The sequence below is a fragment of the Entelurus aequoreus genome, linkage group LG14 (genome assembly GCF_033978785.1).
Source record: "Entelurus aequoreus isolate RoL-2023_Sb linkage group LG14, RoL_Eaeq_v1.1, whole genome shotgun sequence".
Classification (NCBI taxonomy): domain Eukaryota; kingdom Metazoa; phylum Chordata; class Actinopteri; order Syngnathiformes; family Syngnathidae; genus Entelurus; species Entelurus aequoreus.
Window position 1 is genome coordinate 45,872,319 of NC_084744.1, and position 72,089 is coordinate 45,944,407.

General features: G+C 39.6%; 1 long non-coding RNA gene across 1 annotated transcript; it reads right to left on the minus strand.

Moving 5' to 3' along the window:
* Nucleotides 1-32,932: 32,932 nt before the first annotated feature.
* LOC133665413 (uncharacterized) lies at nucleotides 32,933-34,509 on the minus strand. The gene is made up of 4 exons (XR_009828742.1): nucleotides 34,430-34,509; nucleotides 33,378-33,429; nucleotides 33,208-33,285; nucleotides 32,933-33,071 (listed from the first exon to the last, which is right to left on the minus strand). It is a non-coding gene; the product is annotated as an uncharacterized LOC133665413 (long non-coding RNA).
* Between the last annotated feature and the right edge of the window lie 37,580 nt (nucleotides 34,510-72,089).

The following is a 72,089-nucleotide window of genomic DNA, read 5'->3' on the forward strand; positions in this document are numbered from 1 at the left end:
GCACCTCGGCTGGTTCCCACACCAGTACCTGCACCTATGCTGGTTCCCACACGAGTACCTGCACCTCGGCTGGTTCTCACACCAGCACCTGCTCCTCGGCTGGTTCTCGCACCAGCACCAACTCCTCAGCTGGTTCTCGCACCAGCACCAACTCCTCGGCTGGTTCTCGCACCAGCACCGCCTCCTGCTTCGGCTGCCCCGACAGCGACGCCGGCTGCCACGACAGCGACTCCTGCTGCCACGACAGCGACTTCTGCTTCCATGACAGCGACTCCTTTGCCACGACAGCGACTCCTGCTGCCCCGACAGCGACTTCTGCTGCCACGACAGCGACTCCTGCTGCCACAACAGCGACTCCGGCTGCCACGACGTCGACTCCTCCGGCTGCCACGACAGCGACGTCGACTCCTCCGGCTGCCACGACAGCGACGTCGACTCCTCCGGCTGCCACGGCGACGTCGACGCCTACCGCTTCCACGGCGACGTCTCAGCGACCTTGAGTGGTCCGGCTGCGCAAGCAGCTCTCTCAGAGGTCAGGTAATGGACGCCAGTGGCGCAAACAGCAGCGACACCCAAGATGTTGTCGTAGAACTCTCCGGCTGCTGAACTTCTGGCGCCACTCACGGCCACCTTCTCGGTGGCCACAAATGTGGCCTTTCCGTGGTCGCCCGCCTCGCCTGCGGCAGCGGCGTTCCATTCGCCGCCGCCACCTGACTCGTCCCCGTTGGATTCGGGGACACGTGGCCTGGCGACCCTCCGCCAATTCCTCCCTCCTCCCTCCCTTGACTTGTGAACTGCCTTGTAGTCGGGGGGATTTTTAGTTTTTCCAGGGGACATCTGGGATCTGTCCCTTAAGGGGGGGGGGGGGGGGGGGGGTACTGTTATGATCCGCTGCCCGGATCATATTTCTGTTTACGTTTTCTAGTCACTTGTGTTTTTCTGTTTGTCTTTTGATCTCTTTCTAGTTCCCATTTAAGCACTTCTCAGTTTGGTTACCATAGTTACTGATTATTTTCACCTGCCGCGGGTGTTCCCGACGCGCACCTGTTTTTCATGATTGACATTATTATTTAAAGCTTGCCTCCCCAACCAGTCGGTCTGGCTTCGTAGTTTGTTTTCACACAACGGATGACGACGTTTGTTTCTTGTTCTTTAGCTGCTAGTTTTTACGCTAGGCTAATTTTGCTTGCTAGCTCCCACGCTAGCCCTTTTGTTTTTGCCTTATGTGCCATGTGCACGTCTTTGTTTTTTCCTGCATGTTTAGTTCTTAAATAAATAATTTTCCTACCTGCAAGCTGTGTCCGAGCCCGTCTGCATTCCTGGGAGAACAACACCCGCACCACGATGCGACCCCGTCGTCACATGCACAAGTACAACAAAACTTTGTTTTCAGCACAAACCCATTCAAGATTAGACAAACAAACAGTGTACAGGGTTACAGAACAGGAACTCTGATGGGTCGCCACAAGGCGCCCCGTAAAAGATGGGGAAAAGGTAAATACTGGGGGAAGATGAGTAAAAAAAATACAATCTAGACTGGGAAAAAACCTCGATAGCAAAGCACATATACATATTACAACATGCATCTTGAGACTAGCAACAGAGGGGAGGGAGTGGGGGCTATGGTGGAAGGCTGCAGCTCTAGCTTATGTTACCATTAGTGGTTTAACAGAACACATCGATATTTTTCTCAATTACTAATTATATTCAATCAAAATAGTTCATGTAGGGCGTAGTCACTTGCTCAAAGAGGCCGGCATGTACGGCTTACAACACTGCGTAAATTTTGCAAACAGCTCTTTTAACAGGTGGTTAATCATGTTTAATTGATATATGGGTGTAGCTCAATTTCCCATAGCTGACATCATGTTGGTCGTCATCAGACGACAATCTAGTGGAGACGAGATCAACAGCACCTCTGCTGGTTAAAGCAAAGTAGTGCACTCCATTTTGCCTAAATTCCCTAAACCCGCGATTAATCCGTCTACTTCACATAATCGATTACAGTCGTCCCTTTCCACATCCCACTTCACTACATGGCAGATTTATGGGAGGGTATTTTATTTTTCAAAGCATATTCTTAACATTGTTGGTCCTAAATTGAGCAATCCCCAATCATAAATATGGCTAAATAAACTAAACAAATAGTACTACAAGTAGTATTGGCCACTAAAAGAGAAAAATCCAATCAGGGGTCACAGGTCAGTATCGTGGCCACTGATTGGCTTAGCTTCAGCCAGCAATACTACATTGGCTTTTAAGAGCATAAAGGCGACTAAAGGATGTTATTTCACGTCTAGAGGGCTCTCATAATGTGGAAAAAGGTAGTATTCAGTTTTTGTATGCTCTATGTTATGATCCGTTGCCCAGATCATAGTTTATTTACGTTTTGATTCACGTGTTGTTGAAGTTGTGTTTCAGCAACCTTGTTTCGTGTCTCCTTGGTCGCTATGGTTATTCATTGTGTTCACCTGCCTCTGATTAGTGTCCGGGATGTTCACCTGTTGCCGGGCACTAATCAGAGAGCTATTTAGTCCTGCCTTTTCGCCTCACTCAGTCTGAAGTGGGGAAAAAACCTCCATAGCAAAGCACATATGCATATTACAACATACATCTCGAGACTTGCAACAGAGGGGAGGGAGTGGGGGCTACGGTGGCTGGCTGCAGCTCTAGCTTATGTTACCATTAGTGGTTTAACAGAACACATCCATATTTTTCTCAATCACTAATTATATTAAAAAAATAGTTAATGTGGGACGTAGTCACTTGCTCAAAGAGGCAGGCATGTACGGTGTGTTCACCTGTGTTCGGGATGTTCACCTGTTCCCGGGCACTAATCAGAGAGCTATTTAGTCCTGCCTTTTCGCCTCACTCAAGGAGTGCTTTTGCGTTAAGTTCCGCCTTAGTTTTTCTTGTGTAGCTATCCCGTTAGCTTCCAGTGCTACATGCACGCTTGTTTTGTTTGTTTTCTTGTGTTTGTTCCGGCCTGATTTATGAGAATAAATCATACTCTTACCTGGACGTCGTTCCTTGTCGCGACCCACCCGTTACACTCTAGCTAGTAAAATATTTGACTTATAATTTATTATACCCTCATTTAACGTGGCCATGTCCAGAACCAATTAACAGCGATGAATGAGGGACTGCAATTGCAAAGGATAGCTTAAAGATATAATTTTAAGGTGCTTAAAATGTATTGTATTTTAAGCAATAGAGTAGCTAAGTATTCTTTAGTTGAAGTCTTGTTTATTCGTACAAATGTTTTACACAATATTAATGTTAAATATTACAAGACAATAACAGACATAATAATCTTCATAGACCAAAGTCGTCACTTAGACTTAGGCCCCTTCTACACTAAGGTTATCCAGTGTATCCTTGTCCACACACACACAATGGTCGTTTAAGACCCCCTCCCTCCCTCCGTCCACCGGCGCAACGCGACCTAGTACGCATGCGTGGAAAATGCGCACGTCATAGTCACCTCCAGTGTTGCTTTGTGCGCAATATCTTAAATGTACCTTATCTGAACAATATCCAGTGTTGTGGTATTTTAATTAACTGGAATCCAGTGTGCTGTGGGGCCCTATTGTAGTGAATCACACCTGAGCCATCATAAATTAATCACATCTTTAATGGACATGTGAAAGTAAACAATGTGATAAAGAACATTTGACAACAATCAATCTAGGGATCCAGATATCTGGTCAGGACACTCCTCACTCTTTTACCTTCACCTTCATTGTCCATTCATTTTTGGTGACTTCATATGCTCTGGACCTAGACGTTGAGTCCATTTGTCGAAGGTGAGTCAACGAGAATGCGGGCTCCCGTGGATGTGATAAAAATGGTAGTGTGTGCTTTGTATTACCTGGCCGTCGAGGGAAGACTACGGAAAACGGCGAATGCTTTTGGGCTGGCAAAGCAGACTGTATCAGTTATTGTCCGCCATGTATGTCGCTGACTCAACTTCTAGGTCCAGAGTATATAAAGTCACCAAAAATGAATGGACAATGAAGGTGAAGACAAAAGAGTGAGGAGTATCCTGACCAGGTATCGAGATTCCTAGATTGATTGATGTAAAATAAATAAATCAACCTAACACTGATTAGTAATGTAGTTGTGAAGCATACTTGCCAACCCTCCCGATTTTCCCGGGAGACTCACAAATTTCAGTGCCCCTCCCAAGAAATCTCCCGGGGCAACTATTCTCCCGAATTTCTCCCGATTTCCACCTGGACAACAGTATTGGGGCCGTGCCTTAAAGGCACTGCCTTTAGCGTCCTCTACAACCTATTGTCACGTCAGCTTTTCCTCCATACAAACAGCGTGACGGCACAGTAACATTATATATGCGGCCTTAACACACACACAAGCGAATGCAACGCATACTTGATCAACAGCCATACAGGTCACACTGAGGGTTGCCGTATAAACAACTTTAACACTGTTACAAATATGCGCCACACTGTGAACCCACACCAAACAAGAATGACAAACACATTTCGGGAGAACATCCGCTCCGTAACGCAACATAGACACAACAGAACAAATACTCAGAACCCCTTGCAGCACTAACTCTTCCAGGACGCTACAATATACACGCCCCCGCTACCACCAAACCCCGCCCCCCAACCCTCCCCCCATCTCCCGAATTCGGAGGTCTCAAGGTTGGCAAGTATGTTGTGAAGTATTGCATTTCAGTGGTTCCTAATCTTTTGGTCCTTTTTTGACCGCTATAATAGAAATGTATGGAAAAATACTACCTTTCTGGCTACAAATCAAAACTGAGCATTATTATGTTGGTAAAGGCATAATTTTACAGATTCAGCCCCTGTACTGGGTGTCATAAGATCATATAGGTGAGCCTAATAACAAATTCCCAGCTTTGCACGGCAACAGGTTGTTAATATTGGGCTTATTTGTTTTGTTTGTATACACACTATATTGCCAAAAGTATTTGGCCACCTCACATATGAACTTGAAGTGCCATCCCATGGAATTGTCCAAAAATGTTTTGGTATCCTGGAGCATTCAAAGTTCCTTTCACTGGAACTAAGGGGCCAAGCCCAACTCCTGAAAAACCAACCCCACACCATAATTCCTCCTCCACCAAATTTCACACTTGGCACAATGCAGTCCGAAATGTACAGTTCACCTGGCAACCTCCAAACCCAGACTTGTCCATCAGATTGCCAGATGGAAAAGCGTGATTCATCACTCCAGAGAAGGCGTCTCCACTGCTCTAGAATCCAGTGGCGACGTGCTTTACACCACTGCACTGCAAAAACTGAAATCTAAGTAAGATGAAATATCTCAAATAAGGGTGATATCTGCTTATTTTCTGTCTGATAAGATAATTCTTCTCACTAAGCAGATTTTATGTTAGTGTTTTACTTGTTTTAAGGGTTTTGGTCCTAAATTATCTCAGTAAGATATTACAGATTGTTGCTAAGATTTTATGACCTATATTGAGTAAAACATGCTTGAAACTAGAATATCAAGTGTTGCAAAGCTGTGTCATTAACACTCACAAGTATAAAACTACTTTTTTAAAGTAATCATTTCTTACTTCAAGCATGAAAAAAAAAATCATGATGCCGAGCGCATATTTTTATGTCAAGATAATGGCACGAGCATTTACTTATTTAAGAATATTTTGAACATATTGAGCAAAAAGGTCTAATTTTTTTTTTCTACCAAGAAAAGTGCACTTGTTGTTAGTGAGAATATACTTATTTTAAGATATTTTTGGGTTCATTGAAGTTAGCTAATTTTACTTGTTTTGGAAAGTCTTGACAAGCCAAATTTTCTTGTTCTATTGGCAGATAATTTTGCTTAGTTCAAGTAAAATATCCCAAATGTTTTTTTTGTTTTTTTTCTTGTTTTTGAACACTGACTTTTTGCAGTGTGCATCCCCCGCTTTGCATTGGACTTGGTGATGTAAGGCTTAGATGCTGCTGCACGGCCATGGAAACCCATTCCATGAAGCTCTCTGCGTGCTGTACGTGGGCTAATTGGAAGGTCACATGAAGTTTGGAGCTCTGTAGCAACTGACTGTGCAGAAAGTCTTTGCACTATGCCAGGGGTCGGCAACCCAAAATGTTGAAAGAGCCATATTGGACCAAAAATACAAAAACAAATCTGTCTGGAGCCGCAAAAAATTAAAAGCCATATTACATGTGTCATGAGATATAAATGTAATTAAGAGGACTTAAAGGAAAGTAAATGAGCTCAAATATAGCTACAAATGAGGCATATGCGATATGTACATATAGCTAGCCTAAATAGCATGTTAGCATCGATTAGCTTGCAGTCACGCAGTGACCAAATATGTCTGATTAGCACTCCACACAAGTCAATAACATCAACAAAACTCACCTTTGTGCACTCATGCCCAACGTTAAAAGTGTGGTGGACAAAATGAGATGGAAAAAGTGGCATAAAACACGTCCTAGAAAGTCAGAGAAAGTTATACATGGAAACAAACTATACGGCGAGTTCAAGGACCGCCAAAATTAGTAGGACAAAACGGCGCTCGCCAAATACTCGAATCAGTGAAGCATGTTTAATATAAACAGTGTGATTTATAACAATTAGCGAGGTTTATGTCATGTTTGTCCTCCCACAGAAAACATTCTGAAACAAAAAAATTGATTTTTTTTCCCCTCATCTTTTTCCATTCTTCATACATTTTTGAAAAATCTCCAGAGAGCCAGTAGGGCGGCGCTAAAGAGCCGCATGCGGCTCTAGAGCCGCGGGTTGCCGACCCCCGCACTATGCGCTTCAGCATCCGCTGACCCCTCCCTGTCAGTTTACATGGCCTAACACTTGGTGGCTGAGTTGCTGTTGTTCCCTAACTCTTCACTTGCCTTATAATAAAGTGGACTTTGGAATATTTAGGAGCGAGGAAATTTCAGGACTGGATTTGTTGCACAGGTGGCATCCTATGACAGTTCCACGCTGGAAATCACTGAGAGCGGCCCATTCTTTCACAAATGTTTGTAGAAACAGTCTCCATGCCTAAGTGAATGATTTTACTGACACCTGATTCTCATCATTTGAATGGGTGGCCAAATACCGTAATTTCTGGACTATAAGCTGCACCTGACTATAAGCCGCACCAGCTAAATTTAGGGGAAAATACAGATTGCTCCATATATAAGCCGCACCTGACTATAAGCCGCAGGGTTTTGATGTGTAATTACCGTAGTATATAGGGGTTCCTGCTACCACGGAGGGGATTGTCGGGACAGAGATGACTGTTTGGGAACGCAAGGCGTCCCATTTATTAACAATAAATCTTTCAATCATTCATTTAAACTTTCCCATCATTGACATGGCGAACAGCATTCGTGCAGAGTACAAATAATACAACGGTGCAAATTAATACAAAGTGCTCGCCTGTACGTTATCAAAATAACCAGCCTATATGAAAAGTCAGTCTTTAATCATTGTGTCATCGTCTTCCTCCTGCGTACTAAAACCACCGAAATCCTCTTCGTCTGTGTCGGAGAAGAACAGGCCGTAAATAAGCCGCACCCTTGTATAAGCCGCAGGGACCAGAACGAGGGGAAAAAGTAGCGGCTTATAGTCCGGAAATTACGGTACTTTTGGCAATATAGTGCATGTGTATCTAATTCCGGCACGTGCGATCTTTTGAAACGGCGTCCTGGCCATACAGCGCGTGAGCTCTTCATCATCTCGTAAAGAAAAAAAAATCAGCCAGCCCGACTGAGCGAGACGGCGGCGGCGGCGGCCAAATGGAGCAGTGAACGAGCGAGCGAGAGGACGGAGCGCCTCTTGCAGACAGTCGCAGCAGGAGCGCCGACTAACTATAGCCACATCAATGACTACCTCTCACAGCAAGGACACCTCCCTTCGCTTTGAAAAGAAAATAAATTAAACAACAAAGGGGCGACGCTGACCTTCACGGCCGTTCAATTTACCTGCACCAAAACAGCACTCGCTTGAACTTCCACCGCTGTTTACCCCAACAGATACCGGGGGATGCCATATGGTCGGCATAACCCGGACATGGCAACAGGAGCAGATAGTCGTGTTTGTACTTCTCCGTGCATCGCGCACATAATCAATAATGGAAAAATATATACTGCGAAAGGTCTTAGTCGGCGCTGCCTGCAAGCGGGCATTGACGAATGATTTTGTGCCACTTATGACAGCAACGTGCATGCAGGGAGGAAAGCGGAAGGCCTTCCTAATAGTGCGAGGAGAGGATTAAATCAAAACCAGGAGGGCCTCCTCTGGGTAAAGAGTGATGCTGCATCTCCCTGCTCTAAATTTACAGACTTTCCCCAAGCCCAGCCGTCTCTCCTTTTTGCCATTTTTCTGCAATATGCGAGGAAACCTGTCACCGCTGTATATGGCAAAGTTTACAAATCACGACTTATCCAGGAGGGGATCTCTAAACACCTGTGTGGAGGGAAATAAGCATCTCCCGCTGCATTATTTGTGGGCTAGAAAGTTTTTTATTTGAGTTTGGAAAGTATCTAAAGTCTTGGACAAGTGCACTTATTGGCCACGTTATTAGGTACACCTGCACAATGTATTGAATACCAAGGCAAGCGCTGCATAAATACAAAATATACAATTAAAAAATCAAATATAAATATATAATCTTAGAGAAAAATGTAATTTAAAACATTTGTACGCACGTACAACACTTAAGACCTTCAGTATATCAGTATGTGGAATTAAATTATGGAATGGATTAAGCAAAGCAATCAAACAATGTACTAATATGATCCACTTCAAGAAACTCTTCAAACTCAAAGTGTTTACAAAGTACAAAGAAGAAGAACCATGACAAACATTTTCAATTTATTTCATCCATTCATTCATTCATTCTTAAAGTAATCTTACTTATCTCATCATATGAAATATGACTTTCTTCACCAATTATTGTTATTAAATTCTTACTATTATTTATTTATTTATTTTTATTGTGGTTACATATGGAGTTTATTGTGAAAAAATTGAGGACAGGAAGTGAATAAAAAAAGTTTCAGCAACTGTTATGTAAAGAAAAGGGGTAGGATTAAATAAGCTCTGCTTCTTCCTACTCCTTTTCGAACATGTTGAAAAGAGAAACTGGAAATTGTGATGTATCATGTTGTATGCTTGCATGTTCGAAATAAACTCAAACTCAACTCAACTCAACTCAACTCAAACCAGCGAAACTGAAGAAGGTTTTCTATAAACACCAACTTTTCTTTCTAAGTGTAGCATTTTTGTTAAGGATTTATTAGACTTAGACTTCCTTTTATCGTTATTCAAATTTAAACGTTACAGCAGTGGTCCCCAACCACCGGTCCGGGGACCGGTACCGGTCCGTGACGCATTTGCTACCGGGCCGGAGAGAAACATTAAATAATTTATAAAGGACTACATTTTCTCCGACTTACATTATATTGCCAAAAGTATTTGGCCACCTGCCTTGACTCACATATGAACTTGAAGTGCCATCCCAATCCTAACCCATAGGGTTCACAATGATGTCGGTCCACCTTTTGCAGCTATTGCAGCTTCAACTCTATTAGGAAGGCTGTCCACAAGGTTGCGGAGTGTGTTTGTAGGAATTGTCAAACATTCTGCTATGTGCACTGCAAGGTCCTTAAAGACATGGATGACAGACTCTAGTGTGGATGAACTTGACTGGCCTGCACAGAGTCCTGACCTGAACCCGATAGAACACCTTTGGGATGAATTAGAACGGAGACTGAGAACCAGGCCTTTTCGACCAACATCAGTCTGTGACCTCACCAATGCACTTTTGGAAGAATGGTCTGCATAAGCTGTAATAGCTGCAAAAGGTGGACCGACATCATATTGAACCCTATGGGTTAGGAATGGGATGGCACTTCAAGTTCATATGTGAGTCAAGGCAGGTGGCCAAATACTTTTGGCAATATAGTGTAGCTTTGGCCTGTCCCACCAGACCTGGGGTGTCAAACTTGTTTTCATTGAGGGCCACACCACAGTCATGGCTGCCATTAGAGGGCTCGCTTGTAACAGTAAATAATTAACGAATTTGCCTATGAATTAAAATATAACATTTTTTTTTACGTAAAGGGTAAAAAAAAATTGCCGATTTTAACAGTTTTTTACAGAAAAAATGCTGTAAAATACATATGTAAAATATGTTTTTTTTTTAAAGTATTATTTTTTTTACAACATATTACTGTACATAGAAATACAGTACCGCTGTTTAATTTTATTTTGGCAACTCAGATGCCAGTTTTTTACCATAATGAAATGCGGTACCATAAAATCATCAACCGTGGATTTTACAGTAAAAAAAACAAAAAAACTTACAGCTCAGTCGACAGAATTTTACTGTTAAAAAAACAAACATTGGTCGGTTTTTTTTTCCAACTTAAAAAAAAATCCCTACCTTTTACAGTAAAATCTATCGGTCATTTTTATTGTGTACAATTTGATGAATAACTTGCTTCGAAATCATACGTTAAGCAGATATTTAGGTAATGATTTGGATTTTGACCAACAAAGTTAGAAAATATTTATTGCAATATTGGACACTATTTTTTTTACCTGTCAAACTAGAAAAAAAAACCCTAATACCTTTTATTAAGAAAATGAGAAAGTTGAGAAAGAAAATATAAGGTATTTTATTGAAACATATTATTTCCAGGTTTTTGCGGGCCATATAAAATGATGTGGAGGGCCAGATCTGCCCTTGAGTTTGACACAAGTGCACTCGACACACCAATGAGCCTGTTTATAAATGTACAATAAAACTCCTCATGGGACGTTGCCATTTGTCATATTTGTTATAACTTTGTGACATGATACAATGCACATTAATGCACATATCAGACAGAAAAGTGACAGATTGTAGCCAAAGGCTGATTTCCATCTGCATCTCATTACAAAGAAACACTGATTCAGCGTTATAGTGAGTTGTATTTTTCATGCGCTTATCCTTGCCGTATTTATCTGACACAAGTGGAAGGCCGGTCCCTGAAAATATTGCCTACATTAAACCGGTCCATGGTGCAAAAAAGGTTTGGGACCCCTGCTTTACAGTACAGATAAGAACGACATTTCGTGGCATTAGCTAGCTGTAGTGCATGATGAATCCGTTTTTGGGGGCAATTGAGGGGATTATTATGATGCGTTCAATGAGTTCTATGGCCTGAGGGAAGATTGTGATTACACTATATTGCCAAAAGTATTTGGCCACCTGCCTTGACTCACATAGGAACTTGAAGTGCCATCCCATTCCTAACCCATAGGGTTCAATATGACGTCGGTCCACCTTTTGCAGCTATTACAGCTTCAACTCTTCTGGGAAGGCTGTCCACAAGGTTGCGGAGTGTGTTTATAGGAATTGTCGACCATTCTTCCAAAAGTGCATTGGTGAGGTCGCACACTGATGTTGGTCGAGAAGGCCTGGCTCTCAGTCTCCGTTCTAATTCATCCCAAAGGTGTTCAGGTCAGGACTCTGTGCAGGCCAGTCAAGTTCATCCACACCAAACTCTGTCATCCATGTCTTTATGGACCTTGCTTTGTGCACTGGTGAACAGTCATGATGGAAGAGGAAGGGGCCCGCTCCAAACTGTTCCCACAAGGTTGGGAGCATGGAATTGTCCGAAATGTTTCGGTATCCTGGAACATTCAAAGTTCCTTCCACTGGAACTAAGGCTAACCAAGCCCAACTCCTGAAAAACAACCACACACCATAATTCCTCCTGCACCAAATTTCACACTCGGCACAATGCAGTCCGAAATGTACCGTTCTCCTGGCAACCTCCAAACCCACTCCAGAGAAGGCGTCTCCACAGCTCTAGAGTCCAGTGGCGACGTTCTTTACACCACTGCATCCGACGCTTTGATCTGACTTGGTGATGAGTGGCTTAGATGCAGCTGTTCGGCCATGGAAACCCATTCCTTGAAGCTCAAAGGTGTTCTATCGGGTTCAGGTCAGGACTCTGTGCAGGCCAGTCAAGTTCATCCACACTAGACTCTGTCATCCATGTCTTTAAGGACCTTGCAGTGCACAAAGCAGAATAGTGGAAAATTCCTTGTGGACAGCCTTCTCAGAAGAGTTGAAGCTGTAATAGCTGCAAAAGGTGGACCGACATCATATTGAACCCTATGGGTTAGGAATGGGATGGCACTTCAAGTTCATATGTGAGTCAAGGCAGGTGGCCAAATACTTTTGGCAATATAGTGTATATGTTTTAAGTATATGTCCATTCTCACCTAGTCAATCAATCAATCAATGTTTATTTATATAGCCCTAAATCACAAGTGTCTCAAAGGGCTGTACAAGCCACAACGACATCCTCGGTACAGTCGTGTGTTATGTTGAATAAATATTTTTTTGATTAGGGTTACGCGGCTGCTAACTTTTGAACACTCTTCTATAATGTGCATGTGTGATGACAGCCATAAAAGGGCGGTGTCAGGATCAAACACTGATGACATTTATTAAACAGACGAGAAGCAAGGAATCATGCAGAGACAGAGTTCAATTTTGCTCAATTGAGGAGAGACGTGTTTTGGTCTGTACTCTAGTTACAGATCCAAACTACGTTCTAAAAGTCCAGCCCAAGTGCTTCCTCTATTTATTTGGGAGGTCCCTGGTTACATCACTGAAGCTGTCGCTGAGGGAAGGGGGTAATCTCGACAGCTCCAGTTAGACACAATATATGATTATACAAAAATGAAAATGTCTTAACAGTCGTGATATCGCCTTGTTTCTACTCTGTCTGCGTCACGGTACTCGATGTTCGGCTTTGGCAGTCAGCAGGCCGATTCTGGAAACAAACACTGATACGAGACTGGCTTGCAATCTTTTGGATTGCCAGCTTTGCACAGACAAAGAAAAATACAATTTCAGCACAATTGATAATAACTATAGCAACGGCCCTTAAGCATAAGAGTTGTGTGACAATATATGCATAATTATTCTAACAGGCGGTCATCTAATTCAGCCCGAATGACAATTTGTATGTATCCATTTTTTTTCTTTTAAACTATTGGTGACATTTGCTTGCCAGCGGTTGTGTTCTTATATTTTTATGTTTGAAAAATATATAATTTTGAACTGATGACATACGTTAGCTTTAAGTATACTGTCGTATCAGAGATGAATTATATATGGTCACTGTTTGGTTTGGTTTGGTAGAAGTTTTCTAATTCATAGCAATTACTAACACATATGTTCTCTTCCTGTTCTTTATTTGTAAACAATAATTCATTCATTCCTAATACAAGAGTTATCTTCATAAATAGTTAAACCATTCCATATTTGAATCCCACACATTGATATGCTGAAGGTTTTAAGTGTTGTACCTGCATGCAAATGTTTTAAGTTAGATTTTTCTTTAAAGTTATTGTACATTTTTTGGTAGCAGGTTATAGTTTGCTTTGTACGTAATTTTAGCAATGCACCAAATCGTTGAATTTCATTATTTCAGATTTGATAAATAAAGGGTTTTATGTCCTCTAAATCGAACATTATGTATTATTCTAACTGACCTTTTTTTTGTAACATAGTTAGTGATGAAGTGTACTTTTGTAGTTATCTCCCCAAATTTCTGCCCAATTGTATTTATTTATTTACAGACAGACATAGTTTTGCATTTCATTATTGTTTCTTTTGTTAATATCAGAGTCTGTTCTGCAAAAAGGTCATCCCTAGAAGCACACAGCTTCAGGGACCCACAGTTAAAATATACATCATCATATAATGTACAAAATATAATACAATACATTTCAGAATCTACCCACTAAATACCCATTTACAATTTCATTTCTAGATAAAAAAAAGGAATCTTTAAATCCACCAAATCAGTCTCAATATCCTAATATTGAAATTTGATTAAAAGGTTGCATCTTGAAGATCTGCGATAATCTCATCATACATACACAGGTCAACACCAAAATTATGCATCTAATGTGAATTCCTCAACCATAAGGTGTGTGATAAATTTACTAAGGATAATGTCGCAATAAATATGGCTTAAAACGCTTTTTAAAAATGTTTAAAGAATTTGATGCTTTTATAGAGCTATCGATCTCATTCCAGATCACCGGGCCTCTGCAGGCTGTACTAAAGCGTGTACACTTTAGATGACGATACAATAAGTCAGATATGGTAAAACTAGGGAGCAGTGAAAATATGAAGTGATTTTTGGTTTAAAACATATTTTTGCTTTATTCATTATTGAAATATTTATTGCCACCTTATGTTACATAGTTTTTACATGAGATTTCCAGTTCCTAGTAGTCCCTACTTTTGCAGCGATTAGGTCATGGGTGTCAAACTTGTTTTCATTTGGGGCCACATTGCAGTTATGGCTGCTTAATTGTAACAATTAATGTAGATAAATATTAATGTATAATCACCTCGTAATTTTATTACACATTGCCTATGCATTTTTAAAAATACATACAAATTGATGACTAACTGAAGTGTGACCAGCAGATATTTAAGTGTTTATATTTATTTTGACAAACATGGCAATATTAAAGTTAAAAGACATGCAATTGCATACACTACATGCATTTTTCTGTCAAAATTCAGTTCAGTTCAGTTTCAGTTGATTTCAAACACGCATACGATACAATGTAACGCATCACATATTCCCAGTTGTTTCATTACAGCACGTCCGAAAAGGAGTAGGAAGAAGCTGAGCTTATTTAATCCTACCCATTTTCATACCATAGCAATGTTATCCAATGTCCTTGTTCTCTGTAACATAACAGTGAAAAAATAAATATGGTAACACTTTAGTATGGGGAACATCCATCCATCCATTTTCTACCGCTTATTCCCTTCGGGGTCGCGGGGGGCGCTGGAGCCTATCTCAGCTACAATCGGGCGGAAGGCGGGGTACACCCTGGACAAGTCGCCACCTCATCGCAGAGCCAACACAGATAGATAGACAACATTCACACTCACATTCACACATATTAACCATTAATTAGTGGCTTATTAAAGGAACAAAGTCTCAATTTAGAGTTATTTGGACACTAGGGGAACATGTAAGGGTTAGGGTTACTAATAAGCAATAATTCTGAGGTTATTGAGGGAAGACTCTTAGTTAATGGTTTAAGGCCCTGCAGAATAAGGCATTAATAAGTACTTAATAATGACTAATTAAGTGCCAATATGTTACTAATTTGCATGTTAATAAGCAACTAATGAATGGTGAAAATGTGTTCCCCCTACTAAAGGGTTACCATAAATAATAAACAAATAATATACCATAGTAAGTAAACAAATATTAAATACACAGATAATCTCTGTCTCAATAAAAAAAAAAAAAAAGAGTTTCAAGATGTTCATCATAATTCTTGTTCTGTGTACTTTGTGAACACTTGTAGTTTGAACAGTCTCTTAAACTGAATCATATTGGTGCTTTGTTGGATTTCTTTGGTTAATCAATTCCATAGTTTAATTCCATATACTGATATGCTAAAGGTTTTAAGTGTCGTACGAGCATACAAAAGTTTTAAATTAGTTTAAATTGAAGGAAAAAATACATTCAGGGGGAGAGATTAGGTGTTTTATTGATGCGTATTATTTCAAAAGCTTTTTGCGGGCCATCATAAAATTAAGCGGCGGGCCAGATTGGGCACCCGGGCCTTGAGTTTGACACCTGTGCCTTTAGGTGTTCAATGCAAAACCCCATAAAACAAAACCTATGCCAGTGTGGAGGGAAAAAAACACAAGAAGTGGCCTAAAAAAGCTCTGAAAAGTTTCCAAAGGTCAAAAATTAATCAAACTCATTACCTGTGGAAGGAAGGATCTCTGTTGCCGCAAACTCATTTAGCAGATTTTTAACCTCTATTTTCTTTTCAAAAGGCTGGAGATTCCCAAAGGAGCGGACGTTCATGACTGCTCATTTACAACTGGAAGTGAATCATAATTATCCTCCACGGCCTCCTGGAATACAAAAACAACTCGGTATTAAAAAAAAAAAGGAAAAAGGAAACTAGCCCAAGGATAAATAACTCTTATATTTGGACAAAAAAGCATTATAATATGCATTTGTTTTTTATACTTCCCCATTTTTAAACCTATAGGATTGTCTTGAGAAGCTCAAACGAGCTACTTTGGGCAATGCAAATTGGACAAAAGCTACATCGGCTGGGGAGAGAAAATCCTTCTTAGTGGCCACTGAGGCCAGTTGCTTTATCCGGAAAAAGACTCCGGAAGAAAGCGACAAAAGCGGGAATTGAATGAAGGACGTAAGCCCAGGGTGAGGGGCACTCAGTCTTCTTCTTTTTTTTTTCCACCTTTCCAATGCTCAACTTTCTCCAAGCAATCGCTGCTTGTGCATTAGCGGGCAATACCTGCACACAAAAACCTGCACATATATTGTAAATATGGTAATATTGAAAATAAATGTATGTGTGGAACATCTATTTACAGGAAAAACCACAGAAAGTGCATGTAAAATTAAAACAAAAGTAATTATTTCGTAAATTGTACAATATGCAGATGTTGTATTTTCAATAGTACGTCAATGCAGTGACTTTATATAGTCCAGTTCAGTTTCAGTTCCAGTTTATTTGGAACATGCACACGATACAATGTGACTCATCACACATTTCCAGTTGTTTCATTACAGCATGTCCGAAAAGGAGTAGAAAGAAGCAGAGTTTATTTAATCCTACCCCTTTTCATACATTTTTATCAAATGTCCTTGTTCTCTGTAACATAACAGTGAACAAATAAATAATAAATACATAATATACCGTAGTAAGCAAACAAACATTAAATACATAAATAATATTTGTCTCAATAATAAAAAAAAAAGAAAGGGTTCAAAATTATTATACTTGTAGTTTGAACAGTCTCTTAAACTGAATCATATTGGTGCTTTGTTGGATTTCTTTGGTTAATCCATTCCATAATTTAATTCCACATACGGATATGCTAAAGGTTTTAAGTGTTGTATGCACGTACAAATGTTTTAAATTAGATTTAATTCTAAGGTTATATTTCTCCTCTTTTGTTGAGAAGAATTGTAGTAGAATTTCTGACCTTTGACCTATATTTCATGTCTGTCAAGAATGTACGCTCATTTAATTTCTCTTCTATTCTGTGTCCCCGGGTGTGGGACAAAAGTGAATATTAAGTCGCGCCAACCTGTCTACAGAATGTTTTGATTGTTTAAGTACGATTAAGGAATCCAAGGATGTTGCAAAAACAAATGACGCACGAGAAAAAAACTGTGACGCACAAGAGACAGATAAAACTGGCAGGCGACCGGGATTCGAGAGAGATTGCTTGTGTGTGTCCTCCGGAGGACGTTTGTGTGTCTGCATGGACAGCTCAATCTGACTTGATAATGGGTAAATAAACGTTTTGTACTAAATTCACTTTTGTTGCTGTTTAAGCTCTGGACAATCCACCACAGAATTGTTGTACATTCTTGGCTAGCAGGTTATAGTTTGCTTTATACATCATTTTAGCTGTTTGCAAATGCACCAAATCGTTAAATTATATTTTATATAAATAATAAAATCATATTCAAACAATTGTTTGAAAAAATTTAAACATTTGTTTTCAATTCAAGATTGGACAATTGGAAAAAAAAAAAAGATCAATCGTACTTAAGGTGTTATTTCTCTACAAGAAGAAAACACGGTTGCGCTCTAAGCGTAGTCCAGGCTGAAAATGTGCACAATATTGCACATTATATACATGTCATTTCTGAGTGCACTCCAAGTGACGCGGTGTCAAATCTGTGTGACAGATTTAGGTGAATGCCGGTGAATGAGTGGGGAGAGCGGCTTAGGGCGAACTCATGCAGCCACTACAAGATCTCCAGCAGGATGGAAGGAGCCATGCTCACGCCCAGAAGAAGCCAAGGTTTAACGAATACCTTATTTTGTTCCTATTCTGAGACATATAAATATTTGTACATGCTTTGTTTTGTGCAAATTGTTGCTTTTAATACATGCTAAATAAGTTTCATTTCAAGTGGTATTAAGCTCTTATTATACATTAAAGTTACTATACACAATGATTTGAATGGACTTTGCACCAGACACATGTCAAAGTTTTTAGTGTGGCATAGGATTTATACAGATAGGTGTTTTTTAGTGTAAAGTCTCCCTCTTTTGGTGGTCGGTGTAATTGCATGTGTGTGTAAACAGCATTGCATTGAATCCCAGGCAACTTGAAATGTACCAGGTCCATTGAATAATTAAATCAGAACTATGCAATGGGTGCAAGTCTGAGAGCCCCCCGACATCTACTGGGCAAACTCTAGACTGCAGTGCACAGCAACCATTTTCAAATATCGGTATATATTATATCATATAAATTAAGTTAAAGTTAAAGTACCAATGGTTGTCTTACACACACACACTAGGTGTGGTAAAAGTATCCCCATCACCCTTGATCACCCCCCCCCCCCCGGGAGCTGAGGGGAGCAGTGAGCAGCAGCGGTGGCCGCGCCCGGGAATCATTTTTGGTGATTTAACCCCCAATTCCAACCCTTGATGCTGAGTGTCAAGCAGGGAGGTAATGGGTTCCATTTTAAATATCGTTAGAGTATTGCCGTGACACCAGTGGTGTGCCGTCAGGGCCAGCAAGGCCTTCTCTGCTGGCCTAACATAACCAGAAATCATGATCATAATTTTTTTTTAATTATTTTTTTGTTTACTTTCCGTAAATATCTAAAAGTACTCATATTATCTTCATGTAATATTATGCTCTTTCCAGCGCTGTTTTTTTAGGTTATAGAGTTTTTATCCAATCAGAATTCAGCTAGCTTTTGTTGCCATGCTGTACCAAATCTGCCCAGGGCCTTTAGAATCAACAATGCAGGTGTCTGTGCACTGGAGGTGAACGGGGACATACAGTTGATAGACAGTTGCGATAGCCAATCAGATCACAAGTTGTTGTTGTCAGTAAGGCCTTCTAGCTGGCCTAAGGCAGATATATATTATGATGTTATGAGCTAAGTAACATAAGAACTCCATTACCTAGCATGACACAGTAGTGAAGAGCATGCGCAATAGCCCCGTTTAGGTTGTGGAATGTTTTTGACGAGCATGCTGTGGAGTAAACTTTACAGGCCTACTGAAATGAAATGTTCTTATTCAAACGGGGATAGCAGATCCATTCTATGTGTCATAATTGATCATTTCGCGATATTGCCATATTTTTGCTGAAAGGATTTAGTAGAGAACATCGACGATAAAGTTCGCAACGTTTGGTCGCTGATAAAAAAGCCTTGCCTGTACCGGAAGTAGCGTGATGTCACAGGTTGAAGGGCTCCTCACATCTGCACATTGTTTACACCAGCAGCGAGAGCGATTCGGACCGAGAAAGCGACGATTACCCCATTAATTTGAGCGAGGATGAAAGATTCGTGGATGAGGAACGTGAGAGTGAAGGATTAGAGTGCAGTGCAGGACGTATCTTTTTTCGCTCTGACCGTAACTTAGGTACAAGCTGGCTCATAGGATTCCACACTCTCTCCTTTTTCTATTGTGGATCACGGATTTGTATTTTAAACCACCTCGGATACTATATCCTCTTGAAAATAAGAGTCGAGAACGTGAAATGGACATTCACAGTGACTTTTATCTCCATGACAATACATCGGCGAAGCACTTTAGCTACGGAGCTAACATGATAGCATCGTGCTTAAATGCAGATAGAAACAAAATAAATAAGCCCCTGACTGGAAGGATAGACAGAAGATCAACAATACTACCAAACACTGGACCTGTAACCACACGGTTAATGCTTTCCAGCTTGGCGAAGCCTAGCAATGCTGTTGCTAATGACGCCATTGAAGCTAACTTAGCTACGGGACTTCGATAGAGCTATGCTAAAAACATTAGCTCTCCACCTACGCCAGCTCTCATCTGCTCATCAACACCCGTGCTCACCTGCGTTCCAGCGATCAACGGCGCGACGAAGGACTTCACCCGATCATCGATGTGGTCGGCAGCCTGCAGACGGAGGAAGTCAACCCAGACAGGTGAGGACAGCGGTGCGGCGGCGGACGGCATTGTAGCTTTCGACGACACCCCGGCCACCATCAGAGTCGGCAAGAAACATATATTTCCCCAAAGTTAAGTACGTGACATGCACATAGCGACACGCACGTACGGGCAAGCGATCAAATGTTTGGAAGCCAAAGCTGTACTCACGGTACCGCGTCTGCTATCCAACTCAAAGTCCTCCTGGTTGTGTTGCTGCAGCCAGCCGCTAATACACCGATCCCACCTACAGCTTTCTTCTTTGCAGTCTCCATTGTTCATTGAACAAATTGCAAAAGATTCACCAACACAGATGTCCAGAATACTGTGGAAATATGTGGTGAAAACAGACGACTTAAGCTGGCGACCGTGCTATTCCAAAATGTCTGCTTCAACCCTTGACGTCACGCGCAAACGTCATCATACATAGATGTTTTCAGCCAGAAGTTTCCCGGGAAATTTAAAATTGCACTTTATAAGTTAACCCGGCCGTATTGGCTTGTGTTTCAATGTTAAGATTTCATCATTGATATATAAACTATCAGACTGCGTGGTTGGTAGTAGTCGGTTTCAGTAGGCCTTTAAGAACTCAGCCAACACGCCTCGTCTGCATCTTTTATGATCAGACAAGACCACATATATTTGCAAGGCCATTATCATGAAGGATATTTAAAGAGAAACTACATCTTGTGAGACCATGCATTCAAGCCCGGAAGCTAGCTCAGCTGTCCCGGCGATGAAATGTGAGTTCAGATATTTTATTTCTTTATTTTTTCACGTTTAATATGTTTTTTGTAATTTTAATTTTGACAGTACCACATAAGATATGTTCTAATTGCTGATGCGGGTTTATTGATTTTCAAATGTGCCAGAAAATAACCCATTTTGTACACTGTTGTGTTTCAATGCGGAGTAGTGTGTAAATATGTTTCTGTATAGTATTTCTCCAGCAATGGTCATGTGGGGACATAAACAATGGTATTTTGAGAGGTAATCATTGAAGTAGGACATCACTGAAGGCCTAGGTGGGAAACGCACGGCCTGCCATTGTGTTACATTATATTGGTAGAGGTGGCAATTATTGGATATTATTAAAACAACCAAAGCTTCTGCAGACTCCTCAATTGCCAGAAGGGGGAAGCAGAGAGCTGCAGATCTTCAATTGCCTTGTGAGCCTCAGCTTTGTAAAGAGTTAAAGGGGAACTGCTCTTATTTTTGGAATTTTGCGTATAATTCACAACCTTTGTGAGAGACAAGAACACGTTTGTAGTTTAATGCATTCTAACTCGTAAATAAATTTGATTAAACGTTCAGTTCAGTTTATTTCGAACATGCATACACTACAATGTTTCATTACAGCACGTCCATTAAGGAGTAGGAAGAAGCAGAGCTTATTTAATCCTACTTCTTTTCATACCATTGCAATTTTATCCAATTTCCTTGTTCTCTGTAACATAACAGTGAACATATAAATAATAAACAAATAATATACCATAGTAAGTAAACACATATTAAATACATAAATTATCTTTGTCTCAATAAAACAACATATACACATATATATATTAAAAGAGTTCAAGATATTCATCATAATTCTTGTTCTGTGTACTTTGTGAACACTTGTAGTTTGAACAGTCTCTTAAACTGAATCATATTGGTGCTTTGTTGGATTTCTTTGGTTAATCCATTCCATAATTGAATTCCACATGCTGATATGCTAAAGGTTTTAAGTGTTGTACGAGCATAAAAATGTTTTAAATTAGATTTTCCTCTAAGATTGCATTTCTCCTCTTTTGTTGAGAAGAATTGTTGTACATTCTTGAGTAGCAGGTTATAGTTTGCTTTGTACATCATTTTAGCTGTTTGCAAAAGCACCAAATCGTTAAATGTCAATATTTGTGATTCAATAAACAAAGTGTTTGTGTGTTCTCTATATCCAACATTATGTATTATTCTAATTGATCTTTTTTGCAACACCGTTAGTGAATGAAATGCACATTTGTAGTTGTTTCCACATATTTCTGTACAATAACTCAGATATATAACACCAGTGAGCAGTAAAGAATATCAAGTGATTTTTGCTCTCTTTAAAAAGTCTGTTTACAATGAATTCAATGGGAGGTCCTCCAATACTGTCAGGAACTCGCATGGCTGCAGTAGTTGTGACCACAGGATGCAGGAAACAGGAGATCGATGTGCAGGTAAGAATCTTTATTACTCTCAAAATAGGAGGAAGCAGTCATACATGTAAATGTTCTCAACATAATCACAATCCTTGTGTCACGGCCCGGGCATTCATATGTGCGCCGCGCTGGATGCACCAACAAGTGCGCGCCACTGCGGCTGCAGCAAGCAGCTGCATTCAATCAACAATCAGCAATCAACACACCTGTTGCTGATTAGAAGACCTGCCGTCTTAAGCCAGTGCGAACCTACATCCTGTGCCAGAACGTAGCGACCTGTCCTGTGCACAGTATACCGCCGTTCCCGCATCACGAGCAGTGTGTCTTGTCTCCCCGTATTCCCTCTGCTTCCCTGGCTGCCTTTTGGATCTCGACCTCCCGCCTGGACACGGACTTTGACGCCTCTCTCCTCTCCTCGACCTCACCAACCTTGCCCCTCTTGGACTTCCGCCTCTCGCTCAACACTACGGGTAACACTTAATTCCTACACATAGTCGCACACCATACACTTTTGGATTAGTCACACTGCATTCCCTTGTTTATTATTATTATTTCTTATTTATATATATTATTTATATATTTATATATAAATAAACATAGAGCTAAAACGACGTCCCTCCTGTCTGTGCTGTCTTCTTCCCCTGTACAACCGTAACACCTCGAGCCCTGAGGAACCGGCGAGGCAGGCATAGATAGCAGCCTGTCCCTGATTGGCAGCCCGGCACACATGGTTGCAGTTGCCAATCAGGGACAGGTGAAGGAAGCGAGCGCTCAGAGGAGACATGCAGGAAATGGAACAAAATTAAAAGTGCCGACAGGAAACAAACACCAAACAAGGAAACAAACAGAAGTGAAGTGACAGATTGTCACAATTCCGCCCATAGAGCCCTCTAAATAACATCCAAAAACCGCCTAATACTGTATACTCAATTTGCATTTCGTGACCTGAATATTAACCACATATTAGCAATAATGTCATTAAAGCGCTAACGTTAAGAACCTATTTTTAGCCGCCCATTGTCACAGAGAGGTAACTTCCTTATGCTGCTGTATTGACGTCATCAGCTGGTGAGCTGATTCCTCCACTCGGAGCTCGTGAAAGTGTATTTTAGATTACAAATCAGGTCTCTCGCCTGTATAGCAAAAAGATGAGGACATGATCCGAGAAGTTGGTCAACTTTGACAGCCAATTTAGACCCGGTGATGGCGAACAGGCTCGGTCATTCTTCATCTAAACAGGAATATATCAACACCCTAACAGTCAGCATCCCAGTGAGAGCAGACAATGTGCAGTAGGTGATGTTTTATTTTATTTGGTGTCTTTCATGAAGTCCACAGTTAGTAGTAATCAGTGATTTTGTGAAGGAAAATGTGAACGTCATAATGCGTTTGTGAAATGAATGTGCCGCTGTATCCTCATAATGTCACAAAATACATAAATATTACATATTATTATAAATGGAGGTGCATGGATGTTTTTTTTAAGCGCTTTATAGACAGAAATAGAGCGACTAACAGAGGCTCCGTTGTAAGCTGACTTTTAATCGCATTTAAAGGCCTACTGAAATGATTTATTTTTTTTTTAAACGGGGATAGCAGATCCATTCTATGTGTCATACTTGATCATTTCGCGATATTGCCATATTTTTGCTGAAAGGATTTAGTAGAGAACATCGACGATAAAGTTCACAACTTTTGGTCGCTGATAAAAAAAAGCCTTGCCTGTACCAGAAGTAGCGTGACGTCGCAAGTTGAAAGGCTCCTCACATTTCCCCATTGTTTACACCAGCAGCGAGAGCGATTCGGACCGAAAAAGCGACGATTACCCCATTAATTTGAGCGAGGATGAAAGATTTGTGGATGAGGACAGTGAGAGTGAAGGACTAGAGTGCAGTGCAGGACGCATCTTTTTTCGCTCTGACCGTAACTTAGGTACAAGCTGGCTCATTGGATTCCACACTTTCTCCTTTTTCTATTGTGGATCACGGATTTGTATTTTAAACCACCTCGGATACTATATCCTCTTTAAAATGAGAGTCGAGAACGCGAAATGGACATTTACAGCGACTTTTATCTCCACGACAATACATCGGCGAAGCACTTTAGCTACGGAGCTAACGTGATAGCATCGGGCTTAACTGCAGATAGAAACAAAAGAAATAAACCCCTGACTGGAAGGATAGACAGAAAATCAACAATACTATTAAACCATGGACCTGTAACTACACGGTTAATGCTTTCCAGCCTGGCGAAGCTTAACAATGCTGTTGCTAACGACGCCATTGAAGCTAACTTAGCTACGGGACCTCACAGAGCTATGATAAAAACATTAGCTATCCACCTACGCCAGCCAGCCCTCATCTGCTCATCAATACCCGGGCTCACCTGCGTTCCAGCGATCGACGGAGTGACGAAGGACTTCACCCGATCATCGATGTGGTCGGCGGCTAGCGTCGGATAGCGCGTCTGCTATCCAAGTCAAAGTCCTCCTGGTTGTGTTGCTGCAGCCAGCCGCTAATACACCGATCCCACCTGCAGCTTTCTTCTTTGCAGTCTTCATTGTTCATTAAACAAATTGCAAAATATTCACCAACACAGATGTCCAGAATATTGTGGAATTATGAGATGAAAACAGAGCTTTTTGTATTGGATTCAATGGTGTCCGAATACTTCCGTTTCAACCATTGACGTCACGCGCATACGTCATCATACATAGACGTTTTCAACCGGAAGTTTCACGGGAAATTTAAAATGTCACTTTATAAGTTAACCCGGCCGTATTGGCATGTGTTGCAATGTTAAGATTTCATCATTGATATATAAACTATCAGACTGCATGGTCGGTAGTAGTGGGTTTCAGTAGGCCTTTAATTACTAGTTAGAATGCATTAACAAAAGAAAAAACATATGTGTGCTTGTCTCACATAAGAATTGTGAATGATGGGCAAACTTCCAAAAAAGTGCAGTTCCCCTTTACGAGATACGAGGAGGAAGGAACTTAATGACAATAAACATTGCAAAACAAAACTTTCAACTTTTTTTTACCCAAATAAAGACAAACAAAAATGTAAGGATGAGCAAATGTTATCCATATGGTCGACAGCGCATGAGTGGTCCGCTGGTCCAAGCCAGGCAAGATGGAGACCTGCAGGGCTCTGACATAATAAAGCTGTTATATTAGCACAAACCGTTTTGTTTGAAGGACAGCTGCAGCTTGTCAACTTGGGACAACAGCCTGACAATCACAGCCTCCAGAAAACTGTAAAGATGGCTTTCTATTCATTTGAAATGTCTACACTCAAACATTTTCTTACATTTGGTCAAAGAAAACTTTCGAGGAAAATACATCTCTAAAAGTGCACAGAACCAGAGTTGTTTTTTTTTTTTTGTAATTTCCTAATTTGTTTTGCAAATTAGAAAAAGATTATATTATATAAAAAAATGATATCATCGTACGATGTGCAGTGTAGCATGTTAAGATGATACCTGTAAAAAACATAGTTTATTTTCCCCAATGGAGGGATACTGGTTTATTGACTTAGAAATGGCCTTGCAGGGGCCAGGGACATTAACCTTTAGCGAGAATGCGAACAATTTGTAGGGACGCATTTGTTCGCTTGTGGCCGTCAGATTTGTGGGACACAGCTAGAATGTGTCATTAAAATGACTTATGACAATATGACAATAGTATTACAAGTTCTATTGTTGGCCAAATATGTAATATACATATATTGTATGGGGCAGCATAGTGACCTGGTGGTTAGCAGTCGTGCCTCACAGCTGTGTTTGAATAAAGTCATAGAGAAGTTTCTTAAGTGGAAAAATTATGACTAAAATGGTGAAGTTGTATTTTGGCGTCTTCTCCGCCTTCAATCGTCTCCATCTACCAAAGGCATCCCCATACAAATACCCGTTTTGTTGGTTTTGTCATGAATAAGTTGAGAATCGTAACAAGGCCTTTTAGATTTACTAAGGTCTGACATGTTTAGTAACTTTACCAGTGGCAGTAGCTGGACAAAGATGGCGGTGCGTAACTGGCAACCTGGATGTGGCACAGGGAGAACGTGCAAACTCCTCACAGAAAGGCCAAGGAATCAAACCCTGGACCTTTTTATTGTGTGGCACATGCATTAACCCCTCCGCCACCGTGCTGGCCTCTAGAGGTATGTTTTATCATTTGTTTACATGTGGTCAGAGGTGGGTAGAGTCCCGTTACTTTATAATAATTTGACTCAAGTAAAAGCAAAAAGTAATCATCAAAATAATTACCGGTACTTGAGTAAGTAAGTATTCTGTGAAAAAAAACTACTCAAGTATTGAGTAACTTGTGAGTAAGTAAATTACGATTTATTCAGTGTTATTTTTTAATGGCTCTTGGACTACAAGTGCAGTTTGTATTCATGCATGCGTGCGTGTGTGGGTGTGTGTGTGTGTGTGTGTGTGTGTGTGTGTGTGTGTGTGTGTGTGTGTGTGTGTGTGTGTGTGTGTGTGTGTGTGTGTGTGTGTGTGTGTGTGTGTGTGTGTGTGTGTGTAAAACATAAAATTCATTTACAATTTAATTCAACATGTTTTTTGTAGTTGGAGGTAGAATTCTTGTAAGCTGAAAAGTGAAAATGTCTACTGACACACATGACAGTACGTGATATAATGTTCTTTTTTACTAGTTTCAAAAGTGATTATTGAAGATTTTCTTGCTGCCTTGTCTGGCGTCATGTCACAGTCAGTACGTTTATATGTGCTAAATTGGTCTGATTTGTCAAATAACTCAGTTTCTTCTATTTTCACAGCTACATGTGACGTTCTCATTTCCACGCTCTTATCTCTAATGTGACTGAAGGCCATATACGCAGTGGGCCTCTCGTACATCAGGGGGCGATTGTGGTCATTTTAGCTTGTTTAGCTATGCTAGATGTAAATACAGTAGAAGAAGATAATGCTACATGCTAATAAGCTAGCACTAGTTACTTTAAATAACTCTTTTATTAGACATTACAAATTACATGATGGTATTACGTTCACACCCCAACACTGCTTTACCTAACAATCAGTAATCATGATTTCAATATTGATAACAATAATCTTAATTATTACTTTGGCCATAATTGGCAGCCCTAGATCTCATACATGAACACTATTTTTATCTACATGGACAAAAGTGCAGTTACATCTTATGGCCATCAGGTGTCATCGTTTAATATACACACACACATATATATATATATATATATATATATATATATATATATATATATATATATATATATATATATATATATATATATACAGTGGGGCAAAAAAGTATATAGTCAGCCACCCATTGACAATCAATGGGTGGCTGACTAAATACTTTTTTGCCCCACTGTATATATATATATATATATATATATATATATATATATATATATATATATATATATATATATATATATATATATATATATATATATATATATATATATATATATATATATACATATATACACTATATTGCCAAAAGTATTTGGCCACCTGCTTTGACTCACATATTGAAGTGCCATCCCATTCCTAACCCATAGGGTTCAATATGATGTCGGTCCACTTTTTGCAGCTATTACAGCTTCAACTCCTCTGGGAAGGCTGTCCACAAGGTTGCGGAGTGTGTTTATAAAGGAATTGTTGACCATTCTGCTTTGTGCACTGCAAGGTCCTTAAAGACATGGATGACAGAGTGTAGTGTGGATGAACTTGACTGGCTTGCACAGAGTCCTGACCTGAACCCGATAGAACACCTTTGGGATGAATTACAACGGAGACTGAGAACTAGGCCTTCTCGGCCAACGTCAGTGTGTGACCTCACTACGGTTGCAAAGGGGTGTAAAGTTTCCGGTAAATTTTCCGGAAACTTTCCGGAAATTTACCATGGGAAGTTAAGCTCGGGAAGTTATGAAATTTTGACCATTATTTTATTATACAAAGTTGGACACTGTCCATCTTATTCTATAGAATAAGATGAGAAGCTTGTAAAACACTAATGCAATGCCACACACGGATATAAATAGTCAGCTAAACAATTGGAGTAGCCTTTAAAACTATTTTACTGATGGACAAATGAATAGAAATAGGCTAGATTAATAAATGAACACTCAATCAGCATGCTAAATCAAACTATAACCTAAATTCTTGTATGACAACAGAATGGCTAACAGAACAGAAGGCAAAAGAAACTAGACGTTTTGATTTAGTATTTGAGGGTTGAACTTTACAGATCACAAAAAAGTTAAATTTGGATCGCTAATGTTGTTAGCATAAATGAATGGGATTTAACGTAGAGAAAATTAGCATCACGGCTACCGGAGAAATATTTTCGGTTCATTATGAGACTGGGATGGTACATAAACCTAGTTAGCTAGAAATATTGGCCCCAAAATCATTTAACAAGTACAGGAACAGCTAAGTAGCTTGAGTGGAAGTCTGCTGGAGTAGTCATACAGTAACAAGCAATTACACCTCTGTTCAACTTAAATACCATAGATCAAATATATTTACCCCAGTTATATCATCAAAACTTACCTGACTGGATGAAGTCCTTGGGCTCAAATACTAGTGTGGCCTCAATAGCCCTGCTGTAGTGTGTAGCATGCTGGGAATTATATGTGCATGTGATGGAAGAATGCACAATGCAGGGTTGAAATTCTACTGAATTTGCATTAAATCAGGTTGTTTTAGCTAATAATCATGCTGCAAGATCTAGCATGTTGCATTCAATGTTTATTCCCATTAATTTCCCATCAATTCCCGTTAATTCCCATGGAAAGTTTCCAACTTCGAATATTCCCGGAATTTTGCAACCCTAGACCTCACCAATGCACTTTTGGAAGAATAGTGGAAAGTTCCTATAAACACACTCCGCAACCTTGTGGACAGCCTTCCACAAGGTTTTAAGGTCAACACTTGCCTTGACCTTAAAAAGTAAAAATTTGAGGCCTGCTGTAGTACTCAAATCCACTCTTTGAGTGTCCTGAAGCAGCACACCTGTTCTGAGTTTAGGCTTCGCCATTTAAGGCTAGCTGGTGCTGCAGTCTTGGTTGGGAGATTGCCATACGTTTGTATGCTGTTAAACGCTATTCTTTTGTTTGATGCTTATAAGTAAATTTTTCCCACTTAGTCCTCGGTTTTTTGGAGAAATCCCAAATGCATCAGTGATTGTTTGGTGTGCATTTCGCTGCACAGGTGCCTTAGTGTTGTTTTTTTATGTCTTTGTTTATATTAAATACCTTGTACCCGCATGCCGTCTCCTTCTATTTTCTGCATCGTGGATCACAATCATCACTCTAATGCAAGCTAAGCGTGACAGTTTAACCTGAAACCAACTAATTTAAACTCTATTATGTCCTGTGGGAATATTTGTATTCTAAATCAAGGTCAGTCCACGTTACGGATACTGATTATATTGGACCTTAGAGGTTCCATTGTAATTACCTCTTTTCTGTTTTGAGAAATACATTTATAAAAATATTGTTGGCGACTTTTAGTTATCCATAAGTGTATAGGTCAAACACTAAATACTAAACGAACAATGGATAAAAATAACCTTCAATTTTTCAAATTTAATTGGACACTTGTCTCAGCTTTATTGTTTATTTCAGCTCCACTGAAAAAAAATTGGAGTGCCATTTACTTAAAAAAAGCTAGGTAACAATTTCCACACAGAAATTCTTTGTAACTTTTACTTAAGAAATAGTCAAGTAAAGTTTACTTGCCAGCAAGAATTATTTTTTTATCAAAAACACTCAAGTAAACATTACTAGAGATTTTCTTTCTTAGAGACAAAATGTACTCACTCTTTGATAGTAAATTTTACTCAAAACTACCTTTGTATCTACTTACAAAACCCTTATAAAAATGCTTGATTTTCAGGATAATTTAACTAGTTTTTCTTTACTTTATTCGGAGCAATATTTAAGTAATATTTACATAATATTTAAGCTACCACCTACACCACTATTATAATATGAATGTGTTGTATTTTTAACATGGCCTACTGTTAATTAAATTAAATTATCTTAACACATCTTCTACAAATATGAAATGATAACATACTTTCAAACAAGAGCACCTTTATTACATTTTCCAGCAGCATTACCAGACAAAACATTATAAAACAGTGATTTTTTGTGCGAAGAATTACAGGTAAAAGACCCAATAAAATGTCCTGAATTGTAACTTTTAAACTCAACAGCAAAATCTTTCAACAAGTTACATTGACAAGCGTCATGTACTGCTTCCACACACCAAAGAACAGCTATATGCTAGAACAGCATATGTACACTGTGGAAACTAGGGTTGTGAACGATAAACCGATGCGACAGAGTATTCGATTCAACAAGTGAGCGTATAGATTGCATCGGTAGCAGACTCCTCAGTCAATGCGAATAATCCATGAATTCCTAGTTGAATCTATAAAATCCGCTACACCTCCCTGATACCGAAGTACATGTCAAGCTACTTCCTTAACGTAAATGACCGCCATAACCACAACACCAGGGGGTGCTCCACTAACCACGTTAAACCCAGATTCCGAACTAACAAAGGTCTTAACTCATTCTCTTTCTATGCCACATCAATGTGGAATGCGCTCCCATCAGGTATAAAAGAAAGGGCATCTCTATCCTCCTTCAAAACCGCTATAAAAGTTCACCTCCAGGCAGCTACAACCCTAAACTAACACCCTCCCCGGATTGCTAATAATCAAATGTAAACAATCAAATGCAGATTCTTTTTCTTATGCCTTCTGATCTCTCTCTCTCTCTCTCTCTATGTCCACTACTTGATGTCCATATCCCCACCCCCCCACCCCACCCCCCCTCCACACTCCTGATTGTAAATAATGTAAATAATTCAATGTGATTATCTTGTGTGATGACTGTATTATGATGATAGTATATATGATAGTATATATCTGTATCATGAATCAATTTAAGTGGACCCCGACTTAAACAAGTTGAAAAACTTATTCGGGTGTTACCATTTAGTGGTCAATTGTAAGGAATATGTACTTCACTGTGCAACCTACTAATAAAAGTCTCAATCAATCAATCAATCAATCGGTTATAGAGTCATGGATCGGTTATCGCGAGACTTTGCATGGGTTGGCTAGATTACAATATGTGTCAGCGTCTCTAAAACAACGCGAGAGCTGAAGCTACTAGCCAAACGCGGTAGCCGTCTAGCTGGTATTAGCACGGGTGATAAACAAGAGACAACACGGAAAATGAATGTGGAGGAGAACGAAAGCGTCAGTCTGACCGAAGGTGATAATGGACCGAGAAAGATTTAAAAAAAAAAAAAAAAAACACTACAGTGGTGGAAAGAGCAGCAGGACTTGCCACTGCTGTCATCTCTCGCTAAAAGATACCTCTGCATCCCGGTGTAAATAATGTAAATAATTCAATGTGATTATCTTGTGTGATGACTGTATTATGATGATAGTATATATGATAGTATATATCTGTATCATGAATCAATTTAAGTGGACCCCGACTTAAACAAGTTGAAAAACTTATTCGGGTGTTACCATTTAGTGGTCAATTGTACGGAATATGTACTTCACTGTGCAACCTACTAATAAAAGTCTCAATCAATCAATCAATCAAGTGTTGTGCCGGGAAACGCACCCCCTGACGCGGGAGCGCGCTTACGTCACTCGTCTCGAAAAGTATATCTAAACTCGGCTGTAATGACCGAAGTGGCTGAAATCGCCTCTTTCGGCATAAAAAAGTACATAAAGTGAAATAATCCAAGTTTTCTTTACTTGTGGATGGATTAAAAATTGTGAGCCTTTAATGATTTCGCCGTCATTCAAGTGGCTGAAATCGCCTCTTTCGGCATCAAAAAGTACATCAAGTGAAACACACGGAATCTGAACGTGTGTTCAGTACTGCGGGAGACATTGTTTCCACAAAACGTAGTCTGCTCAAACATGAGCATGTGGATCAGTTGATTTTCCTTAAAAAAATCTGCCCTCCAAAAAAACAGAGGACAGTGATGATGAAAATGCACAGGCATAGTGTAAGTGAACTACTGCTTTTTGACCTGGGAAACGTTACCTCTCACACAGTAGTTTGATTTTTCTTTTTACATATGTATTTATTTTCTCTATTCTTTTACACAAAGCACTTGTCACTGTGCTCATTGTTGCCACATTTTGAGACGTGTACTAGGTGTGTAACTTCTTTACATTGTAATGTTGCACCTTTGTTACCTACCTCTAGTGTTCAAAACACTATGCTCAGGTTGAAATATTGAATCTTTGTTACCTACCTCTAGTGTTCAAAACTATGCTCAGGCTGAAATATTGCACTTTGTTGTTACTATTCTGTGCTACTTTTACCTCTGGAGTTCCCATCCTACAATTCAGCCAGACTTTTTTTGGTCCATGTCTAAAAATAAATACATTGACATGTGATTTTGTTGTTCTGTTTTTTTTTGCCAGTACCGTAAAGCCACAATGCTTGGGGATTTGGAGTCTTGAATATTAACCGTCAAATCGAATCGTATCGTTCGGAATCGAATCGGTCTGTAATAAAAGGATATCATTTTTGAATCGAATCGTAACCCGTGTATCTAGATGCATATCGAATCGTCTATCAGAGAGAGATGTGCAACCCTAGTGGAAACACTCACAGTAGAAGTTTATTTCGCAAAGACCGTACCTTGGGCGACATTTGATGACTGACACAAACTACATTAATGTCCCTGTAACTTTACCTGGTCAAGTGAATCCAGCATCGGTCTGATGTCCTTTGTCCTAAATATCTCCAGGAGTTTGAGAGTGTGTGTGTCCAGTTTTGACAAAAAGGTTCGCTCTAGATGAACTGTTGTTGTCCTTCTGAACTCATCTTTGATCTGAAACAGAAGATAAAAACACAACTTGATCAAGACACGCACTTTGCTAGAACAATTAATACTGTAGTCTCCCCAATATAATATAATACTATTGAGCATCAACACAAACGTCTGCCTTCAAAATTAGCATACATACCTATAGTGTTTTAACAATCCTATTCGCTTGTCTGATTCAAAACTACACATCTTACACCTCCATCTCATGTTGAGGCACCTGTAAAATAAATTAAACATCTCATAACTAAACCATATTGGTGTCATTAAAAAATTCGATTTAAACCTTCAACAGCACTATTTTGATCTTACCTTGCGTGAGCTGTTGAGACCAAATTCCTGAGAGTCAACGTCCTTCAATATTCTGTGAAATATATTGAGAAATTATATTATGACATCATTAAAATACCATGTGTTGCAATATGGGAAATTAAAGCAAATGTTTATTTGAAGAACACTGATGACACAGAAAGTTCCCCTTAAATATTTTTGACATTAAAATGACCATTAAAATTAACCTTGCTCCAAAATTACGAATCCCACCAGACAGGTTTAAGTTACAATTGATATATTTTCAGGTCCTGAAGAGGGTGTGCTTGTTGCTGCAATTTTGCAATCCGGTTTCAAAATTTTTTGAAACCGAATTGCAAATTGCAATTTTTTCTCATTGGAATACTTGTTTAAAAACATACTTATTTGAAAAAAAAAATGAATCCAGCTCCCCCACAGTAACCACAAAACTGAAACCATTATGAGCAGATATTACTGATATTTGCCACAGATCATATTATATATTACTACCGCCAAAAAAATAAAATAAATAAACAGCAGGAAATATCCATGCTAATGCTGTCGGACTCCGGAGCAAATTTGCTATATATATATATATATATATATATATATATATATATATATATATATATATATATATATATATATATATATATATATATATATATATATATATATATATATATATATGCTAGCTAACAACTGCAAACTTGGCATTGTGGCACACGGCTACTTTTTTGGATGTATTTACGGTTGCAGAACAGGAGATTTTTATTTTTACTAAACCTGTAAGGCTTCATTTATGATATATATATATATATATATATATATATATATATATATATATATATATATATATATATATATATATATATATATATATATACACAAATAAAAATACATCCAAAAAAGTAGCCGTGTGCCACAATGCCAAGTTTGCAGTTGTTAGCTGGCTAGCTAGCTGGCAGGCTAAACGGGTTAGCTAATGCTAACGTTAAGTATTCCATATTCCAACACTGACTTGAACAGATAAGCAAAGGCGACGTACAAAGTTAATTAAGCATATAACCTACCCATGTGGCTCCATATCCATGAACTTTCTTGTTAAATGACTGTCCAGCCATCTTCTGTCCTCCATGTCTGAGAGGAAAAAGCGCGAATGATCCTCTGACGCATGCGCTGAGTGGCCACAAGGTGGCGAGATTCACTGCTATTACCCAAGTATATTTTACTTTCTGGTATTAAGTTGTAAAATCAATATATTAGTTAAGTAAATATTACTTGGAGTGAATGATCAAATTTACATATAAAAGTGAGGATACAAAGTTACAGACAACCATCAAGTAAGACATTGAATAAAAGGTGAGATTTTAAAGTAAAAGGAGTGAAATAATAAATCCTTTTAAAATTTAAATGAATATCCGTTGTAACAATTACAAGGCCAAAAAATATTTTTTTTCAGTGCACCAAAACATGCTTAAGGCGCTTTTGGCCAAAAGAGGGCACTGCTGTCTTCATAATAATATAAGCTAAAGCTACAGTCAAATAAAGAAGAGTTAGTCATAATTGATATCAACACATAAAAGTGAGCTTTTATGTACAGCTGAAAGACTTATTTTGTATTTCTGTAATAGTGTTCATTGTTAGAAGCATGAATACACATTGTAGTAGCAATGGTTTAACCTGTTAGTTTGTACATTACAAGGCCTGTTGCGTAAATGACAGCCAATACAATATAGTATGCCATCAAACACTTTTGGACAAAGCTACTAAAAATGGATGAAAATGAAAGTCACAGTTGGCAAACCTTCATTTAAAGTGAATGCTACCAGTCAAACTTTTATGAGGACCATTGTATCTACAGTATATACAGTCACGATCAAAAGTTGATACACTTGAAACAAACATTTAGCTGTTTGGCCACAATACCCAGCAATATGTTTGGAGGAGAAAAGGTGAGGCCTTTAATCCCAGGACCACCATGCCTACCGTCAAGCATGGTGGTGGTAGTATTATGCTCTGGGCCTGTTTTGCTGCCAATGGAACTGGTGCTTTACAGAGAGTAAATGGGACAATGAAAAAGGAGGATTACCTCCAAATTCTTCAGGACAACCTAAAATCTTTAGCCCGGAGGTTGGGTCTTGGGCGCAGTTAGGTGTTCCGACAGGACAATGACCCCAAACACACGTCAAAAGTGGTAAAGGAATGGCTAAATCAGGCTAGAATTAAGGTTTTAGAATGGCCTTCCCAAAGTCCTGACTTAAACGTGTAGACAATGCTGAAGAAACAAGTCCATGTCAGAAAACCAACAATTTTAGCTGAACTGCACCAATTTTGTCAGGAGGAGTGGTAAAAAATTCTACCAGAAGCTTGCCAGAAGCTTGTGGATGGCTACCAAAAGCGCCTTATTGCAGTGAAACTTGCCAAGGGACATGTAAGCAAATATTAACATTGTTGTATGTATACTTTTGACCCAGCAGATTTGCTCACATTTTCAGTAGACCCATAATAAACTCATAAAAGAACCAAACTTCATGAATGTTTTTTGTGACCAACAAGTATGTGCTCCAATCACTCTATCACAAAAAAGTAAGAGTTGTAGAAATGATTGGAAACACAAGACAGCCATGACATCATGTTCTGTACAAGTGTGTGTTAAGTTTTGACCACGACTGTAGAATATAGGTATTAATTATTTGTATAAAGGCTATAAACCAGGGATGTCAAACATGCGATCAGGTTCAATCTGATGAGTTTGCCAAGTGTAAAATTGAGCTGCATTTTTAAATTAAAGAAACTGCTGTTCTAAATGTGTCCACCGGATGTCGCACTAGCAATTCTGTTAGGCAAGCAAATAGTTTATACCGGGGCAAGCGTATGCCAAGCAAGAGGTACACGGTAGAGATGCACGGTTTGCGGTCACAACCGCGGAGTCCGCGGATAAACCGCGGGTCGGCCGGGTGACATGACGAAAAAAATAGATTTTAAATAGATTCGGGCGGGTGGCGGTTGAACCAATTCGGAAATATATATACATAGTTAAATGTTGTTAGCCACATACGAAAAACGAGCAGCACTCTTTGAAACAGTCAATTATTCATCAGGCGTTCCTTCAGCGCAGCAGGGCGCATTTTAGAGGCCAGGCGCTCTCGCCTGAATCCTGGCACTGTAGATGCCATTTTATTCCTGCGTAGTGCTAACAAAAAAAAAAAAGTAAGTAGACATACAGTTGGATTTGTTAAACGAATTAGTCTACGTTACCTAGGCTATACCAAATAAGCCCATGTCTAACCTATATTGAGTTCGGTCAGCTGAATAATTTTGATGGTTACGTGTTGTTTGGGCGCACTACAATGCAAAGGAATTAAGGCAATTGCGTTGTTTATTGTGTTTTTTTTTCTATTCAAGATATACTACTTGGTGTTAATTATTTGGCCTCGTTTTCAAGTGAAGCGCATCTCCGATTGGCTACACTGTAAGGCTATTAGCCGGCTTTGTTTGTCGCGACCGTCTATTTTCATTATAATTCAAGTTTGATGATAAAGTGCAGTCTGATGGGTTTGATTTCCCCCCTTCAGCTATTTGCCTTGGCCAATAAGTTGCAGGTAATTTATTATTATTATTTATTTAATTTATTTTTGTTGAAATAGGGATGACATACATATGTTATTGTATAATTTAAGTTTGTGCGCGTGATTGACAACAGCCTAAGGTTTATGAGGCACATTTTTTATTTATGTTTTATTTCAACTTAAAAACGTATGAGCCTATGCCTATGCCTACAACATAGGCTATGTGTTTATCTTTATTTTCCTGCCTGTCGTTGACAATGGAGATTGTCTGATATTTTGTCATGGCTGCAGATCAATCAATAAAGGTTCATCTTTGTCGCGAAATTGTTCACTGTTTCACTGTGCACCCGCCCTCGTCCCATTTGAGGTTTATAACGTTAACAAGTTAATATTCATTGAAATAAATTCAGAATTTTTTTTTTTACCTAACGAAAATATAGGCCTAGTCTTTCTAAAACATTTTTTTACCTTCTTAAAAGCATCGTTCTGCTTGCTGCAACTGCGCACACAAAGTGTGAGGAACGCACTCCTGATCTGAGGGCATTGGCAACAATTTCTTAATGGAAATGACAATAATATTATTATAATGATAAATAATATTATCACGCATTAATATCTCTTAGCCACTAATGCGTGGCCAAGAGATATTAATGCGTGGCACGCATTGAATGTCTCTGCTGCATTGGATCAGTCTCCTTTCTTTAACAGGCAAAAGCTTTCTAACCTCACTAATGCCTTGCATCGTCTATATTAGATATATAACAACGGGCGGGAGTGGTTTTGATAAAATGTTGGTTCGGGTGGATGGCGGGTGAATGACGACTTTTGTGATGCGGTTCCGGATGAAATAATTGCCTATCCGCGCATCTCTAGTACACGGTAAAGCGGGGCTGCAACTCCTCCAACCTCGACCCAACGTAAAACTAACAGGAGTAAAATAAACACTTAGTAAGCCCACTTAAAATGCTGCATGAGACACTGCACATCGAAAACTATTGTCTTCTGTGCAATGTTAAAGAAAGTCAACAGTGGAAATGACAAATGCAGTAGTTGATACATAGAAAAGTTTTTATTTATGCTGTTTTTTGTTCAAACCTAGATGGGCTGTGACTTCAAGTTTAATTGTTTTGTAGATACACTGACCTTCCATTGTGTTCTTCATGGTGTTTTTGAAACGGCACCAATTTGTTCCTCAGAATTTTTCATTAACTTGAAGTGTTTTGTCAAGAGGATTATTTGTGACATGTGCATTTTCAGAATGCGCTTGTTCTATTTAGGTCCGAAGTAAAACAAAGAAAACAATCCGAAGTTGTATTTTGAAGTTATCATGCCATGATTTTACCTGTCCGGCCCAAGTGGGAATAGATTTTCCTCCAGAGATACAATGAGTTTGACACCCCTTCTATAGACATATCAATTGTTAGCAACGTTTTGGGGAAAATGACAAACTGTATATATTAGACTATAGCACTTAAAATGATGTGATTGCTAAGAAAAGACACTTTGATGGCCAAGAAGCTATGAAGCCATGAAGACCACAATCCCAAGCACATCTCAGGTAAAAAGGGTAAATGTCAGTCATTACATCATGTCACCAGAGGGCTCTGTCTCTCAATTTGTGTACATTTACAGAATTAGGATCAGATCTTACCTACATAGTTTTTCCAGAGTAATCCTGCTTAACTTGAGGCGAGAGCACCTTTTGTGATTTTCCCGTCAAATGTATGTGATTTTACCTTAGTATTTTTCATTTTACACACTGGGTTCTTAAAAAAACATTTGTTACCCTGAAAAAAGTGTGAAGGCAAAACGATACTACTAATATACAACTGGCGACTAAATCCGGCCCGGGAAGGACACCAGACGACCAGATGATCGATATCATAGTGACTTACTCGATGGACAGTTGTTCTTTGGTCCAGCTGGCCGGGGACATTTTTTTCCAGTTGATTTTGGGTAGGTGGAAAAAAGTTTTTACCACTGCAGGGTTTGTTAGCGCAAACAGCTCCTCTTTCGTTGTGAAGCAGTTTCTTTAAAAAGTGTCCTCCTTGTCGGATGCAAGAAGCCTTTCCATCGATAATAACGTTGTGTGCCGCTCAGTGCAGCAGAAGCACTCCATTTCTGTCGGCATAGCTTGGCAAGCTCTACATATTGTAAATAATGTAAATAATTCAATGTATATACTCTGATGAGTATCTTGTGTGATGACTGTATTATGAAAATAGTATATATATATCTGTATCATGAATCAATTTAAGTGGACCCCGACTTAAACAAGTTGAAAAACTTATTCGGGTGTTACCATTTAGTGGTCAATTCTACGGAATATGTACTTCACTGTGCAATCTACTAATAAAAGTTCCAATCAATTAAAAAACATTTACACTACCAAGTCAAGCCGGCGCTAACACTTTCAACCCCCGTCTGCTCCAACGTTTTACCCTCACTTTGTGGGCGCTAAACTTCTATAACCAGTAATGCAACCTCTGTATACTCAGGTTCAAAAAATAAGGTTGTGAATCCTCATTTGACCAAGTCAAGTCACCTTCGTCGTCTCACACACAGACAAAGAGTATGTTGCTATGAGCACTAAACTCAGTGCACCCAGGAAATAAGTTCCGATAATGCTTAAAACGACCAAAGGACATTGTAAATATTATACATATTGTTATGAATGTGTATGTTACTACATCATATACACCATTACAGCATGTATAAAAAAAACATTGATGGATGTTTTTGAAGTTGTTTCAGAGGGCTTTGAAGGCAACATAGGTGACTCCCATTAGCTGCAACATTAGTCGCATCTTGGGAGCATTTGTTTTTTTATTTTTAGAATCCTGAACAAAGAAAAATACATGAGTTGAGTTGAGTTGAGTTTGAGTTTATTTCGAACATGCAAGCATACAACATGATACATCACAATTTCCAGTTTCTCTTTTCAACATGTTCGAAAAGGAGTAGGAAGAAGCAGAGCTTATTTAATCCTACCCCTTTTCTTTACATAACAGTTGCTGAAACTTTTTTTATTCACTTCCTGTTCTCAATTTTTTCACAATAAACTCCATATGTAATCACAATAAAAATAAATAAATAAATAATAGTAAGAATTTAATAATAATAATTGGTGAAGAAAGTCATATTTCATATGATGAGATAAGTAAGATTACTTTAAGAATGAATGAATGAATGGATGAAATAAATTTAAAATGTTTGTCATGGTTCTTCTTCTTTGTACTTTGTAAACACTTTGAGTTTGAAGAGTTTCTTGAAGTGTATCATATTAGTACATTGTTTGATTGCTTTGCTTAATCCATTCCATAATTTAATTCCACATACTGATATACTAAAGGTCTTAAGTGTTGTATGTGCGTACAAATGTTTTAAATTACATTTTTCTCTAAGATTATATTTCTCCTCTTTTGTTGAGAAGAATTGTTGTATATTCTTGGGTAGCAGGTTATAGTTTGCTTTGTGCATAATTTTAGCTGTTTGCAAATGCACTATGTCGTGGAATTTCAGTATCTTTGATTCAATAAATAAAGGATTTGTATGTTCTCTATATCCAACATTATGTATTATTCTAACTGATCTTTTTTGTAACACCGTTAATGAATGAAGTGTACTTTTGTAATTATTTCCCCATATTTCTACACAGTAGCTCAGATATGGTAACACTATTGAGCAGTATAGACTATGAAGTGATTTTTTGTCTAGAACATGTTTTGCTTTATTCATTATTGACGTGTTTCTTGCTACTTTATGTTGTATATTTTTTACGTGAGATTTCCAGTTCAATTTATCATCAATCATTATACCTAGAAATTTGGTTTCATTTACTCTTTCAATTTCTATTCCGTCTATTTGTATTTGTGTTTGACTTTCTCTTCTACTATTACCAAATAGCATTATTTTAGTTTTACTAAGATTCAACGATAGTCTGTTTTTGTCAAACCATCTTTTTAATTTGTTAATTTCTTCTGTTATTATTTGTATTATCTCCTGTGTGTTCTCTCCTGAACAAAACGCTGTTGTATCATCCGCAAATAATACTAACTTTAAATATTTTGTAACTTTACAAATGTCATTTATATAGAGATTGAATAATTTAGGTCCTAATATTGATCCCTGAGGTACACCACAGGATATATTTAGCGTTGTAGACATGTGTTCGCCTAGCTTCACGTATTGTTTCCTGTTCGTTAGATAACTTCTTATCCAGTTTAAGACTAACCCTCTGATGCCATATCGTTCTAGTTTTTTGATTAAAATATTGTGATTAATTGTGTCAAATGCTTTAGTTGGATCCATAAAAACTGCTGCTGCACATTTTTTACTGTCTATTGCATTGGTAATTTCTTCTGTAATTTCAATTAAAGCCATTGAAGTTGAGACATTAGCTCTGTATCCATATTGGTTCTCTTCGAGTATTCTATTTTTATTTATGAAACTCTCTAATCTGTTATTAAACAGTTTTTCAATGATTTTAGAAAATTGTGGAAGTAAAGAAACAGGTCTATAATTTGTAAATTGATGTTTATCTCCAGTCTTATAAATTGGTGCAACTTTAGCTATTTTCATTTTGTTTGGAAATGTACCTGTTTGAAATGATAGGTTACTAATATACATTAATGGTCCTGAGATCTCTTCTATAACCTTTTTAATCGTATCCATATCAATTCCATTACAATCAGTTGAAGTCTTAGATTTACATTTTTTTACGATTATAACTATTTCCTCCTGTGTCACATTACTGAGGAACATGGAGTTGGGATTTCGCTCTATGGTATCATTATAGTCCTCAATTGGAACTGGGTCTGGAATCCTTTCTTCCAATTTTGGTCCAATATTTACAAAATAATTATTGAAGCTTTCAACTACTTCCTTTATGTTGTCATTGTTTTTATTTCCGTCTAAAAAGTATTGAGGGTAGTCCCTCTTTGTGCCATTTTTAATAATGCTATTGAGGATGCCCCATGTTGCTCTCATATTATTTTTGTTCCTGTCCAATAATTCACTGTGATATTCTTTTCTACATGATCGTAGTATTTCTGTTAACTTGTTTTTATACTTTTTGTACTTAATTTCTGCCTCTATAGTTCTTTGTGCTATAAATTCTCTATATAGTGTATTCTTCTTCTTACAAGCATTTTTTAATCCTTTTGTCATCCATGGTTGGTTATTCTTTCTCTGTTTATTACTAAGTTGTATCCATGGACAATGTTTGTCATAAAGTATTATGAACTTGTTTAAGAAATGTTCATCAACCTCTTTTTCATTATACACATTGTCCCAATCTTGCTTTTGTAGCTCAATTTTGAAAGCAGTCATCCTCTTCTCTGTGCACAGTCTTCGAAATGTCCTTTTGTCTTCCATTTTCTTCTTGTAGTGTCCATCATATATTGTAAAAACTGGCAGATGATCACTAACGTCGGTAATAAGTAGACCACTTGTAGTGTTATTGTCAAACTCATTGGTAAAAATATTATCAATAAGCGTGGCACAGTGTGCTGTGATTCTACTTGGCTTTGTGATTTTTGGATATAAACTGATGCTGTACATTGTATCAATGAAGTCATCAATAGACTTTTGCTTGTTAGGGTTCAATAAGTCAATATTAAAGTCACCACATAAGAACATTATTCTTTGACCATTGTCCATGTAAGTAGCCTTGATCCATTCTTCAAATGTTTCTATACTTGACTTAGGTGATCTATATATACAACTGATGAAAATGTTTTTGCTTTTTTCCTGACATATTTCAATGGTTATACATTCTAAGATATTATCTATAGCAAATTACATGTTTTTTACCACTTTGTAGTTCAGGTTCTTCATCACGTACACAGCTACTCCTCCTCCATTTTTGTTGGTTCTGTTGATGTAGTTTAGTTCATATCCCTCCAGATCAAAATCTATTCCTTTTTTATCATCAATCCATGTTTCTGTAACAGCAATCACCTTGAATGGTTCGTTGGTGTGTTCCAAAAAGTTATTAATGTTGTTGTAGTTTGCATACAAGCTTCTGCTATTAAAATGAATAATTGACAATTTGTTATCGCATGTTATGTTGCTATTATATTGATCATCTGTATAATAAAAACAATTATTACTGATGTGGGAGAAAAAATTTGTATCTGGATCTATATCATTTTCCAAATCCTGGTTTTTGTAATCTTTGTTGCAGAAATTTTTTAGTTCCATATTTTCTTGTTGAACAATCTTTGATGTTGTTTCAATAATCTCAATAAGTGTAGGTGAATGCAATCTTGAATGTAGGTCCTCTTGTTTAGTCGTCCCTTGGAACATAGTAGTGTCGATGTTGAATTTGGGTGTTTGTTTTCTGTCAGAGTCCATTATCATCGTTGTTTTGGTAGCTGTGTAAACTTTAAAAATTGTCCAGGTCCTTGATGTCATGGACAACAATTACTCTTGCTTCTGGACCTCCATTCAGCTTGATGTAGATTTTACAGTTGGTGCTCCAAGTTCCCTGGATTTTTCCCTGCCTTCTCAAGTCGCGTGCTTTCTTGGCGATTCCAGCATTGCGTTTTGTGAGATGCTCATTCATGTACACATTTGTTCCCTTCAGCTTCTTTCCCTGTCTCAGCAATGCCATTTTAGATTTTCTGTTTACGAGTTTCACGAGCACGACTGGAGTGGCGTTGTTGTTTCTTCCGTTCAGTGGGATGCATGTTTCGATGGTATTAATGTCAATTTCAATTTCCTTTGATTGCAGAAAGTTGACCACTTGCTGTTCTGCTGAGATCATATCCATTTCATCTGGTTCACCTTCATTATTCACAGCTTTCGCATAGGATCTTGGTTTAATTCGGTGCCCAGTCACGATGATATCATTCATTCGTTTGTCCTGATCCATTTCTTCTATGATATTCCTCAGCATGTTGTTGTCTTCTTGAAGGATCTTCATTTGTTTGCTCATTTCAGTGGCTTCATTATTTCTTCTGTTGTTCTGAGATTGCAGATTTTCTATATTTTCCTGCAGACTTTTCACATCTTGTTGGTGTTCTGTTGTTACTTTTCTCAGATATTCTTTCAATTCTTTCATTTCTTCTTTCATTTCTTTCAATTCTTTCATTTCTTCTTTCATTTCTTTCATTTCTTCTTTCATTTCTTTCATTTCTTTCATTTCTTTTTTCATTTCTTTCATTTCTTCTTTCATTTCTTTCATTTCTTCTTTCATTTCTTCAAGTATTTGTATTATCACTTCTTGATTCCCATCATGTCTTGTGTCCAACCTCAAATCTTGTTCCCAGTTGTGTTCTGTAACAGCTGACCCCGAAGGTTTCGGGATTTCAATCTTTCCTTTACCTTTTCGCATCGCGGCAGTCACTGACGTCACTGCCTCTTGCTTGTGTCTTAACGGCAGTTGCTTCTTTAGCGACTTGCGGCACTTTAACTTGTTTTTTCCAACAATTTCGTATCTTGCGCCGTTCAGAGATCAATTTGAGGTTTCAGCCTGTCAACTTATATCACTCTGCGACGTCGGGATCACTTTAAAACAGCTGTAAACTCTCCGTAGCTTTTGGTTGCTAGGCAACCGCTTTGAACTGCGGCAAGGCGCCTTTGGCTTGAGTCTAACGGCTCTCTCAACTGTTTGTATCTCTCATGATGATTGTGAATGATAGGCAAAATGTCAGAAAAGTGCAGTTCCCTTTTAAAGGCCTACTGAAATGAATTTTTTTTATTCAAACGGGGATAGCAGATCCATTCTATGTGTCATACTTGATCATTTCGCGATATTGACATATTGTTGCTGAGAGGATTTAGTATAGAACAACGACAATAAAGTTCGCAACTTTTGGTCTCTGATAAAAAAAAGCCTTGCCCCTACCGGAAGTAGCGTGACGACACCGGGGGAAAGACTGCTCATATTTTCCTATTGTTTACACCAGCGGCGAGAGAGATTCAGACCGAGAAAGCGACGATTACCCCATTAAATTGAGCGAGGATGAAAGATTCGTGGATGAGGAACGTAAAAGTGAAGGACTATAGCGTGCAGTGCAGAACGTATTTTTATCGCTCTGACCGTAACTTAGGTACAAGGGTTCATTGGATTTCACGCTCTCTCCTTTTTCTATTGTGGATCACGGATTTGTATTTTAAACCACCTCGGATACTATATCCTCTTGAAAATGAGAGTCGAGAACGCGAAATGGACATTCACAGTGACTTTTGTCTCCACGACAATACATCGATGAAGCTCTTTAGCTACTGAGCTAACGTGATAGCATCGGGCTTTACTGCATATAGAAACAAAACAAAAAAGTCCCTGACTGGAAGGATAGACAGAAGATCAACAATACTACCAAACTCTGGACATGTAAATAAACGGTTAATGCTTTCCAGCCTGTCGAAGCTTAATAATGCTGTTGCTAACGACGCCATTGACGCTAACTTAGCTACGGAACCTCGACAGAGCTATGCTAAAAACATTAGCTCTGCACCCACGCCAGCTCTCATCTGCTCATCACGACCCGTGCTCACCTGCGTTCCAGCGATCGACGGTGCGACGAAGGACTTCACCTGATCACCAATGCGGTTGGCGGCCCGGAGACGGAGGAAGTCATGGAGAGGTCGTTCGGCTAGCGCGTCTGCTATCCTCAAAGTGCTCCTGGTTGTGTTGCTGTAGCCCGCCGCTAATATACCGATCGAAACCTACAGCTTTCTTCTTTGCAGTCTCCATTGTTCATTAAACAAATTGCAAAAGATTCACCAACACAGATGTCCAGAATACTGTGGAATTTTGAAATCAAAACAGAGCTTTTTGTATTGGATTCAATGGGCTCCGAATACTTCCGCTTCCACTGTTGACGTCACGCGCAAACGTCATCATATCGAAACGTTTTCAGCCGGAAGTTTGCCGGGAAATTTAAAATTGCACTTTATAAGTTAACCCGGCCGTATTGGCATGTGTTGCAATGTTAAGATTTCATCATTGATATATAAACTATCAGACTGCGTGGTCGGTTGTAGTGGGTTTCAGTAGGCCTTTAAGCTTCAATTTATTGTAGACTTTTGAAAGATCTTTAAATGACGAAAAAAAAACTATTCTCTTTATTCTCAATTACAATAAATGGCCTTTAAATTAACACATTGCCTTCAAATGTGATGAATACTACTGTGCATATGTAATGCATATGAGGTGCTGTGAAACATTCTGTACACAATATATTTTAGGTATTTTAGGTATCGGACACCTCTCCCTGGATGCATCCTCGCTCGTCCATGCAGACTGGATACTGGCCGAGAGTTGGCGGGCGGCCGAGGGTAGAGTCGGCTCTCTCGGTTGCTTTGTTGGGTCTGCTCCTGTCTCTGGCCATGCTCCCCCCCACCCCAGCAGACGATGGCGTGGAACACCGCAGAAGCCACCACAGTGTATATGTATTTTTGTTTGTTGTTGTTGTTGTTTTACTTTTGTAGCTGTATGTAAAAGTAGCTGGTTGCATCAGCTCTGCTCTTTTAATGTCTTTAATGTCCTTTGTATTCTTTGATGTTTCCCTCTTACACACATGTTTATGTGTGCTATGGCTATGAGTTTTTTTTCCCTTGGCCTCAGTCTGGACCCCCTTTCCAGGGGCCCAGGCTTAGACTGAATTTTTTCAGTTTGCCTGTTTCTCACCTTTTTTGTAAGGGCCGCGGTAAATTGGCAGACCTTTTAGCGACCCTGTTCTGTCTCCCTGTGATTTTTGTCTGCTCTTAAATGGGATTGTGCTGAAAATCTTAATTTCCCCTCAGGGATTATTAAACTATTTCTGATTATGATTCTGATATTTGCACAGTAAAGGTGTGAAAATCCAGGCTTTTAATAGGTGGATTCTAACTATTCACGAGATAATTCCGCAAGACTGATTCTCTCCTCTTTCCTGCTATGTCAATGTGAATTATTTATCCTCGATCTTGAATCCGTGGCAGGTTTACCGTGTGAACAGCATGGGGGATTATGCAGGAAGCAAAGAAACACTTTCCCACAACCCCTGCTGTGCGAGGTGGCCTGCACTCGACATTACAATGGAAAATCATCTACACCTGACAGAGCTTGTCTGACGAGAGCGCGGCATCTTGTAAGGAGTGACTCATGACATGTTCTGCTAAATATGTGTGTGTAATTGTATGTTTGATTGTACAGTATGTGTGTGTTTTTGCATGCAAATGTGTATCTGTGTGCAGGGTTCGTACGGGTGCTTAAAAACCTTGAAAATGCTTGGATTGTAATGTTGTGTTTTCAGGGTTTGAAAAATGCTTGAATTTTGGGTGAAGTGCTTGTAAATGCTTGGAAATGTTCATCATATTTCTCGACAGTCCAACTCAATAGGCTAATTATGAAATGGAAAAAAATTAAATAAGCTTCCCTAAAAATGAACGCTACACGCTTGATCTGTTGGCTTTGCACGAGCCCTTACATTAGGTTGTTGTCATGCCAATACGGCTCGGTGTCGCCCCCAAGAGGACAGTGGTGCATCGGTCCATCATGCCGGGAGGTTGTCGTTTTAATGAACATGATGTATGCCTGAATTATGATTAGAGATGTCCGATAATATCGGCAGGCCGATATTATCGGCCGATATATGCGTTAAAATGTAATATCGGAAATTATCGGTATCGTTTTTTTTATTATCAGTGTCGTTTTTTTTTGTTTTTTTTTAATTAAATCAACATAAAAAACACAAGATACACTTACAATTAGTGCACCAACCCAAAAAACCTCCCTCCCCCATTTACACTCATTCACACAAAAGGGTCGTTTCTTTCTGTTATTAATATTCTGGTTCCTACATTATATATCAATATATATCAATACAGTCTGCAAGGGATACAGTCCGTAAGCACACATGATTGTGCGTGCTGCTGGTCCACTAATAGTACTAACCTTTAACAGTTAATTTGACTAATTTTCATTCATTACTAGTTTCTATGTAACTGTTTTGATATTGTTGTACTTTCTTTTTTATTCAAGAAAATGTTTTTAATTTATTTGTCTTATTTTACAATTTTTTTTAAAAAGTACCTTATCTTCACCATACCTGGTTGTCCAAATTAGGCATAATAATGTGTTAATTCCACGACTGCATATATCGGTTGATATCTGTATCGGTTGATATCGGTATCGGTAATTAAAGAGTTGGACAATATCGGAATATCGGATATCGGCAAAAAGCCATTATCGGACATCCCTAATTATGATACAAACAAACAAACAAGTAAACTATTCTCCCCTCTCCCCTCAGGCAGGAGACTACGGTCCACCCAGACTCACACCTCCCGCCACCTGAACAGTTTTTTCCCCTCGGCCATCAGACACATGAACAATAACGAGATCTGATAGCTCAGTTACAGCTCGTGTTATTCTATTCTGTGTTATATGTGTTTTATGTTGCACGATTGCGCCACATAAAATGTCCTAGTTTGTGAACCCGTTCTCAACCAATGGCAATCAAAACTCTTCTGATTCTGATTCTGATTCGGGTATACATGAATGATGATGATACAAATAAAAAAGTAAACAACGTTTGCAAACACCAATGACATTGAATAGTCTACAGAAACACTGCTTCATTTTCTATGTGTCACGACGTGGACTTTGGCGGCGCAAATTACTGCGCGGATTGCTTTCCCGACATGCAAAACAACTGGACTGGACATCGGATGAAGGTAGATACATGATTTAATTCTTACCTAAAAACAAGAGTGAACAAAAAGCGCGCACAAGACGGAGACACAAACTTGACTAAGAAAACAAAAACTAGCACTTGGGCAAAACTATGGACATTAAATAAATAATAATAATAATAATAATACATTTTATTTATAAGGCGCCTTTCTGGGCACTAAAGGACACCGTACAAAATCTAAACAATAAAATTAAATTGGATAAAAACAACAATAATAACAACAACAAAGATAGAGAAGAAAATATGATTACAATGAATAAGCAGTCAGGAATAGATGTGTTTCAAGTTTTGATTTGAAGAGTGATATTGAGTCCAAGTTTCGAAGGTCTGGTGGCAAAGAGTTCCAAAGATGTGCGGCAGAGCGGCTGAAAGCTCGGGCACCCATGGTGGACAGTTTAAATAAAGGGACAGTCAGATGGATGGATGAAGAGGATCCAACAACACTTACTGTGGCATGAGCGGAGCATAAATCTATGAACAGGCATGAGCAGTAGAGGTAACAGAAGTAATGTCGCCAGCCTGACTGCCTGGCAACTGCAAGCTTAAATAATGCAGACATGATTAACACCAGGTGCGTGAGTCCGAACACATGACAGGTGAAACTAATGGTCGTCATGGAAAACAAAACAAGGGAGTGAAAAAACAGGAACTAAAAGTGTCCAAAAACCAAACAGAATATAGCCAAACAAAACATGATCAAAAGACATGACACTATGCCCCATTCAGCTGGTTCAAGGTTAGGCTTAGGTTTTAGCAGATTTTCCGTATTTTTCCTACAGACAGCATTTGGTGACCTCGAACAACAAGGCTATGGATTGATTCACACTGGTTTTCGCCTTTTGAAGGGTACTGGAAAAAAATGGAAAATTGATCTTGAATGTGTGAAGCGACTGGGATGGGAATCAGAACCTCCAAGTCCGAGTCCATGGTTCTCTCCCGGAAAAGGGTGGAGTTCCATCTCCGGGTTGGGGAGGAGATCTTGCCCCAAGTGGAGGAGTTCAAGTACCTCGGAGTCTTGTTCACGAGTGAGGGAAGAGTGGATCGTGAGATCGACAGGCGGATTGGTGCGGCGTCTTCAGTAATGCGGACGCTGTATCGATCCGTTGTGGTGAAGAAGGAGCTGAGCCGGAAGGCAAAGCTCTCAATTTACCGGTCCGTTCCCATCCTCACCTATGGTCATGAGTTTTGGGTTATGACCGAAAGGACAAGATCACGGGTACAAGCTGCTGAAATGAGCTTCCTCCGCCGGGTGGCGGGGCTCTCCCTTAGAGATAGGGTGAGAAGCTTTGTCATCCGGGAAGAGCTCAAACTAAAGCCGCTGCCACATCGAAAGGAGCCAGATGAGGTGGTTTGGGCATCTGGTCAGGATGCCTCTCGAACGCCTCCCTAGGGAGGTGTTTCAGGCACGTCCGACCGGTAGGAGGCCACGAGGAATACCCAGGACACGTTGGGAAGACTATGTCTCCCGGCTGGCCTGGGAACGCCTCGGGATCCCCTGGGCGGAGCTGGACGAAATGGCTGGGGAGAGAAGAGTCTGGGCTTCCCTGCTTAGGTTGCTGCCCCCGCGACCCGACCTCGGATAAGCGGAAGAAGATGGATGGATGGATGGATGGATGGATGGATGGATGGATGGATCTTGAATGTCCTTAAAAAGTGCTTGAATTTGGCCATGGAAAAGGTACACGAAGCCTGTGTGTGACATGACATTTTCCTTCATGGGTGTAAGATTTCTAAATTGACCATTGTGTGACGAGGAAAGTTGTAGTCTGCCTTCTACTGAACGTGACAGCCCTCTGACCTTTACTGAGAGTCTGTCGCTGTAACACACACATTTTCACATTTTCTGTCGCGGTGTCACAGCCTCTTGTCGTCTCTTGAACTTTTCTCCTCCACGTGTTGCAAACACCGCCGCTTAGTCTTGTTCTTCGGCTTCAGACACAATGTTTTTTTTTGTTGTTTTTTTCAAATCGGTCACAAGTGAAGAAAAATGTCTGGCTTTTTTTTTGTTGGAATGGCTGTAAGAATAACGTTAACCAGCACAATTGTAATGACCATGCAGCCTGAGATGGTGGTGCTGCTGCTGCTCTTTGGCGGTCTGCTCTATTGTAGCCCCTCTTGGAGTCGGTGGATTGCTCATTGACTCATCCAGCAGCAGCGTTTCCTAGCAACGCCTCTTGAATCTACTGTACAGTATACTTCCCCATCTCATGGGCGCCTTTAATAATCTGCCTTGCATTTTCCATGTAAGATGTGTTAAAAGATGTATGCTAGCGACACTACAATCCTGCATTTTTTTGGCGGGATGCAGGCCTTTTGTTGCTTCATGCAACAACAGAATGAATGGGTGGAAAAGTAAGTCCATGCAGAGAGGTAAAATACGGACTAAACATCCCTAAGGCCCCTTCTACACTAAGGTTATCCAGGGTAAATCCCACTTAACCTTATCCTTGTCCACACGATCGCAATGGTCGTTTAAGACCCCCCACCTAGTACGCATGCGTGGAAGATGCACACATCATAGTCACCTCCAGTGTTGCTTTGTGTGCAAGTTCTTGAATTAAATGTAACTTATCTGAATAATATCCAGTGTTGTGGTATTTCAAATAACTGGAGGGGCCCTATTGTAGTGAATCACACCTGAGCCATCATAAATTAATCAAATCTTTAATGCACATTTAAAAGTAAACAATGTGATAAAGAGCATTTTACATCAACCAATCTAGGGATCTAGATATCTGGTCAGAACACTCCTCACTCTTTTGCCTTCACCTTCATTGTCCATTCGATTTTGGTGACTTTATATACTCTGGACCTAGATTTTGAGTTTGCGACATTTATGGCAGACAATAACTGATACAGTCTGCTTTGCCAGTCCAAATGCATTCGTAGTCTTCCCTCGTCGGCTAGGTAATACAAAGCACAGGCTATCTTTTTTTATCACATCCACGGGAGCCCGCATTCTCGTTGTCCCTCTTATGACAAATGGACAAAGTTTTTCGGTTAGTAGAATCACAGCTGACCTGGACATTGGAAAGTTCTCTTGTCGTCTGAGAAGTGTTGTATCCCAAATAGCTGCAATCGCTTCCTCTTAAGGTATTCATGTGTGATTTCCAAAAGTGCCTGTACATGCACAAGAAGGGGAAACACGGGCATGTCTGGATGACTCGCCTCAATCTTTCTAGTGGTGGCCGCCGAGTTACCGAACGGGTTGTTATGAAGCCGGCTGTGGTGCGTTCTTTCTGACGTCACTTCCTGTGTGGGGCGCGGTCTTTCTGGCATCACTTCCTCTCCGAACTCAGTTTGTCAACGATCAATGAGTCCATACAAAGCTGAGAGCTGGAGATTCAAGAAATAGACGGCGCAATTACCCGTGTAAAAAATTGTCCGAGGAGGGGAACCTTAAACGATGGCTTAGGCTAAATAATTATTCGTTTAAGGCAGGGGTGTCCAAAGTGCGGCCTGGGGGCCATTTGCGGCCCGCAGCTAATTGTTTACCGGCCCGCCACACATTCTGGAAATACTATTGTAAAAATAAAAAAGAACATTAAAAAAAGTGGAATGAGGTGAAAAAGTTGCAATGTTGACACAAAAGCTGCCATGCAGGCTGTTTTTTTTCTTTTGTCTTTCTTCATTTTTCTTTTTTTGCCATTGCTCAAAAAAAAAAAATAATGACAAAAAATCCATGTTATTATTTTCAGGGTTCCAAATACTTCAAATATTTCACTTTAAAATGTTTTATGTGGTAAATATTGCATACATTGTGTAGTAGCCATATAAAAACATCAAAGTTTTCTTTGACAAAAGCGCATAAAACAAACAAAATAATAGTTCCAGCGTAAAATCGACAGATATATCTGAAGTTGATCTCATAACTTAAGTGTTGAAAGTAAAAGAAGAACCTAATAAAAATGTATCACTTTGAGTGGGGAACCTTTTGGATCCCAAATATATTTAGTGATTTTTTATTTATCTTTTCTCTGTGATTACTCAAAAATATGAAATAATTAAAATCAATGGTGTCCTGCATTATTGATATTTTAGGGCTCTAATTACTAAATACTGCATATTTCAGTTTTACTATAAAAAAACCTAAGTTGTTTTGACAGAAAAGCCATAAAACAATTGTTTTTAATTTGTATTACTTTATATCAACTTGAAGTTGATATAGAGATTTACTGTAAGCGTTAAATAATTTAAAAAAAATCATAATCTGACTTATTTTTAACATTTTAATGACTGAGACCCTTTGTGGTCCCCGTGACCCCTAAAGGTAAAATAAATAAAAAAATGCATATATTTTGTTATGGTTTGAAAATGAAAAATATCAAAATGGCCCCCACATGCTTTAATTTTTCCGTGTGCGGCCCTGAGTGGAAAAAGTTTGGACACCCCTGGTTTAAGGGGTTATCCGGCTTAGTGTAGACATAGCCTAAGAAAGCTGCCCTTGATTAATGCTACACTTTCATACAAAAGTGGATTTGACCACAGCTTTTTTGTAAGTCAGTTTTTTTAATAAGTGGCAATAATTCCACAGAGCGACCGATGTGTCATGAGGAATCCATATGTCCTAATATTACACAAGAGCAACACTCTCTGCCCTCAACTAGCTGAGCTGGAGAATGACTGTGCATTTCATGTGCAATTATATAGCACATCAAATTGAAGGAAGCAATAAAGCAGGAGTGCATCAGGCGACGGTCAGCTAAGCAATGTTTGCAGATGATGAATAAGGTATATCGTTGAAGTTTATGACCCCCTGTAAAGGCTGCTCATCATGCTGTTGACGGACAGTATATATTCCTGCTGCCTGGTGGAATTGCGATCACCATCGCTCTGAGCCACCACACATGAGTTGTGCCTGCACGGTTTCCTACTACACAGCGGATATGTGGAAGTGAGCACACGCCTGTTAAAAGAGAGGACTGGTTATTTGTTTAAAATGATTCCTTCGGAAGAGGTGGGCCGAGGCCTGGCACGATTGTATGCAGCATAGTCAGGTCATAATATGACTGTATTGTCTCCTTGCCAATTCTCAACGATAACACTCATAGCAGATATAAACATAAACAAAAGTAATCCAAAAGTCAAAAACCTCTGCAGACCTGTGAGTATGTGTGTAATAAAGACGGGTCTATTCATTAATGTGATCGCATTTTTCACATGTACAAACCCCAAAACCAGTGAAGTTGGCACGTTGTGTAAATCGTAAAATAAAAACAGAATACAATGATTTGCAAATCCTTTTCAACTTATATTCAATTGAATAGACTGCACAGACAAGATACTTAATGTTCGAACTGGAAAACTTAGGGGTTTTTTTGCAAATATTAGCTCATTTGGAATTTGATGCCTGCAACAAGTTTTTAAAAAAGCTGGCACAAGTGGCAAAAAAGACTGAGAAAGTTGAGGAATGCTCATCAAACACTTATTTGGAACATCCCACAGGTGAACAGGCTAATTGGGAACAGGTGGGTGCCATGATTGGGTATAAAAGCTGCTTCCATGAAATGCTCAGTCATTCACAAACAAGGATGGGGCGAGGGTCACCACTCTGTGAACAAATGCCTGAAAAAATTGTCGAACAGTTTAAGAACAACGTTTCTGAACGAGCTATTATTGCAAGGAATTTAGGGATTTCACCATCTACGGTCTGTAATATCATCAAATGGTTCAGAGAACCTAGAGAAATCACCACTCTGTGAACAAATGCCTGATCAGGCGGTACTGCATCAAAAAGCGACATCAGTGTGTAAAGGATATCACCACAGGAACACTTCAGAAAACCACTGTCAGTAACTACAGTTGGTCGCTACATCTGTAAGTGCAAGTTAAAACTCTACTATGCAAAGCCAAAGCCATTTATCAACAACACCCAGAAACGCCGCCGACTTTGCTGGGCCCGGGCTCATCTAAGATGGACTGATGCAAAGTGGAAAAGTGTTCTGTGGTCTGACGAATCCACATTTTAAATTGTTTTTGGAAACTGTGGATGTCATCCTCTGGAACAAAAAGGAAAAGAACCATCCAGACTGTTATAAGCGCAAAGTTGAAAAGCCAGCATCTGTGATGGTATGGGGGTGTATTAGTGCCCAAGACATGGGTAACTTACACATCTGTGAAGGCATCATTAATGCTGAAAGGTACGTACAAGTTTTGGAGCAACATATGTTGCCATCCAAGCAACGTTATCATGGACGCCCCTGCTTATTTCAGCAAGACAATGCCAAGCTACGTGTTACAACAGCGTGGCTTCGTAGTAAAAGAGTGCGGGTACTAGACTGGCCTGCCTGTAGTCCAGACCTGTCTCCCATTGAAAATGTGTGGCATTATGAAGCCTAAAATATCACAACGGAGACCCCCGGACTGTTGAACAACTTAAGCTGTACATCAAGCAAGAATGGGAAAGAATTCCACCTGAAAAGCGTCAAAAATGTGTCTCCTCAGTTCCCAAACGTTTACTGAGTGTTGTTAAAAGGAAAGGCCATGTAACACAGTGGTAAAAATGCCCCTGTGACAACTTTTTTGCAATGTGTTGCTGCCATTAAATTCTAAGTTAATGATTATTTGCAAAAATAAAACAAGTTTCTCAGTTTGAACATTAAATATCTTGTCTTTGCAGTCTATTCAATTGAATATAAGTTGAAAAGGATTTGCAAATCATTGTATTGTGTTTTTATTTACGAATTACACAACGTGCAAACTTCACTGATTTGGGGTTTTGTACTAAATGATGGCTGCCACCTTCCACAATGAAACATTATCAGAATGACTCAACATATTACATAAAGGGCCTGGTCTACGAAAGGATGGTGTGTATTAGAAAAAAGTGCAAACTTAAATAGCACACACAAAGCTTATCTACTAAGCTCGTACGCAGAGGACTGTGTCTCTTAAATGAGCAAAATAGAGAGTGGACTCTATTTAGCGTATCTGCCTTCATGTATAGCGCTTGCAATGTGATTTATCAAGGCTGAAACTGTTCTGCTGCCACTGTTTTGCATCTATATTTAGCAGGGATCAATACCAGGACAAAAATTGTTCAATCTTTTTACAAACGACATTTGTAAAGTTACAAAGGACTTAAAGTTAGTATTATTTGCAGGTGATACAACTGCGTTTTGTTCAGGACAGAACACACAGAAGCTAATACAAATAATAACAGAAGAATATTAACAAATTGAAATAATGGTTTTGACAAAAACAGACTCTTTTTGAATCTCAGTAAAACCAAAATAAAGAAAGCACATTTTAGGGTTAAATAATAGATGATAATGATGGGCCAGCATAGCTCCGTTGGTAGAGCAGCCGTGCCAGCGAGGGTTCCTGGTTCGATCCCTGCCTACCCCATCCTCTTCACTGCCGTTGTGTCCTTGGGCAAGATGCTTTACCACCTGCTCCCAGTGACACCCACACGGGTTTAAATGTATCTTAGATAATAGATTTAGTAAAGCCCTTTGAGTCACTAGAGAAAAGTGCTATATAAATATAATTCACTTCACTTATAAAATGAACTGGAAACCTTATGTAAAAAAAATATACAACAAAAAGTAGCAAGAAACATGTCAATATTGAATAAAGCTAAATAGGTTCTAGACATAAAATCACTTCATGTTCTCTACTGCTCGCTAGTGTTACCATATCTGAGTTATTGTTTAGAAATATGGGGAAACAACTACAAATGTACCCTTCATTCACTAACGATGTTACCAAAAAAATCAGTTAGAATAATACATAATGTTGGATATAGAGAACACACAAACACTTTGTTTATTGAATCACAAATATTGAAATTCGGTTGTTGAAATTTAAATTCAGTTGTTATTGAATCACAAATATTGAAATTCAACGATTTGGTGCATTTGCAAATAGCTAAAATGATGTACAAAGCAAACTATAACCTGCTACCCAAGAATGTACAACAATTCTTCTCAACAAAAGAGGAGAAATATAACCTTAGAGGAAAATCTAATTTAAAACATTTGTATGTGCATACGACACTTAGAACCTTTAGCATATCCGTATGTGGCCTAGTGGTTAGAGTGTCCGCCCTGAGATCGGTAGGTCGTGAGTTCAAACCCCGGCCGAGTCATACCAAAGACTATAAAAATGGGACCCTTTACCTCCCTGCTTGGCACTCAGCATCAAGGGTTGGAATTGGGGGTTAAATCACCAAAAAGGATTACCGGGCGCGGCCACCGCTGCTGCTCATTACTCCCCTCACCTCCCAGGGGGTGATCAAGGGTGATGGGTCAAATGCAGAGAATAATTTCGCCACACCTAGTGTGTGTGTGACAATCATTGGTACTTTAACTTTAACTTTTAAGGTTTGGAATTGATTAAAGAAGGAGAGACTGTTCCAACTATAAGTCTTCACAAAGTACAAAGGAGAACAATTATGACTTGAACCTTTTTTGAAAAAAAAATTAGATAATGATTATTTATGTATTTAATATTTGTTTGCTTACTTATGCTATATTTATCTATTATTTATGTATTCACTGTTCTGTTACAAACAGAGAACAACAAAATGGGATAAAATTGCTATGGTATGAAAAGGGGTAGGATTAAATAAGCTCAGCTTCTTCCTACTCCTTTTCGGACGTGCTGCAATGAAGCAACTGGAAATATGTGATGCATTACATTGTGTCGTATGCATGTTCCAAATAAACTGAGCTCAACTGAATGTTTAAAATGTGCATGTTTACTGGTACATTTACACACAAATGGCTGAAAGAAAGGTGATCGACAACATATTTGGACTCATAAAAAAAAAAGGAAATTTAAACATATCTAACAATATCATTTTATAGCTGCTTGATGATTTAAAAGGCTGATTAAAACATATTCAGTTGAATTGTTTTGGTGTTTGCTGGTGGGTTTTTTTTTGGCGTTCGTGTTTTTAGTATATCAGTATACTTTTAGTATCCATTCATCCATCAATTTTCTATACCGCTTATCCTCACTATAGTCACAGGTTAGCTCGAGCCTATTCCAGTATCTTGGACTGGTCGCCAGCAAATCGTAGGGCACATATAGACCAACAACTATTCAAACTCACAGTCATACCTATGGAATGTAAGAAAACGTTTTAGTATATTATATGAAAAAATTTACATCATTCATTTTTGCATATATTTCTGGATCATTCAAGATGCACCACCACAACACCGACGACTCCAAGTGTGCATCTCCAGTGTGCGAAAAATAGGGTCTGTTTGCACTTCTATGTTATATCACCCAAAAAAGGTGGCATGGTCTGCATAATCCACACCATAACAAAACAGCAGAGGTTGGATTGTGGTGAATTATACCATGTACCATTGTCTTATATGATTGTGATCTGGCATGAGTTTGTGTTTGGTCACAGAATCCTTTAGAGGATTATTATATTAGGAAATATGCCCTTAGATTGCTTTGGGTGCAGAAGTCCATCACTTAAAGGATAGCAGCAGTTGGATTTTAGGAAGAAGTGTAAATACAATAACGACATCTGGTAAAAGCCCCCACCGGTAGAAGTAGAGATCAGGGGTTGGAGGTCACCCGACTCCGTTAAACAAATTGACAACACCCAGGTGTTGTTCGTAATTGTACAAACAAACTGGGTGTTGTCCAGACTGACCGGCCCCAAGGCTAGAACAACAAAGAGAAACTGTCTTCGTGTAAAAGGTATTTAAGGACAGTTGTCCAATAAGACAGCGGAAGAGTAATCAGGCCCATACTTTTTCTCCTGAAAACTGCAGTTCCAGTCTGAGGCTCGCTGAAACAAATAAAGCTTATTGACGACGATTCCTCGTTGGCGTCTTCTTGGCTCATCACTCATCACACAGTCACTCTGTCCTGGGAGAGTGGCACGACCATCAAATATACAACAGGATCATTGGAGCATATGATAACATGAATGTGGTAGGAAATTAGTGTCTCATTGTCTCCTAATTTAAATAGGGCGATCTGCACCACTTTTGCACTTGTTATCGATTGCACATATTATTTGCAGCAACCTCTCCAGCAATAGTACATGCGATTTCATAGTTTGCACACACTATTTAGCGCATGGTAATTAAATCTTATTAGATCAGGTTGATTGGCAACACTAAATTGGCTCTATTGTGTGAATGTGAGTGTGAATGTTGTCTGTCTATCTGTGTTGGCCCTGTGATGAGGTGGCGTCTTGTCCAGGGTGTACCCCGCCTTCTGCCCGAATGCGGCTGAGATAGGCTCCAGCACCCCCCGCGACCCCGAGAAAATGGATGAATGGATGGATTGATCAGGCCCATGTCAGCTACAATTCAGTAACACAGCAGTGTAGAAGTGTTCTTCCTGTGTTTCAACATGTTCTTTGAGGGAAACCATTGTTTTTGTTGAACGGTTGTCTGCTTGGGGTTACTGTCATGCTGAAGGATAAAATCCCTCTTCAACTTTCGAGCAGACATCCAAAGTGTACGGCTATTTGGAACTGTTTGGAATTAACTCCACCTTGACTAAAGCCTTAGTTCCAGCTGCAGAAAGAAAAGCCCTAAAGCATCATACTGGCAAACCCATGCTTCACTGAGGCTAGTCTCTTTTCGGCAATGCTCCATTTTTACTTGCAAAGAACATCAACACCCAGTCCCACCTTAGTTTTGAAAATACAGTGCTCCCTCGACTTACGAAAGTCCTAAATAACACGTTATTTGAGCATTTAAGTCCCATCTTAAAACTCATCTGTGTACGCCAGCCTTTAAATAGACCCCCCTTTCAGACCAGTTGATCTGCCGTCTCTTTTTCTGCTCTACCCCCCTCTCCTGCGTGGAGAGGTTATTAGGTGACCACAGATGATTCGCTAGCTGTTCAAAGTCGTGACCCGGGGTGGACCACTCATCTGTGCATCAGTTGGGGACGTCTCTGCGCTGCTGACTTGTTTCCACTCAAGATGATCTCCTGCTGGCACCACTATGGACTGGACTCTCACACTATTAACCAGATCCACTCGGTGTCCATTGCACCGGTCGCCAAGGGCGGGTCCCCACATCTGCGGTCCCCTCCAAGGTTTCTCATTGTATCCCATTTTGTTGAGTTTTTTCTTGCCCTGATGTGGTATCTGAGCCGAGGATGTCGTTGTGGCTTGTGCAGCCCTTTGAGACACTTGTGATTAAGGACTATAAAAATAGACTTTGATTGATTGATTGATTGTTTTGAGATACGATCCGTCTCTTGACAATTTATTGCTATGACTTGCGGTCTTACCTTTTGGGGTTGGCGTGGCGAATACCAATGGTCATTTCAGCCTTTCTTTACCGCCTCCATCAGCATATCCTAAGACAGCTACTCGGTGGTATTGTGTAACTTTTGTGCTTTGAAGAGTACACTCTGCGTTGTCAAAGGCGGAAGTGTGAGCACCATATGTCTAGATGAGATGGGAGTGGGTAAAAGTGTAGCAGGTGGTTAGAGGAGGAAGGTGCACTGGGGGAAGTGCTTCGAATTTATACGCGTTTGTGCTTGAACTTGTTATGATCTCACATTACAGTGAATGAGTGTGTGAATGGGTGAATGTGATGTACAAAACCCAAAACCAGTGAAGTTGGCACGTTGTGTGATTCATAAATGAAAACAGAATACAATGATTTGCAAATCCTTTTCAACAGTGGACACGCGTATATTTTCGGGGCTAAATACACATCAGCAGATACCAATATGTAAGAAAAGTTGGTTTTGCATAATACTGCGAAACAAATTGCCATTTTAGGGTTCTTATGCACACACCATAATAATACCAATATGTTGAAGAACAGCATGTCTAACTACGGTAACCATAATGCACCAACAATCCATCAAGCGGTGCGGCTTTGTAGCTTCCCAAAGTCGCAGCAAAACATTTTGACAGATTTTTCAGCGGCATGTTCCATATTATCAATGCAACACCCAAGTTTCGGGCTTGCTTGCTTAATAGAGTCTTTTACTGAACAATGCGCAACTTGCAGTCCACACATACACTATATCAGGGGTGGGCAATTAATTTTTACCGGGGGCCGCATGAGCAACCCGAGCACTGTTGGAGGGCCACATCGACAATATTTCAATTAAATTTTGCTCAATATTATTTTTGATATATACCGTAAGATAAATAATAATAATAATAATAATAATAATAATAATAATAATAATTAATAATAATAGTAATACTTCAACATAGTGTGTGTAACAGCATTCCATGACTAATATAAATAAATTAACATTAATAATAAATGACAGTAAAATAAGCACACGCATGACTGAGGAGTCATAGTGTAACTTTGTGTGGTGTTTGAGTTGTCCGACTTTTTGTGTGGCCATAAACGCACCAGTGGTTTAGTGCTATGCGTGTTGGTGACAGATGACAAGTTGGTTTTGGCCTGGTTTGTACGGCAGAAAATGACTAGTTTTTCTATATAGAAGTGTTTTACTCATGTTTTTGGTGTGGTTATGTCCGAATATAAACAGTTTTGCTCAATAAAGTGATCGATATAATTCCTGTCCTCGAAGCATCTCGATAGACGTTACAATAATTGAACGGTGTTCAATTGAACGGTGTTGACGAACACCGTTAGGGCCGCTTGTTGTCACTGTCACTCAAAGTTGCATTGCAAAATTACATAGAATAAATATGTTTATTTTGTTTAGAATTCAGATGGGATTTGATTTGGTGCGCGGCATATATTTGCTGCGCGCAGCGGACGCTTGAGCAGTGCGCAATTGCGCAGGCACGCACCTTAGAGGGAACGTTGCTTTGCAGTCCATGTCTTGTTGAAAACACGCCATTCCTCATCAACTTTTCTATTTTTAGCGTCTCGGGTGTAAACCGTGCATCACTTGTCGCTGCATGTGCACCTTCACTCGCAGGTTACACACGGACACACGCCCATAAATAATACTTTTCAAAATAAAAGCAGCACAGTTGTATTGCGCGCACGACATAGATGTTTTTTCAACTTTATTTTGTAATTTGCGATTGCAGCTGTTCACATTCACTCACAATCACACACACGTCCACACGGAAGTAATACAAATAACGATTTTCAAAACAAAAGCAGCACCGTTGTATTGCACACTAGACATAGATACTTTTTTAAATTTATTTTGTAATTTATAATTGGCCTCACGCGGGCCGGACAGGGACGCACAAAGGGCCGGATGCGGCCCGCAGGCCGCAGAATACCCAGGTCTGCACTATATTGCCAAAATAATTTGGCCACCTGCCTTGACTCGCATATGAACTTGAAGTGCCATCCCATTCCTAACCCATAGGGTTCAATATGATGTCAGTCCACCTTTTGCAGCTATTACAGCTTCAACTCTTCTGGGAAGGCTGTCCACAAGGTTGCAGAGTGTGTTTATAGGAATGTTCCACCATTCCTCCAAAAGCGCATTGGTGAGGTCACACACCAATGTTGGTCGAGAAGGCCTGGCTCTCAGTATCCGTTCTAATTCATCCCAAAGGTGTTCTATCGGGTTCAGGTCAGGACTCTGTGCAGGCCAGTCAAGTTCATCCACACCAGACTCTGTCATCCATGTCTTTATGGACCTTGATTTGTGCACTGGTGCACAGTCATGTTGGAAAATTAAAATTTCCTTTCACTGGAACTAAGGGGCCAAGCCCAACTCCTGAACAGCAACCCCACACCATAATTCCTCCGCTGACTCCTCTCTGTCAGTTTACGTGGCCTACCACTTCATGGCTGAGTTGCTGTTGTTCCTAAACTCTTCCATTTTTTTTATAATAAAGCCAACAGTTGACTTTGGAATATTTAGGAACGAGGAAATTTCACGACTGGATTTGTTGCACAGGTGGCATCCTATGACAGTTCCACGCTGGAAATCACTGAGCTCCTGAGAGTGGCCCATTCTTTCACAAATGTTTGTCTAAACAGTCTCCTTGCCTAAGTGCTTGATTTTATACACCTGTGGCTGGGCCAAGTGATTAAGACACCTGATTCTGATCATTCCGATGGGTGGCCAAATACTTTTGGCAATATAGTGCATCTCTTATGTATGACTGCCATTTATCGCTCACACTTATCATTACATAATGTACCAAATAAAATTCCTTCGAGGTAGTTAAGCACAACTGGAATTAATCCGTACATTTGGTGCACCGGGTTATAAGGCGCACTGTCGCTTTGTGAAAAAAATAAGAACTTTAAGTGCGCTCCTTTTTTTCTTTACACTTCCTGTTTGCCTCCATTTCTCTGGTCTGAGCACTGGCTTCCCGGTCCTGTCTCTGATTGGAAATCAGCTCTTTCCTGTGAACGGGGTTTGATCATTTTGCTTTGTTTGCTTTGCTCATTGTGCACTTCCCAGGTGGATAGCTTTGTTTTAACTCTGTTTTCCCTAATAAAAAGGGCTTATGTTCTGCAATTGCCGGACATCTCTGCATCTCGGGGTCCAGACAAACAACAAAACATTACAGATCTGCTGCGTTAACTGAAAAAAAAACCAGAGTAAAGCTTGTACATCTGTCACAAGACCAGAGTTGTCATACTTCCAAACTGTTGAAGTTGCTAGACCAAGAAATATGTTTTGTTGACAAACGTTTTTGATGTTTATTGATTATCATGAGGAGGTGGATTTCTGCCAAAAAAAGACACTTTTTACTGTATTTTAATGATTTTTATGAATATTATATACATTTAAACTCTTTAAAAGGCCTCCACAAACTTTAAAAAACCATTCCCATGCTCTTGAAACACTTCATACAACGTAGTTTTAATATGTAACATCAACGGCTGCTCAAATTACAATGTGGTCAATGGTACTTTAAAATCTGCAATGCACTGAGGCCACAGTATAAGTGAACCGCAAAGTGGCGAAGGAACACTGCGATTTTATTTCAATGCATTTCAATGTGGAAACTTTATTTGACATACAAATAATTAGTAATTACTTAAAAATAAAATGTGTAAGTCAAGGCACTACTGTAATTGTATCAAGTATTTGACAAGCAAGTGTGAAAAAGTGAGGAAAACAAGGATGACCATTTGTCCACAATTCCAGTGTTTGTTTAGTGCACTGAAATGAGTTATACAGCTCAATTTTTTTTTCATTTGACCACAGAACTTTCCTCCAGAAGGTCTTATCTTTGTCCATGTGATGTCAGATGAAATAAAAATTTTGCTGTTTAGCCACAATATTGTTTGGAGGAGAAAAGGTGAGGTCTTTAATCCCAAGAACATCATGTCTACCGTCAAGCATGGTGGTGGTAGTATTATGCTCTGGGCCTGTTTTGCTGCCAATGGAACTAGTACTTTACAGAGAGTAAATGGGACAATGAAAAAAATCATCAGCCCGGAGGTTGGGTCTTGGGCGCAGTTAGATGTTCCAACAGGACAATGACCCCAAACACACGTCAAAAGTGGTAAAGGAATAGCTAAATCAGGCTAGAATTAAGGTTTTAGAATGGCCTTCCCAAAGTCCTGACTTAAACGTGTGGACAATGCTGAAGAAACAAGTCCATGTCAGAAAACCAACAAATTTAGCTGAACTGCACCAATTTTGTCAAGAGGAGTGGTCAAAAATTCAACCAGAAGCGTGTTGATGGCTACCAAAAGCGCCTTATTGCAGTGAAACTTGCCAAGGGACATGTAAGCAAATATTAGCATTGCTGTATGTATACTTTTGACCCAGCAGATTTGCTCACATTTTCAGTAGACCCATAATAGATTAAAAAAGAACCAAACTTTTTTGTGACCAACAAGTATGTGCTCCAATCACTCAATCACAAAAAAAATAAGAGTTGTAGAAATGATTGGAAACTCAATACAGCCATGACATTATGTCCTTCACAAGTGTATGTAAACTTTTGACCACGACTGTATATGTATGCATTTTTTTCCACGTCTTCCACTTATAGTGGGTGACACTCGGGTGGATGGCGCGAATCTTAAACAGCAACAAAAGTGATTTTAGTACAAAAGTTTTATTTACCCATAATCAAAAGTACAAAGTTGGATTGAATTGCCCATGCAAACAGACAACGTCCTCCAGAGGAGTTGGATGAGTCGAAAATCCTCCGAATCACACATAGCCATGGTCACTTGGCCATTTATCTGTTTTCCTCATGCGTCAAGGTCTCGTTGTTTTGAACCAGCTCATTCTGCAAAGTCATTGAATCCTTTAGCCATAACAAACAATCAAAACATTTTTTTAAATGGTCAGACCGACCACTCGTTCAACTATAACCCACATATGGTCCTTCAATGGTTCAGAATAGAAAAAAAGAAACGAGCAGACATTCTTAAGGCTTTTCGACTGACTGTCTTTTCGGACTTCGACAGACACAAAATATGGTTCAAAAGGTCAGAAATTCCACTAGACTGCCTATACAGATATGACCTTATGCATTTCCCCACTGCAAATATATTCATCAGTTATTGTTGTCCTCTCCAGGTATCCTACAACTGGCCATGCATGAATATTAGAGTGTACAGTTACTCAGCCTTCAGCAGGAGAGCATTTTTAGTTGCCTGAATCATTTTCCTTTTGCTGCTCTCCCACATCTCCGGTTTTTCTTTGTTTTATTCATGTCCTATGTTTGACTTCCTCTGCAGGCACACAGACCATGCGATTGCCACTTGACTCACAGACTCTAACATCTTAGTGTCAAACCCAGAGTTACTTTCTCTGCCTGGCGTTTTCGATTGTTATTTGTTCTCCCTCCACATCGCTCACGCTCTCTCCTCTCTCGCTTTACCTGTTTCTCCCCAGAGCTTGTCCACGAGATGAAAAAAAAAATATGTTGACTCCCATCTGGCTGACTTCACATCAGACCTGCTGCCTGGCGCTCGGCAGGCTACCGTCAGAAGCCCCACTGAATTAATTAGGCATTCGCTTTATATGAAACAAAACTAACACATACTTTTTGATTATGAATAAAAGTGTACTCTGTAGAAAAAGGTAAAACAGGGTGCTACAACACGCCTGTGTCATTTCATAAGTGTCTAGGAGGAAAACATATGTAAGCAGAGGGTATCGCTAACTTGTTCATTCCCTTTAACCACAGTCATCTCGAATGCTTAATCAATCTTTGAAGTCACGGACAGTGAGGAACTAAGTGACGCTGATATTGCTGAACGGAGACCAGATTATATTCAAAAACTTTAATTAAAACATTTAAACAAAAAAGACTAAAGCATTGACTGTTTATTTTCACAGATATTCTGAAAGTCTGATTAATCCTGTGAACAATTAGTTGTAATGTAATTAGTGGCCCATCATAGTCCCCATCATATCAATTCCTAGATGTGATCGAAATTATTCAAGGCGCACCACACAAAATAAACATAACGTTATTAATATCAGTACTACGTAGACCGTTAACTTAATGGGCGTTTTAAACATCCGATCATTGTCTCCCAAAACGTTGTTAGTTAATGAGGACATTAGAGACAACAATCTTAACATCATTAGTCTCATCGAAACCTGGCAAAAACAAGATAAACTTTTTCCGCTTAACGAGGCATCTCCTCCTAACTATACAAGTGCACATATTCCCTGTCCCCTGAAAACGGGTGGAGGGGTCGCACTAATATACAATGAAAATCTTAACCTTACCCCTAACGTAAATAATAAATATAAATCATTTGAGGTGCCTACTATGAGATCTGTCACACCGCTACCTGTCTACCTGGCTGTTATCTATCACCCCCCTGGGCCCTATTCGGACTTTATCACTTATTTTTTTAGAATTTGTGACTGATATAGTGATGCACGCAGATAATATAATTATAATGGGAGATTTTAACATCCATATGAATACCCCGTCAGACCCTCCGTGTGTGGCGCTCCAGACTATAATTGATAGCTGTGGTCTTACACAAATATTAAATGAACCCACGCAACGGGGTGTCACCACATCCAAATATGGTACTCCCGTACGCTACAGTAATGTCCGATCACTATCTTATGAACTTCGAAGTTCTGACTCGTTGTCAACAAGCTACTAATAACCACTGCTTTAGCAACCGCAACATTAATGCTGTCACAACTACGACTCTTGCTGGCCTGCTGCCTTCGGTAATGGCGCCATTCCCAAATTATGTGGGCTCTATCGACAACGTCACTAGCAACTTTAAGGATGCCCTGCGCAAGGCCATTGATAGTATAGCACCGCTAAAGCTAAAAAAGGCCCCTAAAAGGCGTACCCCCTGGTTCACAGAAAAAAACAGAGCTCTTAAACTATCATGTAGAAAGCTGGAACGCAAATGGCCTGCGACTAAATTTGGGGTTTTCCATCAATAAAAACAATCCTAAATATTTGTTTAGTACAATAGCATCGCTAACCCAACAAGCGACTCCTCCCATTAACTCTACCTACTCGGCTGATGACTTTTCGATGGAATAACAGAGGAACTCCTGCAACGTGTAAATGGGACAAAATTACAAAAAAAATATGTTTACTTGACCCACTTCCTGGGAAACTTATCAAGGAGCTGTATGTAATATTAGGACCATCAGTGATACATATTATTAACTTATCACTTTTCTCTGGCACTGTTCCCCTAGCATTAAAATAAGCAGTTATTCATCCTCTGTTTAAAAGACGTAATCTCGATCCTGACCTCATGGTCCCACCTTCCCTTTATCTCGAAAATCCACGAAAAAATTGTTCCACAGCAGCTAAATGAACACTTGGCGTATAACAATCTTTGTGAACCCTGTCAGTCCGGTTTCAGGGCAAATCACTCTACGGAGACAGCCCTCACAAAAATTACTAATGATCTATTGCTAACGATGGATGCTGATGCGTCATCCATGTAGGATTTAACGATAACCATCCTGTTTAGAGATGTTCTCCGTCTTTAATTGAGCGTTACAGGAGGCCTTATGATGGCATTTTGTTTATATGCATGAGCGCACATGTGTATGCTAAGATAGATAGATAGATAGTACTTAAAGGCCTACTGAAATGAAATGTTATTATTTAAACGGGGATAGCAGATCCATTCTATGTGTCATACTTGATCATTTCGCGATATTGCCATATTTTTGCTGGAAGGATTTAGTAGAGAACATCGACGATAAAGTTTTGGTCGCTGATAAAAAAGCCTTGCCTGTACCGGAAGTAGCGTGACGTCACAGGTCGAAGGGCTCCTCACATTTGCACATTGTTTACACCAGCAGCAAGAGTGATTCGGACCGAGAAAGCGACGATTACCCCATTAATTTGAGCCAGGATGAAAGATTTGTGGATGAGGAACGTGAGAGTGAAAGATTAGAGTGCAGTGCAGGACGTATCTTTTTTCGCTCTGACCGTAACTTAGGTACAAGGGCTCATTGGATTTCACACTCTCTCCTTTTTCTATTGTGGATCACGGATTTGTATTTTAAACCACCTCGGATACTATATCCTCTTGAAAATGAGAGTCGAGAACGCAAAATGGACATTCACAGTGACATTTATCTCCACGACAATACATTGGCGAAGCACTTTAGCTACAGAGCTAACGTGATAGCATCGTGCTTAACTGCAGATAGAAACAGACGAAATAAGCCCCTGACTGGAAGGATAGACAGAAGATCAACAATACTTCCAAACTCTGGACCTGTAACCACACGGTTAATGCTGTGCCGCCTGGCAAAGCCTAGCAAAGCTGTTGCTAACGACGCCATTGAAGCTAACTTAGCTACGGGACCTCGACAGAGCTATGCTAAAAACATTAGCTCTCCACCTACGTCAGCTCTCATCTGCTCATCACGACCCGTGCTCACCTGCGTTCCAGCGATCGACGGCGCGACGAAGGACTTCACCCGATCATCGATGCGGTCGGCGGCCCGGAGACGGAGGAAGTCAAGGTGAGGGCAGCGGCGCGGCGGCGGGCGTTTTAGCTTTCGACGACACCCCGGCCGCCATCAGAGTCGGCAAGAAACATACATTTCCCCGAAGTTACGTACGTGACATGCACATAGCGCCACGCACGGACGGGCAAGCGATCAAATGTTTGGAAGAAAGCAGCATACTCACGATAGCGTGTCTGCTATCCAACTCAAAGTCCTCCTGGTTGTCCAGTAAATGTTTCAAAAATGTTTGAAAAGGTAGCACATCCCAAAATTAAGACTAGTAGGACAAAATACTCACATTTCACTTGATTTATTGCTCACATCCTGGTTGTGTTGCTGTAGCCAGCCCCTAATACACCAATCCCACCTTCAGCTTTCTTCTTTGCTGTCTCCATTGTTAATTGAACAAATTGCAAAAGATTCACCAACACAGATGTCCAGAATACTGTGGAATTTTGCAATGAAAACAGAGCTTTTTGTATTGGATACAATGTGTCCGAATACTTCCGTTTCAACGATTGACGTCACGCGCATACGTCATCATACATAGACGTTTTCAACCGGAAGTTTAGCGGGAAATTTAAAATTGCACTTTATAAGTTAACCCGGCCGTATTGGCATGTGTTGCAATGTAAAGATTTCATCATTGATATATAAACTATCAGACTGCGTGGTCGGTAGTAGTGGGTTTCAGTAGGCCTTTAAGTGTAAATAATGACATTGTAATATTTAGGAGATTCATATTAAATACTAAATATTTTCTGTGCTCCAAAGATTTTTTTGTGCTTCTAATTGGTTTCATTTTGTAGCACCGGTGCTACTAGTGAAAAAGTTAGTGTATAGCCATGCGGGGTCCCCCATGGATGTGTGCTAAGCCCTCTGCTGTTCACACCAATGACACACGACTGTTGCGCCAAATATACTTCATACAGCCTTATCAAATTTGCAGGTGACAGTGGTGGGTCTCATCAGTGACGATGATGACTCCGCCTACAGAGAGGAAGTACATCAACTCATCAGCTAGAGTGACATGAACAACCTATGACTCAAAGTCAACAAAACAAAAGAAATAACAGTGGACTTCCGGGGAAAAAAGCCTGTCACACACTCCACTCATCATCAATGGCAGTGCTGGGGAGTCTGTAAAAAACACCAAGTTCCTAAGGGTAATCATCACAGGTGACCTAACATGGACAACCAAGACCACCTCCCTGGTCTATAAGGCACAGCAACACCTCCACTTTCTCCCCACTTTTTAGATGGGATACTTTTGAAATCATCCTCACCACCAGCCTTTCAGTCTGCTACGGCCTTATAGAAGGCGGTGAGGACAGCAAAAAAAAACTCGCCAGAGAGCCATCAACACTATCAAAGACACCACCCGTTCAGCACATCAACTGCTCTTCCTCCTACCATCCAGTAAACGCTACCGCAGCATGCGGTGGTAAACAATTAGCAATAGCTTTGTTTCATAGGCCATCAGGCTACTCAACTAACTCAAGAAAATCCCATTAACATGTTAACGCTTACATCCTCAGGAATTTAAAAACTATTTTTATTACTCACAATATCATAGGCAAACTCAGACCTTTATTTTCGTTTGGAAAATGTATATGTCCATTGTCTGTCTGTCTGTATGTCTTATTTATATGTATTTAGTGTTGATGTCTGTATACTCTTTTATGTTATATGTGGTAGGTAGGTAGGTAGGTAGGTAGGTAGGTAGGTAGGTAGGTCTTTATTGTCATTGCACAAGTCATACTTGCCAACCCTCCCGTTTAGGTATTCAGCGCCTCTCCCGACAACCTCCCGGCAGAGATTTTCTCCCGACAAACTCCCGGTATTCAGCCGGAGCTGGAGGCCACGCCCCCTCCAGCTCAATGCGGACCTGAGACTGAGAGGGGACAGCCTGTTCTCACGTCCGCTTTCCCACAATATAAACAGCTTGCCTGCCCAATGACGTCATGACATGTAGGGCTTTTAGAGAGTAGAGTGCACAACTGCGCACACAACAAGGAGACGAAGCAGAAGAACGAGGAAATTGCAGACATGTAAAACGTCGACGAGCAAGATGAAGAAATACGCTTGCAAGTTCCAAAACGAATGGAAACAAGAATTTCAGTTCATCCAGGGCAGTTCGAAGGGGAAGGTGTATGTTGCCTGTAAATTTTGTAGAACAGACTTCTCCATTGAACACGGTGGCCGAAATGATATACTCATCATGAACGGAGAAGTTACACAGGACAATACTGCCATCTAATGGATAGCCACCGGAACACTGAAATTCATGTATTTCTTTTATTTATATGTAAATAGAATAAATATATATATATATATATATATAGCTACAATTCACTAAAAGTCAAGTATTTCATATATATATATATATATATATATATATATATATATATATATATATATATATATATATATATATATATATATGAAATATATATGAAATACTCGAGTTGGTGAATTCTAGCTGTAAATAACCACGCCCCTACCCCCACCCCCCAACCCCCACCTCCCGATATTGGAGGTCTCAAGGTTGGCAAGTATGGCACAAGTACAACGAAACTTTGTTTTCAGCACAAACCCGTTCAAGATCAAACAAACAGTGTACAGGGTTACAGAACAGGAACACTGATGGGTCGCCACAAGGCGCCCCGTAAAAGATGGAAAAAAGGTAAACGCTGGGGGAGGATGAGTAAAAAAATACAATCGAGACTGGGCTCCTAATGGGGCCAAGTCTGGAGTGGCAAAAAAACCTCCACAGCAAAGCACATATTACAACATACATCTTGAGACTTGCAACAGAGGGGAGTGAGTGGGTGCTACGGTAGAAGGCTGCAACTCTTTAGACCAGTGGTTCTTAACCTTGTTGGAGGTACCGAACCCCACCAGTTTCATATGCGCATTCACCGAACCCTTCTTTAGTGAAAAATAAAATGTTTTTTTTTTTCAAATTCAAGACAAAGTTTGGTATTTATTTACTGGTGCACAAAAGGAACCGTGCATGAGCATCACCTTGTTCAAAGAACAAAACCAACACAGTGCATGAACTCACAACAAATTACACATCTGCAAATCAGATGGAAATTAGAGGGAACATTGTTTGGGGGTATCCATATTATGCCGATAGGGAGAAGTTTTTATTCTCACGATGAGTTGGGTGTGTCTCGACCTCCGCGTCAGAGGCTCCGCCGAACCCCTGAGGCCGACTCACCGAACCCCTAGGGTTCGATCGAACCCAGGTTAAGAACCACTACTTTAGACGCTGCCCAGCTGTCCATCACCCCTAAGGGATGTAATGATAAACAGTAAAAATAATAACCGCAGCAAAACTCCCAACCGTTTCAAATTAACATATCCAAAAACCGTTATGGATAACTGCATTTTGATAAACTCATTAACTGACTGGTGCTAGCCAGCCAGCTCGCTGGCTCAAATGCTAAAATGAAAATAGGACAATAATGAACTCAAATATCTAAAACTTTTACTGCATACACAGAAGACCTATTCCTCTCAAATATTGTTCACACATCTGGCTAAATCTGTGTTACTGAGCACTTCTTTTTTGCCAAGATAATCCATCTTACCTCCATGTTCCTCAGTAATGTGACACAGGAGGAAATAGTTGAAATCGTGAAAAAAATGCAAATCTAAGACTTCAACTGATTGTA